The 60,319-nt window shown below is 33.7% G+C and overlaps 1 protein-coding gene and 1 pseudogene across 1 annotated transcript; one reads left to right on the top strand and one right to left on the bottom strand.

The window, feature by feature from the left end:
- Window positions 1–30,616: 30,616 nt before the first annotated feature.
- Window positions 30,617–51,117, top strand: LOC123704870 (annotated as a pseudogene).
- Window positions 51,118–54,113: 2,996 nt separating this feature from the next.
- On the bottom strand, window positions 54,114–54,698 carry LOC123704849 (CDK-activating kinase assembly factor MAT1-like). The gene has a single exon (XM_045653337.1). The coding sequence runs from the start codon at window positions 54,696–54,698 to the stop codon at window positions 54,114–54,116; it is 585 nt and encodes a 194-aa protein (XP_045509293.1).
- Between the last annotated feature and the right edge of the window lie 5,621 nt (window positions 54,699–60,319).

A 60,319-nucleotide genomic window follows, 5' to 3' on the forward strand; every position in this document is an offset into this window, starting at 1 on the left:
ATGCAGATAAATGCAAATATACGAACGATAATATTTTATTTACATTCACTCATAAATTTGATTCGAGATCATTCGATGCTAAGATCTCATATCTGCTTCCACAAAGTCTGTATTTATTAATAGAAAACGTGGAGGAATATTAAATTTTCAATGTAATCTGTCTGCTCATATGGACATTATTGAGTATGATATTCAATAAGTTTTCTCATACAATAATAACAGTTGTGTATATTGATATATTAAGAAGAGCTGGAACGTCAACACATTTACACATTGCACATGTTAGGCCGGGAGATACTGACACAAAATTTCGGGTCATTTGTAACAGGATGGCGGTCTAGAAGGGTCTTAGTACGCAATGACAAAAAGAAAAATGATGGTCAGAACGCTGGTACCGGCGGACTACATCTTTTTTATGGGCTATCGGTAAATTCTAAAATTTTTGTGTCACAAATCGTTTGACTTTCGCTATTTATACGACGAGTTCAACTAACGCCCACGCGACTAGTCCGCCGGTACCAGCGTTCTGACCATCATTTTTCTTTTAGTCATTGCGTAATAAGACCTCTGTAGAACCGCCATTCTGTTACAAATGACCCGAAATTTTGTGTCAGTATCTCCCGGCCTATGTATGTGTCATATTTTGCAATTGTTTATAAATACAGGGTGATGTAATTGGTGTAGTACGAATATCTAAAAATCTATGAAGAATTTTGTGATACAGTAAATGGAAGAATTATAGACTATTTTACAGTATTTAATAAAATCATTTAATTTTTTGTTCATTTTCATTAGAAATGTCAATTTTTCTCACCAAGGTGGAAATTTGGATGATAAGGATCTTGTTAGAAAAATATAAATTTTGACTAAAATCGGCATTTTTAAAAAAAAAAATCAAATTACTAATTAATAATCAGAGTTATCACATTATTAAAAAAAATAAGCCAAACTATACACAATTTTTACTTGATGCAATCCTCAAAGATCATGGACATAGTGTATTGCGTCTTCGTGGCATCTTCCACCATACCATCCAGAACTCAACCCAATAGAGTTACTATGGGGCATAATTAAAGGGAAAGTAGCATCACAAAATGTGAACTTTAACTTGAAAACTGTGGAAGAATTATTTAGAAAGGAAGCAAATGCCATATTAGTCTGGATATGTTTAGTGACGTTTGGAGAAAGACGCGAGAACACGAGGAAAAATATATTCAATTAGAACCAAAAGTAGATAATTACACTGACTCATTTATAATAACATTAAGAAATTCCGACGGCGAGTTCTTCGAGCGATGAAAGTTTCAGTGAAGTAGAAGATTACGATTAGGTATGATTAAATAGATTCTTCTTCTTCTCTATAGATACTGCTCTCTGAATTGGTGGTAAATGTTAAAACTGTTAAACTGCTAAGACGATTCAAAAGTGCTTCTAGAAGAAGTCTAATTGTATAAATGTTTGAGTTTGAGTTTAAAACCAATAGTGTGAAAATTATACAATAAACATGTAACACATATTTGTTAGCGCGTATTGGTAGGTATTACGTACTTACTACAAATATAATATTTCTTAGATATCTTTACTCGACTAAAGTCAGGATAAGACTGCTCCGCAACTGCAGAAGACGTCCGTTATTTAAATCATTATCAAAACAACCATCCGTGTGTTGGGAGTGAGCGCACGTGTGTTTGTATTGTTTTTATGACCTGAAATTAAATTATTATTTGATAATTGAATGATTATTAATACTTTTATCCAATTGATTATTATTAGAATAAATAATTAACTTCATCAATTGATTTACTTTTAAAGTATAATTTTACAGGTAAATTATGAGAGCTTTCATAATTATATTTGCATAATATATTTATCTACAACGCACCCATTTTACAATTCAAGTCTAAAATGAAACTAGAGTCGCATTTATTTTTGAACATACTGTAAGTGAAATTGCATAAGTGTGAGTACTGTGAACATGCCAGCTTTCCTTAATTGACCGATACAGTTGAATGTAAAGTTTAATATTTGTCAATCGGTAATATTATGATGCGTTTAAGAGCAGCTCAAGTATTGTATTACAAATCATTAAATGTAGTTTTAAATAAGATAGTGATAACACGAAGTTTATCCAACCTTAGATAGTAAGTATTGTAAATATGGACAAAACAACTGATATAAAATTAACTTTTATAATATTATACGCTCTTATACAACAAGTTTCAAAAGAAAATTCTGAGTAAGTATCGAAGATTAGGTGCCATTATTGTGTGCAATCTGCATTTTCGCCCTCTTTGGTCGCTGTGTTCTTTTATAAAAGTATTAGAAAGGAACCTAATAAAGGAAAACAAAAGAAATAGTTAAAAATGAAATATACTTAAACTCTCTAGCTATTTATACACAAACCTGAAAAACCAACTTCCACCTTAAAGCCGGCAATACGATTGCAGTGATCCCAACGCTGTGATAGTCATGGGCGGCGTCTATCACCTACCACCAAGTGAGTCGCCTGCCCTATTGCTAGGTTTACTATAAAAAAAAAAAAATCTACATTATCAACAAAACATTATTCTTAATTGCAGTTCAAAGAGACATTGACATTTTTTGTAAGAAAACATAAAAAATATATCTTTATACCACTGCAAATTTAATAGAGCATGAAAAATGTTAAAGAAAAGGGCATAGAGCTTCTGAAGCTGATTAAAAAAATGCCTTAAAGTCATATTTTCTTTATAGAATTCACGTCTTATTACGTGCGTCTGTTACCTTTTATGAGGAAAGAATGTTTTAATTATATCTAGCTGAGACTATGTCATACTGATAAATGGAGCAGCTAGCCTTTCAAATGGATGCTTATTACATGCAGCAATTATGTTCGTCTGTTTATAACATCTACTGGTATTTGGATTTATTTTGATATTTAGATAAAGATCAAAACTAGGTATTTAAAATAGGCTACTGTTTATCCCAAATATAAATCGAAGGGAGTGAAATCGGGGATAGAAATTTAAATCTAAAAATAAAAATGTATACGAATGTTTTATAGTTTTTCTTATATAAAAAATTCTATGCTATAGTAACGAAACTATATTCATAATATTCTTTAATTATGAGGCGTTCTGAAAAAATAAAATACACGGTTTTATTGCCAATTTTCTGTCTTTCTAAATATTTTATATCTTCATTAAATCATTTCCCTTGTAAAAGAGTATGAAATCATCATCATCATCATCAATATCATCATCATCATCAATCAATCATCATCATCATCAATCATCATCATCATCATCAATCATCAATCATCATCATCATCATCATCATCATCATCATCAATCAATACATATAATAAAATTCTAGAAAAGTCGTGTCTGTACAATCAAAATATATAAAAAAAAATTAGCAGGTGCTATTATTAAATCGATCCCAAACCCAAAACTGTAGTTAAAAAAAATTTTGTCTGTTTGTCTGTTTGTCGGTTTGTCTGTTTGTCTGTTTGTCTGTATGTTCGTGCACGCTAATCTCAGAAACGGCTTATCCGATTAAGATGCGGTTTTCACTAATATATTGTGGTAATCTTCATTTAACATTTAGTGTTTATTTCATGTTAATCGGTTCGTAAATAAAAAAGTTATGGCCATTTAAGTATTCACGGCGAACATTTGCTGAGGCATTCTATACACTGTACGATAAAACGTAAGTTATCTGTTACAATTATTATTCCTGTAAATGTCCAAGTGATCATATCGAAAGTGCCCAAGGGTGGGGGGGGGGGTTGGTCAAATTAGAATTATTCTTACTTCTAGGTAAATTTTATACATAAAATGTCCTTTAAATTATGTCCTATTATATTTTTAGCCCCCGACGCAAAAAGATGGGTGATAAGTGTTTGACCGCTATGTGTGTCTGTGTGTGTGTGTCTGTTTGTGCCACCGTAGCTCGCTAACAGGTAATCCGAATTAGATGCGGTTTTTTTAGTTAGACAGCATATTTTCCGACGCTGGTTCTTAGATAAAGTGTATCAAAATTGGTTCATCCATTTATTATACCTAGGTATATTATTATAGGGGTAAATGTGGGAATGAAAAAAACGAAAGTTGTCAAATATAAGTACCTAAGTGATATATTAAATGAAAGTGAACGACCTATCAGTAACAAATCGGTTCATCCATTTATTTAATATAGGTATAAAAGTGGTAATAAAAAAATGAATTTGTCAAAAATATACTCAAGTGACATATCATATGAAAGGGCATGACGTGTAAAGTTTAATTAGACATGTTGTATCAATATCGGTTCATCCATTTATTATACCTTTTTATGGGTAAAAGTGGGAATGAAAAAAAACGAATGTTGTCAAATATACCCAAGTGACATCATCTATCTATACTTATAATAAATCTGTAGAGAGGCCAATTCTGTACATGAAATATATTTAAAAAAAAACTATGAAGGGGTGATAAGGGATCGCTACTGATGCCAAAAATGCAATCAGTAAAATTTTTGTCTGTCTGTCTGTCTGTCTGTCTGTCTGTCTGTCTGTATATTCGTTATAGAAACAAAAACTACACGACGGATTTTAACCAAATTTGGCACAATTATTCTTCATACTCCTGGGCAGGTTATAGTAAAAGAATCATGTAAATCGGTGTAGAAACACCAAAGTTATACATGAAATACGCTATAAGTCATCGCGCGTGAATACAGAATCATGCAGCCATAAGGATTATTTTTGTGTATCAGTTGCCGCGTTCGACGCGCTTCGCGGCGGGAGCTATAAAAAGGCGGCGGGTCTGCACCCGTTTCGCGTTGTCATGGCATCACGTGTGAACGGCTGAACCGATTTCGATAATTCTTTTCTATTATATTCCTTGAAGTACGAGGATGGTTTTTATGTAGAGAAAACGTAAATATGTACCACGGGCGAAGCCGGGGCGGACCGCTAGGAAACTGACCGATATAAGTTGCGTTGCTACCCCAATCTACAAAACTTTTTTGGTCTTACATTAAAGACAAAAAACGCGCTTCGTCCGTTCCCACGCTTACTCTGGGTAATCGTTCAGCACATACAGATATTGAAAATAAGTAATATGTTCGCAGAGTTCTTTTCATCTGTCTGGGAAAAAGACTCATCAGAACGTGCACTTAGCCATGGCAATTAAAATAAAAATAATTTCGTCATCAGATAATGCAAACACGTGTTTACGTGAGTCATAAATTTATTATGGTATAGTCCTAAAATGTTTTCTAAGAAACAATAGTGTACTTACATTGTCGGCAAGTTTATTTTATTTTATTTTATTAAGGCTCATTAGCAGCTGTACATCGATTGTTTTACATAAAAAGTACACAAAAAAGTTCAAGTTCTTAAAGTCGGCAACTTATTTTTGTTCGAACAATAGAGATAATAAATTCCAAATGATCAAGTTGTAGATAAAGGTTGTAAAATAAAACGTTGCTATGGTCGAGATACAAAGGTGAAAGTTAATTTTTCGAGTTATTTTATTTTATTTTATTTTCTTTATTAGGGATAATAAACAGCAGAACAGTGGTTAATTGTACAATAAAACTTAATCTAAATACAGGTATAACTGTCCAACCAACAACATTATCCACAGTTTGGATACATACATTTTTATACGTGCAACAAATGCGAATAAGAAAAAATAAATATAAACGTGCACTTAGCCATGGCAATTAAAATAAAATAAATTAAGAATTGGAGATAAAAGTAGAGGGACGCAAAATAAGATAGGTTATTGCATGTTTAAGAGCAGATCAACTAAACTTCTTCGAACGGTTAAAGAGTGAAAATATGTACCAAAATGGCTTGGAGGGACTCGGTGATTATTTCAACTAATAGAGGGTCAAGATTTCAAGTAATGGAGGTTTTGGTGTTTGAGGGGAAGGGAACAAAACATTTTTTCTAGATTTGGAGGTATTTGACTTATCGAGGTTCGACTTAACGAGGTGCTACTGAACATGAAATACGCTATAAGTCATCGCGCGTGAATACAGAATCATGCCATAAGGATTATTTTTGTGTATCAGTTGCCGCGTTCGACGCGCTTCGCGGTGGGAGCTATAAAAAGGCGGCGGGTCCGCGTGCGAGGTTCATACAATATTTGGCTGTTGATGCGAATAGACGTTCAGAGTGTTCGACCTTATTGACAGATTTCTTTTGTTGTTGTTGTTGGTTTTAGTAGTGTTAAAGCATATTATTAGTTTACATTTTATTTCTTTATAAGTGAAGTACCAGTAGGTACGCATTTTAGTTATTTTGGAAGTGTTTAATTATATTAATAGTTTTTTTTCGTAATTATTTGTTTTTCTATAGGTTTTGGTAGTGTTTAAGCATATTATTAGTTTACATTTTATTTCTTTATAAGTGAAGTAGCAGTAGGTACGTATTTTAGTTATTTTGGTAGTGTTTAATTATATTAATAGTTTATTTTCGTAATTATTTGTTTTTCTATAGGTTTTGGTAGTGTTTAAGCATATTAATAGTTTACATTTTATTTCTTTATAAGTGAAGTATCAATTGGTACGTATTTTAGTTATTTTGGTAGTGTTTAATTATATCAATAGTTTATTTTCGTAATTATTTGTTTTTCTATAGGTTTTGGTGGTGTTTAAGCATATTATTAGTTTACATTTTATTTCTTTATAAGTGAAGTAGCAGTAGGTACGTATCTTTGTTATTTTGGTAGGTATTAATAGTTTATTTTCGTAATTATCATATATTTATTATAGTAGTGTTTAACTATAATTATTATAGTTCATTTATAGATTTCTTTTGTTGTTATTCTATAGGTTTCGGTAGTGTTTAAGCATATTATTAGTTTACATTTTATTTCTTTATAAGTAGTAGTAGGTACGCATTTTAGTTATTTTAGTAGTGTTTATATTATATAATATTAATAGATTTCATAAGTGCAAGGTAGCTTCAGTTACTGTTGATTAAAAATACACAATGCCACCTAAAAAAAGACCATCTTTATCTCGAAATTCTAGAGATGCTAAGAGGATGAGAAATGCGCGTTCTCAAGAATCGGCAGAGGAAAGAGCATATCGGTTAAACTCTATGAGAGTTAGTGCCTCAACTTCTCGAGCCAATGAAAGCTCTTCAGAGAGAGAGATGCGATTAGCAGCTGACAGAGCGAGACGAGCTACATCACGGGCGTCTCAAAGCTTTTCTCAACGAGAGCTAAGGCTTACCATTGACCAAGAACAACATGTGTTATCCCGAGCAGCTGAAACTGCTTCACAACGAGAATTGCGTCTCACAGCTGACCGCGAACGACATACATTATCTCGCGAGTCCGAAACATTTACTGAAAGGGAATTACGTCTCACAGCTGACCGCGAACGGCATACATTATCTCGCGAGTCAGAAACCTTCACTGAGAGGGAATTACGTCTTACAGCTGACCGCGAACGTCATATATTGTCTCGCGAGTCAGAAACCTTCACTGAGAGGGAATTACGTCTTACAGCTGACCGTGAACAACGTCATATATTGTCTCGCGAGTCAGAAACCTTCACTGAGAGGGAATTACGTCTCACAGCTGACCGCGAACGTCATATATTGTCTCGCGAGTCAGAAACCTTCACTGAGAGGGAATTGCGTCTCACAGCTGACCGCGAACGTCATATTTTATCTCGAGAATCTGAAACTTTTACTCAATATGAAGACCGTTTGACAAATGATAGGGTGCACCATAATATTGTTCGATCACTCGAAGATGAACATGAGCATGAACAACGACTAGAGTCGGTACGCGAACATTACAATTCTTTGACACAAGAACGATTAATAAGTTTGTCTAATGAAAGATTAAGAATCGAAAATATTCGGTCTCTTGAAACGGACGAACAGCGAGAGGCCCGTCTTACTGCAGACAGATTTCGTCATAGTCTTAATAACTTAGATGTACACATAGAAGATCAATCTAGAAATACGGTGGCGTGGTCAGACAAATATAAAAGTGGGTTTGCTTATAATTTCACAATTGATTACAGATCATCTTCTGTAATAGGCGATATGAACGTGGTATGTTCTTTTTGTAATGCTTTAAAGTGGAGTAAGGAGTCGGCTGGATTCTGTTGTTCTGGAGGTAAAATAAATTTGCCTTCATTCGAAGACCCACCGGAACCTTTGAAATCATTACTTTTAGGGGAACATGTGCAATCTAAACAGTTTTTCGACAACATTCGCACTTATAATAGTGCGTTTCAGATGACATCCTTTGGTGCTCAACAAATCTCCGAAGGTCCTTTCATGCCTACTTTTAAAATACAAGGTCAGGTTTACCATTTGATAGGATCTCTTTTGCCTGAAGACCAACCTAAGTTTCTTCAAATATATTTTGTATCCGACTACAACGAACAGTCGAATATAAGAAATCAATATTTCCCAAATTTAAATGCTGAACTCATTTCACAACTTCAGAACATGTTGCATCAGATTAATTCGTATGTATGCAGTTTTAAATCGGCATTAGAAGCTCTTCCTCGAGATGATGATAACAATTATAAAATTGTTATAAATGCCGATAGGCGTCCAACGCAGGAACACCCTGGGCGTTATAATGCTCCATCCACGAATGAAGTTGCTGTGGTATTGGTCGACCAGGAATGTGATAGGCGTGATATCGTTATCCGTTCCAGAGACAATCGTTTACAACGTATTTACGAAACCCACAGGGCTTACGACGGTTTGCAATATCCTTTGATATATTGTCGAGGGGAAGATGGTTATAATTTTGCTTTATACCAAACTGATCCGCATACAGGCGCACCTATTTATAATAAAAAGATTTCATGCCTTCAATTTTACTGTTACCAATTGCAAGTAAGACGGAATAGGTTTGTATACTTGCAACGTTTTCGTGGCTTATTCAATCAGTTTATTGTAGACATGTACGCAAAAATTGAAACCGAAAGATTAGTTTATATACGATCTAATCAAAGGCAGCTGCGCGCTGAAGAATACGTGCACCTTCGCGACGCCATGCAGCAAGATAATGATACGGTGAATATGGGCCGTTTAGTTATTTTGCCCTCTTCTTTTACTGGTGGTCCACGCTACATGCACGAACGTACTCAAGATGCTTTTTGTTACGTAAGAAAATATGGACGTCCCGACTTATTTATTACTGTAACTACCAATCCTAAGTGGGATGAAATCACTCGGGAGCTTCTTGAGGGTCAAGCACCGCATGACCGCCATGATATCATCGCAAGAGTTTTTCATTTAAAATTAAAAATGTCCGGGAAATACCCGGAAAATATCCGGAAAATGCGTGAAAATGTTCGGGGAAAGCGTGGAAAATGCCTGAAAAATCTCCGGAAAATGCCAGGGAAATGTCTGGAAAATATCCGGAAAAAACATAAAATTTTTATAAGTTTTATGGAAGCTGAATGTAATGCAAATGGGCAAATATAAAAGTAAAATTAGGTATTTAAAATAAATAAATGAAACAACTACCAATTACAGAAAAACTTCTTTTTCGGTTGAAAATTGCTGGATCATGAGTATAATTCTTTATCTCTTACCTTGGGCAGTCTGGAAGAGATCGCTAGTAAGCGATAAGACCGCCTTATGTACATACCGTGTTAATCCATTTGGTATGATTGTAAATATTTTACTTGGTGTGGTACGTATATTACCACACCAATTGATAAATAATATGTACTCTGATCCCAGTACGATCTGTACCGCGGTAGCCATAACGATAATAAAATAATCAGATGACAGTAAAGCACGATTAAAAATCATACTTGTACAGCTGTAGTTGTGAGTGCAATATTTACGTTTCAAAATAACATTTTTTTTTGGTACTAAAACGTAGGTAGATTCTCACGCACGCACGCTGATACGTGGTTGGCTGCCCCTTTTCTCATTCCCGAAAAATATCCTCTAAAATTACCCAAGATTCTTCCAATGATTGTACCATACGTTGGAAATTAACTTTAGTCAACAATTGACCACGCGCCAGGATACTTATTTCTACTACATCCTCATGCAAATCGTTAATTTTTATGAACATTGAATCTGTAAATAAAAAAAATGAAAAGATTACTTTACCTAATTTTATTAAAAAGCTACTAACAAATAAAATTCTATCAAGAACTAAAGTGACCTTCTTTGGGCGTCTTGTAAAAGTTATAGGTACATAAAAATAAAATTTCATCATTTTCTTATTGTGTCGTATCTTCAATTCTAATTAAAAACATGAGTCTAACTTTATAATTAATTAATAAAGAATAAATATAAAAGCTACAACTTACCTTTTGTGGGAACGCAAGAAGGATTTTTTAAAATGTCACAATTAACTGTTAATAGTGTCTTGTTTGACATCAAATAATAAACATCTACCCTCACTTGTATAAAATATAAGCACCTGAAGTGGACTCTGGGAAGACATGGGTTAAAAAATTAAATAAATAAGTACAATTAAAAACCCCACCAACATCATATTATTTAATTTTTAATTATAAATTTGCAAGAAGCGTTAAACATGTAAATTGATTTGATTTTAATGAAGTCTCATAGATGGCGCTGTTACAAATTTGTCTTTATACTACTAAGATTCATTAAACTGTTTCTCTGCCAAAATTACGTAAATGACGTAGTTTTTATAGTGTAAAGCTAGATAATAGCGTGGCTTACCCAAAAACAACATTTAAACATGAGTCTTTAGATTGTACGCTGTGTAATACACGGAATACGTTAGAAAAATAAAGGTTCACAGCTCCTCCCCCGGAGGTGATAGCATGATAATGTGTATATAAAAGCCTCACCCGACCTGTTAGTAATATTCATGCAAAATTTGAAGTCAATCTATGCGGTACTTTTCGAGATTAGCTCGGACAAATATACAGACAAACAGACAAACAGACAAACCGACAAACAGACAAACAGACAAAAATTCTAAAAACTATGTTTTTGGCTTCTATATCGATTATAGATCATGGATTATGTATTCTTTTAAAAAAATATTCAATGTACAGATTTGACTTTCCTACGATTTTATTATATGTATAGATATTTTATACTATGTAACTATTTTATTTTATGTACCTTATTATGTTATTTATTTATTTTTTATGTATATTGTTTTTACATATTGTTATTATCTTCTATACTTATAATAAATCTGTAGAGAGGCCAATTCTGTACATGAAATATATTTAAAAAAAAACTATGAAGGGGTGATAAGGGATCGCTACTGATGCCAAAAATGCAATCAGTAAAATTTTTGTCTGTCTGTCTGTCTGTCTGTCTGTCTGTCTGTCTGTATATTCGTTATAGAAACAAAAACTACACGACGGATTTTAACCAAATTTGGCACAATTATTCTTCATACTCCTGGGCAGGTTATAGTAAAAGAATCATGTAAATCGGTGTAGAAACACCAAAGTTATACATGAAATACGCTATAAGTCATCGCGCGTGAATACAGAATCATGCAGCCATAAGGATTATTTTTGTGTATCAGTTGCCGCGTTCGACGCGCTTCGCGGCGGGAGCTATAAAAAGGCGGCGGGTCTGCACCCGTTTCGCGTTGTCATGGCATCACGTGTGAACGGCTGAACCGATTTCGATAATTCTTTTCTATTATATTCCTTGAAGTACGAGGATGGTTTTTATGTAGAGAAAACGTAAATATGTACCACGGGCGAAGCCGGGGCGGACCGCTAGGAAACTGACCGATATAAGTTGCGTTGCTACCCCAATCTACAAAACTTTTTTGGTCTTACATTAAAGACAAAAAACGCGCTTCGTCCGTTCCCACGCTTACTCTGGGTAATCGTTCAGCACATACAGATATTGAAAATAAGTAATATGTTCGCAGAGTTCTTTTCATCTGTCTGGGAAAAAGACTCATCAGAACGTGCACTTAGCCATGGCAATTAAAATAAAAATAATTTCGTCATCAGATAATGCAAACACGTGTTTACGTGAGTCATAAATTTATTATGGTATAGTCCTAAAATGTTTTCTAAGAAACAATAGTGTACTTACATTGTCGGCAAGTTTATTTTATTTTATTTTATTAAGGCTCATTAGCAGCTGTACATCGATTGTTTTACATAAAAAGTACACAAAAAAGTTCAAGTTCTTAAAGTCGGCAACTTATTTTTGTTCGAACAATAGAGATAATAAATTCCAAATGATCAAGTTGTAGATAAAGGTTGTAAAATAAAACGTTGCTATGGTCGAGATACAAAGGTGAAAGTTAATTTTTCGAGTTATTTTATTTTATTTTATTTTCTTTATTAGGGATAATAAACAGCAGAACAGTGGTTAATTGTACAATAAAACTTAATCTAAATACAGGTATAACTGTCCAACCAACAACATTATCCACAGTTTGGATACATACATTTTTATACGTGCAACAAATGCGAATAAGAAAAAATAAATATAAACGTGCACTTAGCCATGGCAATTAAAATAAAATAAATTAAGAATTGGAGATAAAAGTAGAGGGACGCAAAATAAGATAGGTTATTGCATGTTTAAGAGCAGATCAACTAAACTTCTTCGAACGGTTAAAGAGTGAAAATATGTACCAAAATGGCTTGGAGGGACTCGGTGATTATTTCAACTAATAGAGGGTCAAGATTTCAAGTAATGGAGGTTTTGGTGTTTGAGGGGAAGGGAACAAAACATTTTTTCTAGATTTGGAGGTATTTGACTTATCGAGGTTCGACTTAACGAGGTGCTACTGAACATGAAATACGCTATAAGTCATCGCGCGTGAATACAGAATCATGCCATAAGGATTATTTTTGTGTATCAGTTGCCGCGTTCGACGCGCTTCGCGGTGGGAGCTATAAAAAGGCGGCGGGTCCGCGTGCGAGGTTCATACAATATTTGGCTGTTGATGCGAATAGACGTTCAGAGTGTTCGACCTTATTGACAGATTTCTTTTGTTGTTGTTGTTGGTTTTAGTAGTGTTAAAGCATATTATTAGTTTACATTTTATTTCTTTATAAGTGAAGTACCAGTAGGTACGCATTTTAGTTATTTTGGAAGTGTTTAATTATATTAATAGTTTTTTTTCGTAATTATTTGTTTTTCTATAGGTTTTGGTAGTGTTTAAGCATATTATTAGTTTACATTTTATTTCTTTATAAGTGAAGTAGCAGTAGGTACGTATTTTAGTTATTTTGGTAGTGTTTAATTATATTAATAGTTTATTTTCGTAATTATTTGTTTTTCTATAGGTTTTGGTAGTGTTTAAGCATATTAATAGTTTACATTTTATTTCTTTATAAGTGAAGTATCAATTGGTACGTATTTTAGTTATTTTGGTAGTGTTTAATTATATCAATAGTTTATTTTCGTAATTATTTGTTTTTCTATAGGTTTTGGTGGTGTTTAAGCATATTATTAGTTTACATTTTATTTCTTTATAAGTGAAGTAGCAGTAGGTACGTATCTTTGTTATTTTGGTAGGTATTAATAGTTTATTTTCGTAATTATCATATATTTATTATAGTAGTGTTTAACTATAATTATTATAGTTCATTTATAGATTTCTTTTGTTGTTATTCTATAGGTTTCGGTAGTGTTTAAGCATATTATTAGTTTACATTTTATTTCTTTATAAGTAGTAGTAGGTACGCATTTTAGTTATTTTAGTAGTGTTTATATTATATAATATTAATAGATTTCATAAGTGCAAGGTAGCTTCAGTTACTGTTGATTAAAAATACACAATGCCACCTAAAAAAAGACCATCTTTATCTCGAAATTCTAGAGATGCTAAGAGGATGAGAAATGCGCGTTCTCAAGAATCGGCAGAGGAAAGAGCATATCGGTTAAACTCTATGAGAGTTAGTGCCTCAACTTCTCGAGCCAATGAAAGCTCTTCAGAGAGAGAGATGCGATTAGCAGCTGACAGAGCGAGACGAGCTACATCACGGGCGTCTCAAAGCTTTTCTCAACGAGAGCTAAGGCTTACCATTGACCAAGAACAACATGTGTTATCCCGAGCAGCTGAAACTGCTTCACAACGAGAATTGCGTCTCACAGCTGACCGCGAACGACATACATTATCTCGCGAGTCCGAAACATTTACTGAAAGGGAATTACGTCTCACAGCTGACCGCGAACGGCATACATTATCTCGCGAGTCAGAAACCTTCACTGAGAGGGAATTACGTCTTACAGCTGACCGCGAACGTCATATATTGTCTCGCGAGTCAGAAACCTTCACTGAGAGGGAATTACGTCTTACAGCTGACCGTGAACGTCATATATTGTCTCGCGAGTCAGAAACCTTCACTGAGAGGGAATTACGTCTCACAGCTGACCGCGAACGTCATATATTGTCTCGCGAGTCAGAAACCTTCACTGAGAGGGAATTGCGTCTCACAGCTGACCGCGAACGTCATATTTTATCTCGAGAATCTGAAACTTTTACTCAATATGAAGACCGTTTGACAAATGATAGGGTGCACCATAATATTGTTCGATCACTCGAAGATGAACATGAGCATGAACAACGACTAGAGTCGGTACGCGAACATTACAATTCTTTGACACAAGAACGATTAATAAGTTTGTCTAATGAAAGATTAAGAATCGAAAATATTCGGTCTCTTGAAACGGACGAACAGCGAGAGGCCCGTCTTACTGCAGACAGATTTCGTCATAGTCTTAATAACTTAGATGTACACATAGAAGATCAATCTAGAAATACGGTGGCGTGGTCAGACAAATATAAAAGTGGGTTTGCTTATAATTTCACAATTGATTACAGATCATCTTCTGTAATAGGCGATATGAACGTGGTATGTTCTTTTTGTAATGCTTTAAAGTGGAGTAAGGAGTCGGCTGGATTCTGTTGTTCTGGAGGTAAAATAAATTTGCCTTCATTCGAAGACCCACCGGAACCTTTGAAATCATTACTTTTAGGGGAACATGTGCAATCTAAACAGTTTTTCGACAACATTCGCACTTATAATAGTGCGTTTCAGATGACATCCTTTGGTGCTCAACAAATCTCCGAAGGTCCTTTCATGCCTACTTTTAAAATACAAGGTCAGGTTTACCATTTGATAGGATCTCTTTTGCCTGAAGACCAACCTAAGTTTCTTCAAATATATTTTGTATCCGACTACAACGAACAGTCGAATATAAGAAATCAATATTTCCCAAATTTAAATGCTGAACTCATTTCACAACTTCAGAACATGTTGCATCAGATTAATTCGTATGTATGCAGTTTTAAATCGGCATTAGAAGCTCTTCCTCGAGATGATGATAACAATTATAAAATTGTTATAAATGCCGATAGGCGTCCAACGCAGGAACACCCTGGGCGTTATAATGCTCCATCCACGAATGAAGTTGCTGTGGTATTGGTCGACCAGGAATGTGATAGGCGTGATATCGTTATCCGTTCCAGAGACAATCGTTTACAACGTATTTACGAAACCCACAGGGCTTACGACGGTTTGCAATATCCTTTGATATATTGTCGAGGGGAAGATGGTTATAATTTTGCTTTATACCAAACTGATCCGCATACAGGCGCACCTATTTATAATAAAAAGATTTCATGCCTTCAATTTTACTGTTACCAATTGCAAGTAAGACGGAATAGGTTTGTATACTTGCAACGTTTTCGTGGCTTATTCAATCAGTTTATTGTAGACATGTACGCAAAAATTGAAACCGAAAGATTAGTTTATATACGATCTAATCAAAGGCAGCTGCGCGCTGAAGAATACGTGCACCTTCGCGACGCCATGCAGCAAGATAATGATACGGTGAATATGGGCCGTTTAGTTATTTTGCCCTCTTCTTTTACTGGTGGTCCACGCTACATGCACGAACGTACTCAAGATGCTTTTTGTTACGTAAGAAAATATGGACGTCCCGACTTATTTATTACTGTAACTACCAATCCTAAGTGGGATGAAATCACTCGGGAGCTTCTTGAGGGTCAAGCACCGCATGACCGCCATGATATCATCGCAAGAGTTTTTCATTTAAAATTAAAATCAATGATAGATCTATTTACCAAAGATAACATTTTTGGAGAAGTATTGTGTTATATGTATAGTGTTGAATGGCAAAAACGCGGCTTACCCCACGCACATATCCTGCTTTGGTTAAAAGATAAGGTTCGACCTAATGATGTAGACAGTTTAATCAGTGCCGAAATTCCAAGTCCGATTGCAGATTCCGAGTTATACGACATTGTTAAAACTCATATGATACATGGTCCATGTGGTGCATTTAACGTGAATTCTTCTTGCATGCAAGACGGTCGTTGCACTAAAAGATATCCAAAAGCCTTAGTGGAAGAAACTGTAACAGGACATGATGGATACCCGAAATATCGTCGCCGTTCAAGAGATACTGGTGGTTTCACTGTTGAAAAGCGAGTGTCTGGACAACAGGTTATTTTAGACAATAGGTGGGTCGTTCCGTATTCTCCTGTGTTGTCCAGAGCATTTCAAGCTCACATAAATGTTGAAATGTGTAATAGTGTAGAGTCAATAAAATATATTTGTAAGTACATTAATAAGGGCAGTGACCAAGCTACATTTGCTTTGAGAAATGAAAATGATGAAGTTACAAGATTTCAGTCAGGCAGATATATAAGTTCTTCAGAAGCTGTGTGGCGGATCTTAAGTTTCAACATTCATGAAAGATATCCACCTGTGACCCATCTGGATGTTCATCTTGAAGGCGGTCAACGTATATATTTCAACACCGAAAATGTCACAGAACGGTTAGAGAACCCTAGACAAACAACTTTATTAGCATTCTTTCGACTTTGCCAAACTGATGATTTTGCAAAATCTCTTTTATATGAAGAAGTTCCATCGTATTATACCTACGATAAGCAACGAGGTGTCTTTAATCGTAGACGCCGTGGCAGGCCTGTAGATGGCGAGTCAGGTATTTTCAAAGAACATGTTCTTGGTAGAGTATACACCGTTCATCCTAACAACGCTGAGTGTTTCTATTTGCGATTATTATTACATACTGTGCGAGGACCAACCTCATTTATAGATTTGAGAAAAGTAGACAATGTTGTTTATCCCAGTTATCATGCAGCTTGCCAAGCGCGTCATTTGCTTGAAAATGATCAGCATTGGGATGACGCTTTAGCAGAATCCTGTGTTAGTGATAATCCAAGACGGTTACGTCATTTATTTGTAACATTACTTACATTTTGTAATTTGTCAGATGCTGTACAATTATGGGAAAAATATAAAGACAAATTTTCAGAAGACTTTCTTAGAAATATATCTAACAATGATGAAGGCACAACTAATGATAATTTCCGTGATCTTGCCATAAATCAGTGCTTATTAGCTCTTCAGGATGAGTTAACAGCAGTTGGCGGTAAATCACTATGTGAATATGGTTTGCCAACACCAACCTCAGTCGGAGAGGTAACTAATAGGGAATATTCCGCAGAGATTGGTTACAACTTAATGGAACTGCTGACAACATTAGAAAACGGTGTCCCAATGATGACTGCAGAACAACGTTCAGTTTATGACCGTGTGTGCGGAAGTGTTCAAAATAATTTGGGAACAATATGGTTTTTAGATGCACCTGGAGGAACTGGGAAAACCTTTTTGACTAAATTAATATTGGCTTATGTTCGAAATCAGCGTAAAATAGCTCTTGCCGTAGCTTCATCTGGGATAGCTGCAACATTGCTACCAGGAGGTAAAACGGCTCACACTATGTTCAAAATACCAATTGATTTAGATCGCACGGAAAGTCCAACCTGTAGTATTTCAAGAAATAGCGACAAAGCAAAGGTATTACGCGAGTGTAATTTAATCATATGGGATGAATGTACGATGGCCCATCGAAAAGCAGTAGAAGCGGTAGATAGAACTTTAAGGGATATAAGACAAAATGATCGACCAATGGGCGGTATCACGGTTTTATTTTGTGGTGATTTCCGACAAACCTTACCGGTAATACCACGGGGAACCCGAGCTGATGAGGTTAGGGCTTGCCTGAAAAGCTCTTATTTGTGGCGTGATATACAATCGGTGCATTTGACTATAAACATGCGAGTGAGAACTGGAGATAACCCGGATGATAGTCAATTTTCTGATTCATTATTAAAGATTGGTGAAGGTACCTATCCACAACTACACCAAGGAAAACTTATTCTGACGCCTGAATTATGTTGTATAGTGCAATCTCAACCACATCTTATATCGTCGGTTTACGGTGACGTAACAAATATATTAAATAGGGACAATTCCTGGCTATGCGAAAGATCTATTTTAACTCCTCGCAATGACCAGGCATCTGAGATTAATAACAAAATACTGTCGAATATACAGGGGGAAAGCAAAGTTTATAGATCAATAAATAGAATGGTCGATGAACAAGAAGCAACTAATTACCCGATAGAATTTTTAAATTCTTTAAATATGCCCGGACTTCCTTCTCACGAAATTTGTTTAAAAATTGGCATTCCGATTATTCTACTCCGAAATTTAAGACCACCACAACTTTGCAATGGAACTCGACTAAAAGTAACCCAGTTGCAACAAAATATAATCGAGGCTCAAATTTTAACAGGTTGCGGTGCAGGAGAAACCATCTTTATCCCCAGAATACCCTTAATACCAAATAATTTTCCATTCCAATTTAAAAGGACGCAATTCCCAGTATCGGTGTGTTATGCAATGACAATAAATAAGGCTCAAGGGCAGACTTTTCATGTTGCCGGAGTAGATCTCGGTGTCAGTTGTTTCTCGCATGGTCAGTTATACGTTGCTCTTTCCCGTGTTAGCAGTTCTAGAAATCTTTATGTTCACGTGCCGGACGGGTCAACTTTCAATATAGTTTACCCGGAAGCTTTGCGCTAAAGTATTTTGATTCTATAGGTCCTTAAGCCTCATGTGAACCTGATGTAAATAATATTACCAATACATTTTAAATTAATAATACACAAGGAGTTACACGCTGACGTAGTCGCGGGCACAGCTATCTATACTTTTCTGCCGGAAGTCACTATTCCACGCGGACGAAGTCGCGGGCAAAAGCTAGTCTTAAATAAAATTGTTCACCTCTGTTGGGCGCGACCCAAAATAAACGCGTCACTATTTCTCCCCTCTGTCTTTTTGTCAAAAATTTTCCGTTATTCATTTCGTAAATAATTGTATTTTTTGTTGAGGGGCGGCTGGAATGAACTATGTACCTCTCGTAAAAATCTAAATATGTTAACCTATCAAATTCTTCACCGAGGGGACGATTAAAATACGTGATGAGATCCGAATTTGAATTTTGAACAGCACGCGATTCATTTCCCGCCTTAAAAAAAATAGACTGATGATTTTCTAAATGAACATCTAACATCTTTACAGTGGGCTCACGTCCCGTAACGTCAAACTCAAAAACTCTCCAAGCAGCCTCACCAGAACCGATGTATCGTTTTGTGACGTACTGTTCTATTTCGTTATTTTTTAGTTCTTCTGGAACAATAGCGACTCGAGCCTCGTCTGGACCTTTAGTCATATATTTAAAGAGATATTTAACGACTGTTCGAGTGGATACTGATTCTAAATTTAAATGACAATCGTATCTAAGAAGAAGTGCAGCGTTGTATGGTACTATCCACAAATCACTAATTTCTACATCCCTCCCTCTGTATTTAATGGTGGCTGTATTCTTACTGTTACGCTTTAAGTTAATAAACCCTTTATCATTACAATATGTGACTTCTGTCTCTGGTTTTGGGAAATAGCTTGTACATTTTTTTTTTTCACTATCCCAACATTTTAAATCTGTCCTATGCGGCGGACCGCATGGACCATGTACCATGTAATCTAAAACAGCTTTTCTTAATTTTCCATCAACTTCTGAAGCGTCAGGAATATCTGCTCTAATAAATTTATCCACATCAGTACCGTGAACGGGGCCACCACCCTCGACTGCAAAACAGATATGAGCGTGTGGTAATCCCCGTTTTTGGAACTCTATTACATATAAAATATAAACAATTTTACCAAACCAAACCCCTGTGCGAAGATCCCTCAAAAGTTGTTGTAATTTAATGTTAAAAACTCTAGCACAAATTGAAGGCGTATTATGATGACCTGTTGTTGAATTTTGTATTTCAGGCCATTTGGGATTGCAAGTTAAAGTTAAAAGAAAAGATGGCAATCCTAATCTGTTAACTACTGCCATAGCATCCATATACTTTTGCTTCATATATCTAGGCCCCCCCGTGTAACTACTTGGCAAGTAGACTCTACCAGGCACTACCCCACCCTCTCCTCGAATAGTCTCATCTACACTTATCTGCTGTAAAACTGACTCTACTTCTCTTAATGGAGCGGAACGGAGAGCATTATCCGTGTTACCTTTTTGGATGTTATACAGGTAACGAAGTCTTTCTTCTAAAATCCTACATTGCATATCAACTAACCACTCTTCAGACAAACGATTAAAATCGTTGAAACGGGGTTCGCTCAGAAGGAGACATCTAACATATTTGTTTTGGGTTAGTTTTGCTCCATTATTGTCCGTTTTGTTAGGAAACCATCCAGGGTTACCGTGCGGATACAATAATGGATATTGAAAAGTTTCATATAGGGGGTGCATTATATCTACTGTGTGAGGCTTTTTGTCTCCAATTTTCCAGATTGCAATGGCGCGAGGAATGTAACGCTCCTGCTCATTGCTTATAATGGCAGCAATCTCGTTGCCTAAAGGCATATCACCGAGAATGTTGCCATGTGTGCGTCGTGTGGTGTGCTCAAAAATGAGGTGTGCGTGGTCGGATGGTTCTTGGCTCAGCCGCTTGAAGCACTCTATATAAGGGTTGTGATTATGCAAGAAATTTGTAATAGATCGAATGACAGTTAAATCTAAATTTAAATTTGTAGCGAGGCTCTCTCGCTCACTGTTATCATAGATGTAAAGTCCAGCCGGGTTAGTAGTTTCTGAGTACGCAAGATCGAAAACTCTGTGATAAACCCTCCCTTGAATTTTTAAAAATGATACCCCCGTTGTCGGATGTTGAAATCCGTGTGTAACGCCTAAAGCACTAAAAGCAAATAAATTATTATAAGCCCTAGGTTTATGCAAAAAAGAAGGAAAGCTATAAAATGGTTCATTTAAAGGCGGGAAATTTTGAACGTTATAAGCGCCAGCCCCACAGCACCACTTGATACGATTCTTTTCCTCAAAGAACAATCTAGCATTACAGTGCCTACACAAAAACACTTCCCTATCTAATAATGAAATGTTTTTAAAACTATACAATTTGACGACAGTTAAGCCGTCGCCACTCTTTGTACCTATTAAATTGTTTGAATTCCGTAATTCAACGTCTAGATTTCGATTAACTTAATTGTACTTATCTACAGCTTGCCTATTAACCTCCGGATTAGATTGTGTATATTTTTGAACAGCTTGCCTATTAACCTCTGGATTACATTGACTATACTTTTGAACGGCTTGCCTATTAACTTCTGGATTACTTTGACTATACTTTTGAACGGCTTGCCTATTAACTTCTGGATTTCTTTGACTGAACTTTTGACTGGCCTGCCTATGAATCTCGGGATTGCTCTCGTTATATTTTTTAACTGCCTGCCTATGAACTTCGGGATGTTTTTCATTATACTTTGTGACCGCTTTTAAATGAGAATCTGCATCTATAGATCGCCTACCTGGTCGTCCCCTCTTACGTCCTACTTCTACTGAATTTACTGATGAACTATCCGAATCTACGTTTATATTATTTTGTTTGTGTGCTTTAGATTTATTATATTTAGCCGGTCTACCGCGTTTTTTACCTACAATCCTAACGTCGGGTAATTTTGTTATGCAGACAACGGGTGTCAGTGTTGTTAATTTAGGGTCGCGGATATTTTGAATTAAAACTTTTGGTTTTAGGGAATTTAATTTAGGGTCATATTTTGGGGGTATACCTTTATTAACTAAAACTATCGGTTTTAAATTAGACAATTTAGGGTCGTCTACAATAACTAATTGGTTGTCTACACTAACTAATTCATTAATAATATTCACACTATGAAAATTATTTAAAATAATTTTATGAATTTGATATTGACTACCAAACGCCGGATTCCAAAACAAAAACTTTGCAAGAGTATCTAAATTGTTGCACTGAAAGAGACGTGCGGCTCCTACCGAATGCGAGTTATGGACGTATTTATTATTCGCGTCTACTTTATGGCTATTAAAAATAAAATATGTATTATTTGACCTCCAAAAAGATATCGTATTATTAGCGCCGGTGAAAAGGTAGCTATGTGTGGAGTCGTTGTGTGCAGTGTGAAATATTTTATTCTTTAGGATTAATTTTAATTGTAAAGTGTAAGTGGCTATGTCGCTGTCACATGTGGGAAACAGCCCGTTGTCGATCCAACTATCGTTGTCTGCCATCGATTTAATTTTAGCCAAATAGGTCCCTACACGTATATCAGAAGGCAATTCTTCAGGATATAAATGAGGATGATTGTGCGCAACCCCAAGTGGTCTAATTTGAATATATAACATATCACCAAAATCTAAAATAGTGTCTATATTTTCCTGCGAAAATACGGCCCTATTTAGAATGGAAGAATAAATAGCCGCGCATGTTGCCATCGCGACACATTGTGCGTTGTTACCCTTAAACCGGGGATCGGCTTGATGCGTTGACCCTTTAATAATAAGTTGACCGATTAAAATAATAATATAAATAAAATGATACTTTATTAGGTCAGAAGAAACATTTTTATAATGCCGCACAATTTATTTATACCTAATAGGTATGTTAAGCAAATTGAAATGTTCCAAACGAAGAATTGTATGTGTGATTGTATGATTAAAAAATAAAAATTCGTATTAAATATGTTAAAAAAGTATCCCTAGTGAAATTACCATTCCCTTTCTAAAATTTCGTAACAGAAAAATATCAAGTCGATTAGATATCGGTTGAGATCAAAAATGTCCAAGGAGTCGAAACTACTCTTAAAAAAAAATACTAAACTCGCTACGAAATGGGTAGGTAGGTAGGTGTAATCTATAAAAAAATATTCGCAACTATCTACGTCTCAGACCTCAGTATAATATTAAACATACTCGTTTAATCAAACATAGGTATCTAGAATTATTTAACATGTTAATTTTAATCCTATCGAAACTATGTACTTACGTAATATGATGTATTATATTAATCTTTTATGGATAACATGGAAATACTTTACTGTTATTGGCAATAATTAAGTCATAAATAATATTCATAATATTAAATCAAAATGAATTTCAAGTAAAATTCTAATAGGTACCTATATCTTAAAGTCGTTCTTCCGTCTCCATTACTAATTTAAAACCTGGTTACATCTCGCTATAACGTTTAAAGTAGGTACCTACCTACCTAATTAATCTAAGTGTAAATTAACTTCGCTACAAAATGTGAATATTGAATTGAAATTAGAACGAAAATACCTATCAATAGTTTATCTATACATATACCTATGCTTTACAAAATAAATATAATATAGATTCATTTACATATAAAATAATATTATGTAGTTAAATAATAATATTATGTAGACCAATTTTAACTACTCACTGGTAGAAAGGTTTCATTGAAAGAAAATAGGTTAATACAGAACATCAGAGACATTTATTATCATGATTTATAATAATTATTATTTTTACTATTTAAGGATATTTACGATTTTGAATGTAATATTGAATAATTACCTAATATTTAATTTATTATTAATATACCTATCACACAAAATGGCGACCGACGCCGCACGCGGCGCGCGGCGCGCCCGCTCATCGCGCGATTTGCCGGTTCGCGATTCCCGCGCATTTCGATTTAGGTAGGTACAATAAAATAGGAACAAAAAAAGATTTACTGACTCTCCCTTATATTTATACATCCAAATATTCTATTCTATTTTATGTAAAAGAAAATGACTTTATTCTGTAATCGTATTTATTAGGTACATAGGCACTACCTAATGAAAAATGTTTAACACTACATGTGCATGATAGGTACCAATTTTATAAAAAAAATCTTTGAATAATTATTAAAAGTATCAATTTATTCAGAACATTTCAATTTGCAGAAAAAAATGATAAAACTAATTAATTACCTAATAGAGCCTTAGGAAAATATGTATATTAATATTTATTAATCCTGATAAATTGAATAAAGCTTACCGGTAGCGATGCACGCCATTGCCGCTGCGCTGCCGCCGTTGTTGCTAGAAGATGCTTGGAACATGTTGAGAGGCACGAAGTCACGAAGAATCTCGAAGTTATCGAAAAGTTACTGAAAACGATGAATGAACATTAAAAAAAAAACAAAGCATTAAACATAAGACATAACTGGTTTTCATTAAAACAAATCGCTGAAAAAAAACAAAAGAATAAATCGTCATGAATATGAAGTCACCGGTACTTTTTGTTATTACCTAAAGTGATATATTTAATTGTAAGTTAGTAAAATATATAAAGAAAACAATAAAATTCAAATCATTATTCACTCAAGTACAATACGAGACCAATAATTAATAATAAATGTAAATCGACTTACCCTGAGAACAGACGAAATGTTAATGGAAGAGAAATGGCGCGGGCGCGGGCGGGGCGTTTTATTCTTAATTTCCCACCGGAAGTAGAAATAATTGCAAACATTACGAAAAAAAGTGGGAATAGACAATTTCACAGTTTTGTAATTTTTTCTTAAATAAAATATATTTTAATTAATAAGAGATATTTAAAATACGTAATCTAATCTTATATTAATATAATAATGAAATAATTTAGAAACATAATATTAAGTATGTAAGTATATATTAATATCCAACCATTATTAAGGGGTCTAATAAAAATGTATGTTTTATTATTTGCATATTGCATTATTTTTCGAAAATATGCTATATTGAATATATTAAATACAAATATGTTTTTTTTAATAATAATAACAAGTAACTAATGTTTAATTTATTTTTATTATTACACAATAATTATAGAAGACTGTGTCTATGAATACCTTGAATATTATTGTTTTCAAATATAAAAGTCAAATTATGCTTTTTATAAACATAACCAAGAAATCAATATTTTCATAATTATTAAACACAACTAAAATGTTTATGAAATTATTCTAAAGTAAACAAAAAACGTATCGTCTTAATTAAATTGCAAATTATTTAATTTTAATCAAGTTTATTCTGATTTGAGAAAAATATATCCAATGCTGCCAACATTATATATTTTTTGGTCATAATAGCAATGTTTTAATTTAAATGCACTTGGAAAAAAGTTATACGTGCTCGTAATTTTTTATTTCATTAAATCTGTTTTTTTTTTGTATGTCATTATATTTCTTTTAAAGATTTAATTAATTAAAGTCTCTCAATTGTTAATTTAATACATAACATTAGTTGTCAAAATATAAATGTCAATTGTAACGTCAAGTTTATAGTTATGTCAACAAACAACTTTCCGAAAATTAAGAAAACGCTTTATTATTATCAACTAGCTGTGCCCGCGACTTCGTCCGCGTGGAATAGCGACTGCATAGTAGTTACTACTTTACATACAATTATTTAGTAAACACGTACTACCATAAACAATTCATAGAATTGTTAATAGAATTTATTACTAATCTAAGCTAAAAAACTTACGTACTTTCCGGAAATCCGGGGCATTTTCCGGGGATATCCAGAAAATGCCTGTAAAATATCTGGAAAATCCCCCGGAAAATGTGTGAAAATGTCCGGGAAATACCCGGAAAATATCCGGAAAATGCGTGAAAATGCGTGAAAATGTTCGGGAAAAGCGTGGAAAATGCCTGAAAAATCGCCGGAAAATGCCTGAAAAATCGCCGGAAAATGCCAGGGAAATGTCTGGAAAATATCCGGAAAAAGCGTGGAAAATGCTTGGAAAATCCCCGGAAAATGCCTGAGAGATGCCCAGAAAATGCCCGGAAAATATTCAAAAAATGCGTGAAAATGTCCGGAAAAGGCGTGGAAAATGCCTGGAAAATTCCCGGAAAATGTCTGGAAAATGCCTGGAAAATCCCCGGAAAATGCGTGAAAATGTCCGGAAAAAGCGTGGAAAATGCCTGGAAAATCTCCGTAAAATGTCAGGGAAATGTCAGGGAAATGTTCAGAAAATGCCTGGAAAATATCTAGAAAATATCCGGAAAATGCGTGAAAATGTCCGGAAAAAACGTGGAAAATGCCTAGAAATCCCCGGAAAAATGTCAGGGAATGTCCGGAAAATGCTTGGGAAATGCCTGGAAAATGCCTGGGAAATATCTGGAAAATATCCGGAAAAAGCGTGGAAAATGCATGGAAAATCCCCGGAAATTTCCTGGGAATTACCCAGAAAATTCCCGGAAAATATCTGGAAAACGCGTGAAAATGTCCTGAAAAGCGTGGAAAATGCCTGGATAATCTCCGGAAAATGTCAGGGAAATGTCAGGAAAATGCCTGGGAAATGCCTGGAAAATATCTGGAAAATATCCGGAAAATGCGTGAAATGGTCCGGAAAAGGCGTGGAAAATGCCTGGAAAATATCCGGAAAATGCGTGAAAATGTCCGGAAAAAGCGTGGAAAATGCCACTTCAAATTTGCGAAGTAATTAAAGCAGACAACCAAAAAAAGAAAAAGAAAGCTAAAATCTTTCATATTAAATGTATATGGGATATTCATATTTCATATTATGTACTTAATGTATGGGAGGGTTTAAAGATATTTTTTTTTTTGATATTTCTCGATTTATTTAAAAAAAATGATTACGGCCATTATTAGGTTAAGTACTTTCGATATCAGTTTAAAGTTTTTTGTTATCTGTAATACTTACAAAAAAAAATCGCCTGTGCACACTGAACGATTACACCTTGTACATGAATGCCTTAGCAAATGTTCGCCGTGATTATTTAAATGATCATAATTTTTTTTATTAATGAACCAATTGACATGAATTAAACACTAAATGACAAAAAAAATTAACTACAGTTTTGGGTTCGGGATCAATTTAATAATTACACCTGCTAATATTTTTTTACATATTTTCATTGTATAAAATCGTAACATAATTTCCTTTATGTATTGTTCTATTAACACATAGATAATATCTTCCCAAGGTACTAAATTTTAATAAAAAAGTTGTTTTTGTTATTTATATCTAAAAAAGAGTATTTATATTAGACAGAAATAAACATAAAATTTTTATAAGTTTTATGGAAGCTGAATGTAATGCAAATGGGCAAATATAAAAGTAAAATTAGGTATTTAAAATAAATAAATGAAACAACTACCAATTACAGAAAAACTTCTTTTTCGGTTGAAAATTGCTGGATCATGAGTATAATTCTTTATCTCTTACCTTGGGCAGTCTGGAAGAGATCGCTAGTAAGCGATAAGACCGCCTTATGTACATACCGTGTTAATCCATTTGGTATGATTGTAAATATTTTACTTGGTGTGGTACGTATATTACCACACCAATTGATAAATAATATGTACTCTGATCCCAGTACGATCTGTACCGCGATAGCCATAACGATAATAAAACAATCAGATGACAGTAAAGCACGATTAAAAATCATACTTGTACAGTAGTTGTGAGTGCAATATTTACGTTTCAAAATAACATTTTTTTTGGTACTAAAACGTAGGTAGATTCTCACGCACGCACGCTGATACGTGGTTGGCTGCCCCTTTTCTCATTCCCGAAAAATATCCTCTAAAATTACCCAAGATTCTTCCAATGATTGTACCATACGTTGGAAATTAACTTTAGGCAACAATTGACCACGCGCCAGGATACTTATTTCTACTACATCCTCACGCAAATCGTTAATTTTTATGAATATTGAATCTGTAAATAAAAAAAAATGAAAAGATTACTTAACCTAATTTTATTAAAAAGCTACTAACAAATAAAATTCTACCAAGAACTAAAGTGACCTTCTTTGGGCGTTTAATATAGTCTTGTAAAAGTTATACATAAAAATAAAATTTCATCATTTTCTTATTTTGTCGTAACTTCAATTCTAATTAAAAACATGAGTCTAACTATATAATTAATTAATAAAGAATAAATATAAAAGCTACAACTTACCTTTTGTGGGAACGCAAGAAGGATTTTTAAAATGTCACAATTAACTGTTAATAGTGTCTTGTTTGACATCAAATAATAAACATCTACCCTCACTTGTAAAATTTTATTTAGTTTATTCACATAAAATATAAGCACCTGAAGTGGACTCTGGGAAGACATGGGTTAAAAAGTTAAATAAATAAGTACAATTAAAAACCCCACCAACATCATATTATTTAATTTTAATTATAAATTTGCAAGAAGCGTTAAACATGTAAATTGATTTGATTTTAATGAAGTCTCATAGATGGCGCTGTTTCAAATTTGTCTTTATACTACTAAGATTCATTAAACTGTTTCTCTGCCAAAATTACGTAAATGACGTAGTTTTTATAGTGTAAAGCTAGATAATAGCGTGGCTTACCCAAAAACAACATTTAAACATGAGTCTTTAGATTGTACGCTGTGTAATACACGGAATACGTTAGAAAAATAAAGGTTCACAGCTCCTCCCCCGGAGGTGATAGCATGATAATGTGTATATAAAAGCCTCACCCGACCTGTTAGTAATATTCATGCAAAATTTGAAGTCAATCTATGCGGTACTTTTCGAGATTAGCTCGGACAAATATACAGACAAACAGACAAACAGACAAACCGACAAACAGACAAACAGACAAAAATTCTAAAAACTATGTTTTTGGCTTCTATATCGATTATAGATCATGGATTATGTATTCTTTTAAAAAAATATTCAATGTACAGTTTTGACTTTCCTACGATTTTATTATATGTATAGATAAAGCGTTTTCTTAATTGTTTATCACTCACTGCGCAATTATTTATCACTCCAAAAGATAAGAGGATAAGAAGTTTTCATGTCATAAGTATCGATAGTATATCGTCTAATTCCAATAAGTAATAAAAATAAAACAACGATTAACAATGAATTAAAACATATGTTTTTGTGATGAAAGAAGACTACAATGCCAAGTGTAAAACAAGTGAAATCTAATAAGATCAGAGGGTATGAGAATGAAGAAAAATAAAAGTTGAATTTACCAAACTTTAAAGGAAATGTTTTATGATTTGCAGATGCTCACATATTGTTATATTTATTGAAGATTCCAGAAAGTTATTTGTATTATCAATATTGAATAACACAGACTGATTGACCCATTGGTAATAAATGTAGATCATAATTATAGATGAAAAATAATAATAAAGTGTAGTTATAAATTTCAATTTGAAAAAGTCTGAAAACTTTATAACTATTGTTACTGTACTTCTTAGTTCTTACTATAATATAAAGGAAATACCTAATAAGTAGAAGCTGTCTACATTTTGAACATCATTGTTTGCTTTCAAAAAAAGGAGCCCAGGCCAGTAAAGTGGCCGTCCTCTTTATCAATTTATGTTCACCAAACATAATAAATTTAATGTATCTATCCAAAAAATGTCTTGCAAGAACAATGTAACTCGGGATCCCAGAAGTCTTGACAAAAATATGTAATAAAAGTTACTATGTCATTTAAATAGCAATTAAAACATTATATAAATACCAAGTCATGTTTATAATTATGCCAATATGATATATGTACCATATCACTGTTGTATATTATGTTTTCAGTGTAAATATTATATAATGACAAAACTTTTTCATGTGTTTCATTTTCTTATTATTACTAGTTTTATTAGTTAGTTAAATATTCATAAAGTAAAAACAAATGTTTTTTTTTTTATTATTTATAATATATATTGCTATTCATATAATATATCTTATTGCATTTCATATTAGATACCATTGTTTATAGCACACCCACATGTTAAAGTATTAATAATTTAAGTATGAAATTCTCATTGAATGTTTGATAATTTATAATTTTATGTTTATTTAATTAATATTATTCCAATTTGAAATCATATATATATATATATATATATATTATACTTATTTGAAGTGAGTAGGTAGGTATACTTTATGCACACAGCACACTTCATTTCATTCATTGTTTATATTGATGAAATAAATTAATAAAATAAAAATCTGTTATAATAATAATATTAGACATGTTTAATGATAATGATATACTTAGTATATATTATATTTTAGATCTTTTAATATTAAGAGCCAACAAAATGAGTGAGAGAATTAAAAATTAGGTTTTCCTATTATTTATTGTTGTCACGCTATGCCTCAAGCCTCCCCCGTAGAGCGCGACAGGGACAACTGCAGCTCGGGCCGAAAATACCTAGGAAAATGATTACGCAAATTCGAGTTCCGTAGTCCCCTATTTCCTCCTCCAATACTGGACCGATTTAATTACATACTTTTTTCATAATTTAGTAGAGAAAAGACGTATAGGCTATGTTCCTACGTTTTGCTTTTTTTATTTAATGTTCAAAAATTAGTTTTATGGAAGACGGAACATAAATCCGTCCTATTTCTTACGTATTCAAAGATTCATATCTCTTTAAATAATTAAGATAATATGACAAAAAGGATAACGTAGAAACATGGCTAAAGTTACCATAGATTAATAGTATATAAAAAATATATTGCTCTAGTGGCACAATCCAGCGAGGAAACAGGGGACTACGTTTGTATGGAAAAACGACTCTTTTGTTTGCTCTTAATGATTTAAAAATGTATACCTATATGTTGAATTTGTTTTATTTTAGGGTTCTGTACTCAAATGGTAAAAGGGGGACCCTATTACTATAAAAAGTTATACTATGCTATTAATACTGACTTTTCTTTCGGTGATATGCAATCAACATTGTAATTTGTAATGAACACCCTGTAATAGATAAGGAACCGGTTTATGTACCTAGTTACTTCTGTGAGCGACTGTGAGCGTTGCCACAAACCTCGTAAGGTTTCGCATCGCAAAATTGTATTTGAAAGAAATGTGAAATTTTGTTTTATATTAATAAATAATATTAATAATAAAAGTAAAAATTTTCTTTTGTAACTAATTAATATTGAACTATTCTGATGTAATGTATCGGGAAGGCACAGACTCCTGAAACACAGCGAAAGCTATATTGGGAGTCTGGGGTCTATATTCTGATGTAAGGAAGCTTGTTCAATAAATGATTTTTATTTTATTTATTTATTTTATTTATCCTGTGTGAATTGTCCTACTTTTGAATCAGAAGATGCTAATTTTGTGTTCATTAAGAGAAATCATTATGAAGATTCACTTTTTAAAGTTGAAGAAGAAAGATACGATGCCAGTTTAATTATTGAAAGAATTGATTTTTTAATAATGTCTTTAGAAATTGTTTATTCATCACTTACTGAATCCGAATTGAATATAAGAGATTTAGGAATGTCACCTGGGATTATTAAAGAAGTTTTTCGGTCTATTTACGATGAGTCAGCTTCTGAAGTATTGGAGGGAATATTAACAAATGCTAAGACGGCTATTCCTATTGTGATAAAACGACTTTATTCTGTTAATAGGCAATTTAGAGAAAAATTAAGAATTAAAAACAAGATCTGGAATGATTCAGTAGAGAGAGTTTATTTTAAAGCACTTGATACTTTCGGGGGTACTTTTAGATCTAATGATAAAGCAATTGTTAGTCCTAAAAATCTAGGAATGGAATTCGAGACAGGGATCCAAGTTGATATTTCGGATGTGGAGTGTATGAAAGATTTAGTCATTTTATTCAATGCGTATATCAAAACCAATCAAAATGATAATAAAAAGGCAAATATTCCTGGGTTATTTGAGGCAGTTGATTTAATTTTTGAAATAATCACCAAACAAGATTCAGAATTTACAACTAATTTTGATGTTTTCTGCGTTTTTAGACTTTTAACTCACATGTACGAGAGACTTAAAGAAATGAAAGACCTAAAACTCCATCCTTTAGAATCTTCAAAATTAGCCGTTGAACTTAATTTAACCGAAGAATTTAAATACGAAAACAGATATAAGAATTGAAAAATTTTATTCGTGACTTTTTAGAGAAAAATATTGATAGCCCGACTTTTGAAGAAAAGATTAGGATCATGTCTAATTGTAAAGGATACAAACTGTTTGGGATTCGTAAAATATTTTCAAAAATAGAAAAGTTGATTATTGGAGTTGTAGAAGATCGAGATGCTATAAAATCTTTAGAAAAACAAACAGTTGATTTTGAAATAAGTGAAGGTTGTATTCTAAAATTTAAAGAAGGGATTTTTGAAGTTTCTAATTCTGAACGTCTGAACTTTCTGATATCGACACTTCTAAAGTTTTTCTTAGTAAAAATATTAAACAAGAATCTTTTTGTGGAGCAATGATAAACGATTTAAAATTTGGGACAAAAGAAGGAAGTGAAGAGATTAAGCCTCTTGAGAATAGTGAACTTTTCTATCTTTCTGTGGACTCTACTATACTAAAAAAAAAATCGTGTTATTATACAAAAATGTTTAAATGAAAAATGTCTTAAGGCAGGGATGAGCAACCCGCGGCCCGCGGGCCGCATGCGGCCCCCGGTATCTAATTTTGTGGCCCGCGAAGCAAATAATTTAAATTTATCATTTTTTGTTCATCAACATTCCAAAGGCCTTAGGAATTATGATAACATAATTACTTAAGTTTAGTGTTGAGATGATGGTTTTGTATCACTTTATAACGAACCCATAAATTGTAAAGTTCAAAATAATTTCCTTAATCGTGCGGCCCTCCGTGAAAAAAATTAGCCGAATGCGGCCCCTTGATCAAAAAGGTTGCTCACCCCTGTCTTAAGGCATATGCGTATCTTAATATCGTATAGTACAATAATATCATTGTAAACATCAAAATCTTTAATTTGTAAAACTTTATTGTATTTTTTAACACTTTTAGGCTAATTCTACTGAACAAAAATTGTTGACTTCGAAAATTGTATGCGAATTATATAAAAAATCTAGGTTGATTGTGTTTATGTAAGTCGTTAATAACAATTGCAGAAGATAAGAATATATGATGAAGAGGAGTACTTGAAAATGCATATATTAAATTATATTAAGTAGCACAGATGAACATTATTATTGAATGGTTTGAATCACTGCTTAAACAAACTTGCTGATATCTCTTATTCGTATTTCATAAAGCATTCAAGTTTAAAAAACGCGAGCATTTAAAAAGTAATTAATCACATAAGCCTGTTTTAAAGTAATATATGATTTACACTAAAAAAACAATCTTATCTCTCTTAAAAGTATTGTCTAATAGCCCCTTATGACTTTTTTTCATTTATCTTACGAATTAATAACCATAATTTTTTTGAATCAAGTTAACAGTAGTAGTATTAATACAGAACAATCCGATTTATGTTTAGAGCAAAAAGGAAGTGAAATTGTTAAAAAATTCCACAAGACAAAAGAATTTTGCAATTTTTTTAATTTAATGGAAGAAGTTAATGGGATGATTGAGGAAATAGAAACGAATATAAATATCGAAATATCCTTGAATTGTGAACTTATAATAACCTCAAAATCTCTGATGGATAACGCCACGACCATGAAATCATTATCCAGTCACGAAGCCTTCCTTAAACATAATAAGAGATCTCTTCAATTATTTAAAAGGTTCATTCCTTATTATGAAAAGAAAAAAGATAAAGAACGGACAATGATTTTTTCTTTTTTAATTGAAAAATTCGTTTTTAAATTAAAAGATTTAAATAAGTCTTTGATAAAAGTACAAAAGAAACGGCATTTAAATTTGCCCAGGTTTAAATCATTAAAAGAAAATTTAAATAAGCTCAAAGAAAGAAGTGGAAAAGTAAAATACAATTATGGGATATACTCGACTTTTTTAGGTGATAATGTTGATCTTTACAATAGGATGAGGGAGATGTTGATAAAGTTGTTCAATTCGTTTTATCAAGCGGCAATATATATTCCTGATATGGAAAAAGAACGTTTTAAAAAAGAAAAGTTTTATTACGCAGTTTTTGTCATTGGTACTTTTGGACAGTTATATGATTGTTATAAAAGCGATAACAAGTGTTTAAACCGTATTTCTATGCATTTAAGGGAAGTTCGTCGTATAACGGAAAGCTTAAAATCTTTTAATGATTCATTTTATAATTAAAAAAAAATTTGTTATTAATTGTTTATTTAAAAAATATTTTTAAATATAAATATTTTGCTTAAATGATGTGGTTAAATTTTATTGATCAATAAAATATTTACAACTTTTATATCTAAACAAGCAATAAGAAATACTATAAGTTAAACGTTGTTCTGGAAGCTATCTAATTGTTTGATTGTCTTTATGATCTTTTTTTTTCTAATATCATCTATACATATAATAAAATCGTAGGAAAGTCAAATCTGTACATTGAATATTTTTTTAAAAGAATACATAATCCATGATCTATAATCGATATAGAAGCCAAAAACATAGTTTTTAGAATTTTTGTCTGTTTGTCTGTTTGTCGGTTTGTCTGTTTGTCTGTTTGTCTGTTTGTCTGTTTGTCTGTATATTTGTCCGAGCTAATCTCGAAAAGTACCGCATAGATTGACTTCAAATTTTGCATGAATATTACTAACAGGTCGGGTGAGGCTTTTATATACACATTATCATGCTATCACCTCCGGGGGAGGAGCTGTGAACCTTTATTTTTCTAACGTATTCCATGTATTATACAGCGTACAATCTAAAGACTCATGTTTAAATGTTGTTTTTGGGTAAGCCACGCTATTATCTAGCTTTACACTATAAAAACTACGTCATTTACGTAATTTTGGCAGAGAAACAGTTTAATGAATCTTAGTAGTATAAAGACAAATTTGTAACAGCGCCATCTATGAGACTTCATTAAAATCAAATCAATTTACATGTTTAACGCTTCTTGCAAATTTATAATTAAAAATTAAATAATATGATGTTGGTGGGGTTTTTAATTGTACTTATTTATTTAATTTTTTAACCCATGTCTTCCCAGAGTCCACTTCAGGTGCTTATATTTTATACAAGTGAGGGTAGATGTTTATTATTTGATGTCAAACAAGACACTATTAACAGTTAATTGTGACATTTTAAAAAATCCTTCTTGCGTTCCCACAAAAGGTAAGTTGTAGCTTTTATATTTATTCTTTATTAATTAATTATAAAGTTAGACTCATGTTTTTAATTAGAATTGAAGATACGACACAATAAGAAAATGATGAAATTTTATTTTTATGTACCTATAACTTTTACAAGACGCCCAAAGAAGGTCACTTTAGTTCTTGATAGAATTTTATTTGTTAGTAGCTTTTTAATAAAATTAGGTAAAGTAATCTTTTCATTTTTTTTATTTACAGATTCAATGTTCATAAAAATTAACGATTTGCATGAGGATGTAGTAGAAATAAGTATCCTGGCGCGTGGTCAATTGTTGACTAAAGTTAATTTCCAACGTATGGTACAATCATTGGAAGAATCTTGGGTAATTTTAGAGGATATTTTTCGGGAATGAGAAAAGGGGCAGCCAACCACGTATCAGCGTGCGTGCGTGAGAATCTACCTACGTTTTAGTACCAAAAAAAAATGTTATTTTGAAACGTAAATATTGCACTCACAACTACAGCTGTACAAGTATGATTTTTAATCGTGCTTTACTGTCATCTGATTATTTTATTATCGTTATGGCTACCGCGGTACAGATCGTACTGGGATCAGAGTACATATTATTTATCAATTGGTGTGGTAATATACGTACCACACCAAGTAAAATATTTACAATCATACCAAATGGATTAACACGGTATGTACATAAGGCGGTCTTATCGCTTACTAGCGATCTCTTCCAGACTGCCCAAGGTAAGAGATAAAGAATTATACTCATGATCCAGCAATTTTCAACCGAAAAAGAAGTTTTTCTGTAATTGGTAGTTGTTTCATTTATTTATTTTAAATACCTAATTTTACTTTTATATTTGCCCATTTGCATTACATTCAGCTTCCATATATAAAAATTTTATGTTTTTTCCGGATATTTTCCAGACATTTCCCTGGCATTTTCCGGAGATTTTTCAGGCATTTTCCACGCTTTCCCCGAACATTTTCACGCATTTTCCGGATATTTTCCGGGTATTTCCCGGACATTTTCACACATTTTCCGGGGGATTTTCCAGATATTTTACAGGCATTTTCCGGATATCCCCGGAAAATGCCCTGGATTTCCGGAAAGTACTTAAGTTTTTTAGCTTAGATTAGTAATAAATTCTATTGACAATTCTATGAATTGTTTATGGTAGTACGTGTTTACTAAATAATTGTTTGTAAAGTAGTAACTACTATGCAGTCGCTATTCCACGCGGACGAAGTCGCGGGCACAGCTAGTCTCCTATGTAAACGGTGTGACGTCCCCGCACGTCTAAACCCCATATGGCAAATACCATGTTTCTTTATAGTTAATAATTATATAATTTAGGCCACGTGGGATGCAACAGTCTATTCAGACATAATTGAGCATCTTAGACATCCACAATTAAAAAAATTAAGTTTTTAGAAAATAATATATTTCAAATGATTTATTAATAACTGTCATGAATTGGGGGTGATTTCCCGACGCGCTTATATGCTTATGTTAAATAACCCTTTAAGGAAATAGATTCTATAAAGGGAAAGCAATAATCGTATAAGTAAATCCTTCTGCGAGAATATAATATATATAAACTTTAAAAAATCACCCTCAATGAAATCTTTATATTTGTTTTATAACATAACAAGTTTGATTTTTCTATATGGCGTTATATGTAGCGAGGCAGAGAACGTTCTTAGTACAAAAGATTCTTCTGTAAGTACTGATCAAGACAACAATGAGTTGATGGAAGAATCATTTAAAAATGAAGATATTGCTAAATTTTTTAAAACTATTATAGAAGTAAAATTGATGATCAAAGAGCTAGAAGGAACAGATAATGACGAAAAATCTTTAAATCAAAAACTTTTGACCAGCTCAAAGAATTTGATGGATCACTTATCTAAAATTTCTCAATACTCATCTAACCGCAAAGTAATCTCCAAACATCTTTTGCAGTCGTTATGTTCAATTGATAGATTTTTTACTTTTTACAGAAAGAAAAAAAAATGAAAATCGTCAAAGTATTATCCTTCAATCAATTAATAACATTATATTAAAGCTTAAAGATTTAAACGATATTTCGATGAAAATAGAAAAGGAGACAAAATCGAATTTGACTAAGCCTATTTCAGATGACTATGAATTAAAAGATTTAAAAGAAAAAATTGAAAAATTAATGAATAACTACGATAATTATTTAGGTATAAGAAAAAGTGATTTCATTTTGTACAATGATATGGAGAGTTCTATTAGAAATCTAAGACAAAAATTTGAAGATTTCGGAAAGAAAGTTTATTCTATGAAAGATGATATTCTTAAAAAAGAATATAGTTTGTTGCAAAATAGAGCTTTATCTGTTTTTAAACCTTTAGATGAATGTTTTTTGAGAGAGAATAAGAATTTAGACGGTATTCTAAATAACTTGAAAAAAGTTTTACGAAGTATAGAAAAGTTTAAATAAACAGGTTTTAAAAAAAATATCAATTTACATTTTACGAGTTCATTTAAACTCTAAATGGCATATTTTACAAAACATTTATGATTTTAAAAAAATATTTTGTGGTCAAATGTGATCTTTTTAATGATATGTGGTGAAAATTTTAGACATTCACAGAAATATTTTTTAATACGAGTGGGTATAAATGAATACTAGTTTTTAAACTTTTTTTTGACTTCTAATGACTTTATTGTCTCTCATTAGACATCGGTTAACAGTAGAGAAATTATCTAGCATGTCAGAAATGTTAGATCGTTAATATACAGTTAAATTTGTTCCAACGCAACATTCCGACAGACTTCTAAAAACTAATTCAAAAAGCAAAATTTTTTCTTTTTTAAAAACTAAAATATAGATAATTTTTTATTGTATGAGGTGAACAAAAGATGCATGGCTCTTACCTCTAATTTTTTAATTTGAAATTGAATTGTGCACTTATACAGGAACTGACGAACAATAAAACAGTAAAGAATAAACATCTAATAATTTTGTAAGAGAGTTTGGAAAAGGGTTTTCCTGTTATGAAGAAAGAAAATCATAAATAGAGCAATTGAGTGAGTGATTATAATAAATACTTTAAGTTTTCGAGATGAGGATTCAGAAAATGTGTGCCCTGATATGCGCTTTCTTGATTTCCGTGCATTCGTTTAATAAGAATTTATAAACTTGATTTAAGATACATTTTTAATTTATTATTAAATTAAACGCAATTATAGATCATAAAAGTAGCCTTATAGGATAGACTAGTTTAGGTTTATATGATTTAGCTAAGTACAAAAACCTAATAATTTAAATAATCAATAAGAATAAGAGCAAGTTAAGCATTAAATTTCCGTTTAAAAAAGTTAACTTAGCTTACATGCACAAACAACTTGATAATATCATATAGAAAATTCACACAAAGGAATGACAATTCTGCAATTTTTTTATTTGGAACAGGAGGTGTGCAACACAGGTCCCGAGTTCCACGAGTGGCCCGCCGAGTGTTTTTTAAACTTAATTTTTAAAATGAGAGAAAATAAAAGCGTAGAGAGATTTTAATATGTTAAGTTGATTTAAAAACATTAACTTTATTCTTTTTAAAAAAGCATTTACGAATTGGAAACCTAATATTCTTTACAAATTGTTTTTGCAATCATTTTTATTTGGAGCGACCCGCAGATAAAATCGAAAATTAGCCCTCCAATCAAAAAGGTTGCTCCCCCTGATTTAGAGGACAATGCGCTCGCCATAGTTTTTGTATTTTTAATTTCATTCTTTTCACAAAAAATATTGAGGACTGTCCCCGATTTATCCGTTGTACACATTAAATTATTGTGATTGCAAACTTAAGCCCAAAGTACTGCTCTTACAATACAATTTTATATTTCTTACAACTTCATTTCCAATTCGTTTCATAACATTTTTTTTGTTTAAATTTTTTATTTTGAAAGAGGGGTGTTCTGCGCAGGTGGACTTCTATCGATGATGTACAACGGAGGTAGAGCAAATGCTAGATAAGACCAAGAACAAAACAAAATTAAGTCTTAGATCTTTTGTCGTTTAAGCTGCTTTAAGCAAATCTTTCTTAAGCCTATGCTTTTTTAAAATAATTTTTTGTTAATAAAATCATTAAGTTTTATAATCAACCCGCATACAATTAAATTCCTTTTTCCCCTCAAAAATGCGTGACCTTTCTTTTAAATTAGAAGAACTCATGATAGAAAATAAAAAATTATACGAAGAACTCGCCTCTTCCAATTCAACAATCTTAAAATTAAAAAATAAAAATAACGAACTAGAGAAAAATGAAACAGTTTTAAATGATAAAATAAGCCAACACAAAAGAGAAATTAACACTTTAAAGAAAGAAATGGCTCTTAAAGATAAAACCGCAAATGATAGAGAGAAGATTTTAAGTAATGAAATAAACAGAAAAGATTTATTTAGAAATAAAGTTTTAGGATGTAAAAAGAATGAGCAACTTAAAGAAATTAAGGAGGAATTTAATAAAATGAATAAGAGATGTACAATTTTGTTAAGGATGATTTATGAGTTAGTTCGTGTAAAAGGGGCAGATTATGAAATTTTGTATAATTTACTTGAGATATCTGAAAATGAAGATTGTGAAATTTTTAGAGGAGTATTTAAAGAATTTAAAAGAAATTAAAGAAGTTGAAATGTAAATTAGATTTAAAACTTTATTTAATTACTTTTGATTGATCTATAATTTTATATGTTATCCCTTATTAAGGACACTGCCATTCTCTCTCTTCCACTATTTTTCACTGCCTTTCTCTCCCTTTCCAATAATTTTTAGTGTGTTCCATTCTTTTCTATAATTTTTAAACAATCTTCACAAACTTTTCTATAATTTTCGGGCATTACCGGATTATCTTCTATTATAAATTTATATTCATTCATTTTACAGATTTTACATTTATTTGAATCTTTTCTAAGATCCGTGTGTTTAAAATAATCAGGAAGATCGTCTTCAAAAAATATTATTTTACGGGGAACCAAACTTAAGAATTTACTACCATTAAAAAATAATATTTCCTTTCTTTTATTCCCTAAAATAGTGTAAAGATCAACATTCCAATCTTTAAAAAACAATTTTACTGAACTAAACATTTTCTTAATTTCATTTACATTTTTTAAATCACAACAGTCCATGTAAATTACATCATCGATATTATTCATCATCAGTTAATGAATTGGGTTCAATATCCGATAAAATAGTTTTTACTATCTCATCTCTTTTAGGAATTAATTCTGTAGGATGTAGTACGATCTTCTCTAATAATCCTAAAAGTAAATTAGAATTAATATCCACCAAACTATTAATATCACACAATTTTATAAATTCTTCTACTTCATTATTATTTCCTTCAATAACTTTTATAATACAATCTTCAATACGATTTCTTAAAAGTAATGAAGAGATTTCAGAAATAGACGCATTCGTAAGACTCAAATTTGATAAATGTTTTCTTATGTCCTGTAAATGATCTAAATTGCCAATTTGCTTAATTTCATTTAAAACTTGGATTCTTATTTCATCCATTGAAGATTCTACAACGGGAAGTAAAGTATCACAAATGATTTCTCTTGTAAATTGTAAAATTTTCGCATGTCCGTGAACTTAGCAGAGCATTTTTAGCAGATCAAAAAAATAATGTGAGTTCTTATCGCGTGTAGTTGAGTTCTAGAGTTCCTGATACTTTTTAGAAATAGTTCTGGCGTTTTTACCTGAAAAAACGACATTTGAAAAAATAACTTAGCAGAGCATTTTTAGCAGATCAAAAAAAATAATGTGAGTTCTTATCGCGTGCAGTTAAGTTCTAGAGTTCCTGTTACAATATGTTTCTCACAGATTAGATCAGAATAGCGACGAATTAACAAAGATAGAAAACCAACCGTATCACATTCGTTACGGCTATAACTTTAGCATTATAAGTAACTACCTTATTATCAATAACAGTATTTTCATTCATTTCATATAAAATTTATCGCTGTTTCTGTAATTCTCGAAGTCGACAAAATTCTAATTGTTGTGTACAAATCTTCAATCGTATTCATACAAGATCGACAACAGCCATAGAGCACAGATCAAGAACAACACATTTTGAAATGAATGAAGTATCTGATGACTCTTCTTCTCCTAAATCTATAAGGAGAAATTTAGAATTTAATTAAATATCATTGTATTGCCATTCTAAATCTTGTTACATCCAGTTTCATATTATTTTTATGTGCCTTAATTTTTATTCCTATTTCTTATATAAATGTTAGCTTATATTAATTTCTAAATTAAGATGAGGGATGCTGTTATTGATTCTAGTTTTGGAACAGCAATCATCTTCTATAATATTAAAAGTAGGAGTTTGTATATGAATTTTAAGTTCAAATTCACTAGAAGGCGTGAATTGTAATAATTTATGAAATGCTTTACAATTTTTAGGCACTTTAAGAATACCGGATCCAACTATATCATAATCGTTAATAATATCATCACAATTCATTGTTAACTTAGAAATATCTGATTGTACATATATCCATCTATTATTACTAATTTTCTGCCATATATCTATACTACCAAGAATTAATTTATAGTCACAATTAGTGGGGAGTTCATGAATGTACTCTGTAAGGATAGACACTTCACACGTGGGGTTAGAAACACTGGACTCAATATTACTGAGTTTACACACATAAGATTTGCTCGTTATCACTTTACACTCACTTAGATTGTCAAACGCAAAGTAAGTTAACTTGTCCGTGGTTATTGCCAAGTATTTAGCGTTAGGTTTTATCATTGCAAAAGAGTGCGGGTTATTGATGTCATGAGGAGTTGGTAGAGCGTAGATATGAAATAGATTGTACTCTGTAAGTGTAACTAAAGGAATCTTAACAACAAAATAAGCTTACTGTCGCTCATAAATGAGGAAATGTCGGCAATATCAAGAAGGACGTGTATATTATTTAATGCGATAGGTACTGGAAAGTTGACATTAATTTTATTTAAGCTAGATGTTAATTCTTGAAAAAGTTGAACTGGACTTAAAATCGAAGGATGAACTACATTCAATTTGCCAAAAAGAATAGCATCAAGTAAGTTTCTAAGATTGGAATTTAAAATCATAAGGGAACTTTCGAGAGCACTAAACGTCATAGCGAGATGAGAATTGACTTGTAGTTTATTCGTATTTTCAGAAACTGATTCGAATATTTTGTTCAGCTTTTCCATATTTTCGTTTAAAGTCAGTTCATTGTCATTGAGTCTGTGAATAGTCTTAGATGATGTCATGATTCCTGGCGCGATGGCCCTGGAAGAGAATTTTCATACAATATACTCGCTACTATATATACTACGCCATACAAATGCTAAAATGGCCATCGCTGATCCGATTGCGCTGAAACTTGGCACAGGGGCTTTAATCGAGCCGCACATTAAGATGGCATACTCATTATCGAGTTTCCACCGCTGGTTTCCAAGTTTCATACAACGTGAAATTGGACGGCTCTCCGAAATGGCACTAGATAGCCGGGGGGTGTAGAACTAAAAAATGATGAGGAACATGGGGCGCTACCAGGGCAATCGAGAAATTTCAAATTGGACGCAATTTTTTTTTCAAAAATGCCCAATTTTTCAAAGCAAGATGGTGGCGCCGGTTACTTTACGATCGGTCCGAAAATTGACTTCTGTGCTCTAATCGGCCAAATTTATAAAACTGCATACTCAGAATTTCTCTCCGACCCCCGGTTTCCATTTTCCATACATCACGAAATTCAACGGCTCTCCGAACCAGTGGCACTTAGGTCGGGGTCGCCGAAGTAAAAAATGCTTCAAAACTTGGTCCGCTTCCAGGCACATAAAAATTTTTGGTAAAAAGTGAAATTTTTTTTTCGAAAATTTTGTATGGAAATTTCCATAGTAGGAAGGGTAATAGGAATATAGCAACGGAAAAAGATGGCACCGCGGGCTGCTTGCTGCCCGCGCACCGCGCAACCTCGAAGGTCGACAGCCTCCCGGAGTAGAAAATATTTGAATAAGTAGGTTATATTTTATAAGCAGTTTCGACTGACTTTGGAATCGCTGTTAGCAGATAGGATAGAATAACAAATGGATAGGGAATTATAATGCATTTTCAAATCACTGAAGATTTCGTTACGTAAAGTACAAAAATTTTACTTAATTATATCAATATCTAAATTTTTACTTTCATCAAAAGTTTTAATGAAACTTGAAAAAACACTTGAATGTGATTCGTACGTAACTACCTATATATTTTTTTTAGCTCTCCGCGCGCCAGCGGCTTCGCCAGTGTAGTTGAAGAACCCGCATAGTTGTGAATAAAATAATAATATAGGTAATGAACCGAGATGAGTAATTTCTATTGATGTTATTAAAACAAGTAGGTATTAAAAAATCGAGGTTAAACAACCATATTTTTTTTTCTCTACGAACGGATCTCACCAGTGTTGAGATTTCGACTCGACTTATCGTAATTGACACAGTTAAACAGGACGAATAAATATTGACCATTGATTGCTATGGGGTCTATAAACCCATCGTATATTTGCATAACAATTTTTTTCAAAAATATTTAAGGTAGAAATGGACTGTTTAATTTTTTATTAAATATGTAAGTTACATATCGTTTCTGTAAATTTTGTTTTGTGTGCATTGTACAATAAAGTGTTTTCTATTTCTATTTCTATTTCTAAGTGGGTAGGTACTAAAAACCGTAGATATACCTAAGCAATCTTGGCAAGGTCTTATAGTGAAGTAGAGCAGGCTCCAAGGAGATGTTCGTTTGCAAAAATAGCGGACCTAAATCTGACTTCTGATATATATTGTATAGATCCCAGACATCCTATAGACAGATGTTGCCAACCAGTTTTGTGGTCCCCCTCCCCCCACCCCGGTAATTAAATATGGCATACAAAGAATAAAATAAAAATTTCCAAAACATGTCGTGCGTGGTATCAAATGAAAGAGCTTATTGAGTAGATCACGAATATAAAGCATACTATAACATTACTTACACTTTCTCTAAGATTTTTTAGAAAATTTACGAAAATGCTCCATTTTTGAGTTAACTTTAAACCACTATAGATTGAAAACTCATGAATATATTTTTTAAATTCTTATTTTAAATAATTAACAATAGTCCATTGTTTACGATTCAATAGTTCGTACAGTGAAATAGTTGCATGGGGGAGTGGGGTAGCATTCAAAGATGGCGAGTATATTTTCAAGTTTATGCCAGAAATAAAGGCTAATACAAAAATATCGGTGTCAGGGCTTAGAATAATTAACTCTGCAATATGGCAGAACATTCTTGAATCAGCCTCTGTGTGATTAGATTTCAAATCGGTAACTTCAGTGAAAGTTGCGCCTTGCAATTTAAAACACTTTGTGGGGTCATCAAATCCACCACATACATATAGCTCACTTATTACAAACTATTGAATCGTAAACAATGGACTATTGTTAATTATTTAAAATAATAATTTAAAAAATTTATTCATGAGTTTTCAATCTATAGTGGTTTAAAGTTAACTCAAAAATGGAGCATTTTCGTAAATTTTCTAAAAAATCTTAGAGAAAGTGTAAGAAATGTTATAGTATGCTATATATTCAAAAAGCTCTTTCATTTGATACCACACACGACATGTTTTGGAAATTTTTATTTTTTTCTTTGTATGCCATATTTAATTACCGGGGTGGGGGGAGGGGGACCACAAAACTGGTTGGCAACATCTGTCTATAGGATGTCTGGGATCTATACAATATATATCAGAAGTCAGATTTAGGTCCGCTATTTTTGCAAACGAACATCTCCTTGGAGCCTGCTCTACTTCACTATAAGACCTTGCCAAGATTGCTTAGGTATATCTACGGTTTTTATTATTTTTGTTGTCGAAGTGACATCGACATCATGATCTCTGAAATTTTCAAATGTAGGTATCAAGGTTCATGAGATCAGAGATACAGCCTGGTAGCAGATGGACAGACAGCCAGTCAGTAATATAGTTCCCTTTTTACCCTTTGAGTATAGATTCTTAAAAACAGAAAATTATCATTGTTTATAAATTTTTAAAACAATAATATTCAAGATCTGTAGAACAATTAGTGTAGAACCTACTATACTATCTCATTAAACATGTAAGTATAGTAATAACTAATAAGTATTTATTTATAATGATTTTTTATTTCATTTAGCTTTTACCAATGTTGTACCTAATAAAAATTAAGTCTGAATAAAATGTACCTACCTACCCTCTTCAAATATTTATATGATTTCGAATCAAATTGGAATAATAAAAATTAATAATCAACAAGCATTCAATGAGAATTTTATATATCAATATGTACTTACTTTAAAATATGCAATATGTAAAGTTATCTAACATTAAAATATATTTTAAAAAATTATATGAAAGCAATTTAAATAATTTGTATAGCAATATACCTACCTAAATCATTTGTTTCTACTTTATGAATATTATTACTAACTAGCTGTGCCCGCGACTTCGTCCGCGTGGAATAGTGACTGCATAGTAGTTACTAATTAACTTAATTATTGAGTAAACACGTACTACCATAAATAATTAAAAGAACTGATAGTAAAATTTATTACCGGACTGAGCTAAAAAATAAAAAAAATAAATGACTAATTAATTTTCTACGTATTTCTTTTAAATTATATCATATTATTTTTAAGCACCATGGGGGAGGCGAGCAAATGTCTTCCTTCCTTGTATGGATGTTATTAACAATGTATCGTGCAGCAACTGATCAGCTTACTCGATACTCAGTTTTTATCAAATCCAGCACTAAATCCAAATCAGATCTTTCCTGTCTCACGTCTGTGGTAACTAAACCGCTTAGACCGTGCAATAAAAATTAAATAAAAAAAAACCCAACGCAACGAAGAAAAGTGCATAGAAAAAGGAATAAATAATTTCACAAACTTCCCGACGATCTTTAAAAATAAATACCATTTTAAATAATATTTATAAAAAAAAACAAAGTCGTCGGGGCTGCCATGCCAACATTATCATAATAATTAATATATCATATACCTCTAAATAAATATTTTTTTTTATAATGGTACATAATTTTTAAGATCGTCGGGAAGTTTGTAAAATGATTTATTCCTTTATCTTCGTTGCTTTGGGATTTTTTTTTTAATATTTAAATTTTTAAACTTCGGTTTCTTATTTTCATGTAATATTTTCAAGTGAGCGAGACTGAACTATCAAAATATATACCTCCATATTACATTCCTACATAATATTGATATCTATAAGTTTGTTGCTCCTTGACATCTTTTACGTTGGGCCGTAACCGTGCAAAAATTGTAATGGACCACAGTGGCAAAAGAAGTGGTATATTTAGGAAAAAAAAATTCCAAGGGCCAGGCCTATATGGCTTTGAGTAGAGTTCAAAATTTCCAGGGTGTGGCTATCCTCTCGCTCCCATATCTCCTCTTCTTTCACAGACTTTCAACCCTTCCCTTTCCACCCCTAGTAAATGGCAGAACCGATTTTGATGTAAACCATATCTATTTGTACCTATATGTACATTGTGCACGTCATATCCTGTCGTTTGATGCTCCATTTGGTTTATTTATACCCACTGTCGCTCCTAAAGTGCCCTCAATGTAATAAACGGATGAACCGATTTCGATAAAATATGACTAATTGTAATTCACACTTTGCCCATTCATATGCCCCGCTTGAGTATATTATTTAACCACATTCGATTATTGTTCATTCCCACTTTTACCCATATATAGGTATAATAAATTAATGGATGAACCGATTTTCATTAAATATGTCTAATTATACTTTACACCGTTACACGTCATGCCCTTTCATTTGATATGTCACTTGAGTATATTTGACAAAATTCATTTTTTTATTACCACTTTTATACCTATATCAAATAAATGGATGAACCGATTTTGATTAAATTTGATTTATTGTTACTGATAGGTCATTCACTTTCATTTCACTTTTACCCCTATATACCTAGATGTAATAAATGGATGAACCGATTTTGATACACTTTATCTAAGAACCAGCGTCGGAAAATATGCTGCCTAACAAAAAAACCGCATCTAATTCGGATTACCTGTTAGCGAGCTACGGTGGCACAAACAGACACACACACACACACACAGACAAACATAGCGATCAAAAACTTATCACCCAACTTTTTGCGTCGGGAGTTAAAAATATAATACGACATAATTTAAAGGACATTTTATGTATAAAATTTACCTAGAAAAAAACATAATTCTAATTTGACCCCTTCCCCCCTACTACTTCAGCTGACCCCACTCCCCTTCCCACCCTTGGGGACTTTCGATATGATCACCTGGACATTTATAGGAATAACTGTAACAGATAACTTATATCGTACACTGTAGGTACAGTGTACAATAAATAGAATGCCTTAGCAAATGTTCGCCGTGAATACTTAAATGGTCATAACTTTTTTGTTTACGAACCGATTGACATGAAATAAACACTAAATGTTAAATGAAGATTACTCCAATATATTAATGAAAACCGCATCTAAATCGGATAAGCCGTTTCTGAGATTAGCGTGCACGAACATACAGACAAACAGACAAACAGACAAAAATTTTTTTAACTACAGTTTTGGGTTTGGGGTCGATTCAGTAATAACACCTGCTAATTTTTTTTTCATATTTCCATTGTACAGACACCGCTTTTCTAGAATTTTATTATATGTATTGATTATTACTAAGAGACACTAGATGAATAAGAAAATGAAACACATTAAAAAGTTTCCATTATAATATATTTACACTGAAAACATAATATCCAAACCATGATATTTATTTAATTTAATTATAATATGACTTTGTGTAGACTGTAGGTATAGTTACCATGTTTAAATCAATATTTTAATGATACAGTAACTTTTATTTCATATTTTTGTCAAGACTTTTGCAGGAATCCCAAGTTAAGTACCTATGTTGTTTTTGAAACATATTTTTTGGATAGATATATTAAATTTATGATGTTTGGTGAATTAAAATTGATAAAGAGTACGGCCACATTACTATACTCGGTTCCTTTTTTCTTATAGCAAACAATGCTGTTTAAAATGTAGACGGCTTATTTGCTTTATATTATAGTAAAAGAACTAAGAAGTATAAAATGTACAGTAACAATAGCTATCAAGTTTTCAGAGACATCATCATGGTTATTCAAATTGAAATTTATACACTATTTTTTCACCTATATAATACCATCAATGGGTCAATCAGTCTATGTTATTCAATATTAATAATACAAATAACTTTCTGGAATCTTTTATAAATTTAAAATGTGAGCATCTGCAAATCATAAAACATTTCCTTTATGTTTGGTAAATTCATACGTAGTACATATCTGTCAACTGTGATTCAACTTTTGTTTTTCTTCATTTTCATATTCTGATCTTATTAGGTTTCACTTGTTTTACACTTGGCATTGTAGTCTTCTTTCATCACAAAAAAATATTATTATGTTTTAATTCATTGTTAACCATTGTTCGATTTTTATTCAATGACATGAAAACTTCTTATCCACTTCTTTTGGAATGATAAATTGGCAAAACATATTTTTGTTATGCATAAATAACACATAATATTTTACATTATACACAAGAAGCCGTTTTCTTATTTGTTTTCGGAAAATTGTTTGTTGACATAAAATTATTCATTTGACGTTACAATGATCATTTAAAATTTGACATTAGTATCAATAGTAAAAAACTTAAAAAAAAGTGCATAAACAATTGAAAGAGTTTAATTCATTAAATCTTTAAAAGAAATATAATTACATAAAAATAAAACAGATTTAATGAAATAAAAAATTACGAGCACGTATAACTTTTTTCCAAATGCATTTAAAATAAAACATTGCTATTATGACCAAAAAATGTTTAATGTTGGCAGCATTGGATATATTTTTCTCAAATCAGAATAAACTTGAATAAAATTTATTAATTTGCAATTTATTTAAGACGATACGTTTTTTTTTACTTTAGAATAATTTTATAAATATTTTAGTTGTGTTTTATAATTATGAAAATATTGATTTCTTGTTTATGTTTATAAAAAGCATAATTTGACTTTTATATTTGATATTCAAGGTAGGTATTCATAGACACAGTCTTCTATAATTATTGTGTATTAATAAATATAAATTAAACATTAGTTATTTGTTATTATTATATTTTATTAAAAGAAATAATAAATATATTTGTATTTAATATATTCAATATAGCATATTTTCGAAAAATAATTAAATATGAAAATAATAAAACATAAATTATTAAGCTGCGTACAGACCGGCCAAACGAACGCCAACGAACGGGTTTCGTTAACCTTCGTTGCTGCAATCTGGACGGCTTAGCAAATGCCAACGATCGCTCGTTGGCGTGTGCCGGCGATCCGAAGCATGGCGGTAACATCAAAGAAATCGAGCTATTTGATCGAACTCTGTTTGGACGGTCGCCGAAGGCCAACGAACGAACGCTCAGTTGAAGCAAGAGAGCGTAGCGTGTAGACGTCCAATTTGATAATTAGTTGGATATTTCCCGCCATTTAGATCATGGAGAAAAACAAAGAATGGAGTAACGACGATATTCATTATCAAACACTTGCGCGATTTATGTGAGTGAGTTTTTCGAAAACTAGAAGGTCGATTGGGATGATTCTTTTTTGTTCGTTTATGTAACGTTGAACTTAGGGAAGAGTGGAAGTTTCATCAAAATCGGTTCAGCAGTTTTTTGCGATGAGCACTTTACGAGCAGAATTTAATTATATTATAATTTATAAAAATTGCGAATGAAAGAAAAAAGAACCGGAATCAAGTGCCAACGAACGTTCGTTCGAGCACTAAATGTATTTGGATGTACTAACGAACTCCAACGAGCGTGCGGAAGTCAACGCTAGAGAACGATAAATTTCCATCGTTGGGCGTTCGTTGGGCCGGTCTGTACGCACCATTAGACTCCTTACTAACAGTTGGATTTTAATATAATACATATTATTATGTTTCTAAATTATTTTATTATTATTTTAATATATTTTTTAAGATTAGATTACGTATTTTAAATATTTTTTATTAATTAAAATATATTTTAATTAAAAAAAAATACATAACTGTGAAATTGTCTATTCCCACTTTTTTTCGTAATGTTTGCAATTATTTTTACTTCCGGTGGGAAATAAGAATAAAACGCCCCGCGCCCGCGCCAATTCTCTTCGATTAACATTTCGTCTGTTCACAGGGTAAGTCGATTTACATTTATTATTAATAATTATTGGTCTCATATTGTACTTGGAGTGATTAATGATTTGAGTTTTATTGTTGTCTTTCTTTATACATTTTTCTTACTAACAATTAAATTTGTTACTTTAGGTAATTATAAAATATAAAAAGACTTCATTTCAATTCATGACGATTTATTCTTTTGTTTTTTTTCAATGGTTTAATAAAAACAAGTGATGTCTGATATTTAATGCTTTGTTTTTTTAAATATTCATTTATCGTTTTCAGTACCTACCTAACTTCGAGATTCTACGTGACTTCGTGCCTCAACATGTTCCAAGCATCATCTAGCAACAATGGCGGCAACGCAGCGGCAATGGCGTGCATCGCTACCGGTAAGCTTTATTCAATTTATTAGGTTTAAAGTCAATTAATATACCTACATATATTTTCATAAGGCTCTGTTAGGTTAGGTTAGGTTAGGTTAATTAATTTATATAATTAGAAATCTACGAGAACCTCCGAGAAATCTACGAGAACCTTCGAGACTCTCCGAGAACCGACAAAAAACATGCCAAGATTATAACTTGACATTGTTACAGACTTTTACAACGAGGCTGGTGCAGAGCGCGCACCGCCTGTCAGTATGGCCGTGACGGCGCAACGACAATAAACGACTACCGTCAAACTACTAAATAATTATAACTAGCTAAAGTTTACTTAAATCTTTTTAAATAAGTGGTTAAATTAACGAAATAATTAATGTTTGTTAAAAATGATAAAAATTCATTGCAAAAATTAGAGTGGCAACACTCTCAAACTAATTCTTGTGAGTCATGGTTTAATTTAAATACGAGCGTCCGACGGCACAGAGCACATTCACGCGCCGGCCGTTGGAGCGTTCGGAGCTCTCTCTGTAATTACGACGTGGAATAAAAGGGCAGTAAAAATACCTACAGGCGTTCCACTTCGAGTATGAGCGCCTGCCCTGATGATGGTGACGTCAGAATTGCTGACGTCACTCTTTTTAAAAATGGCCTTGGGCCTCTTTCTTCCGTCATGTATATTTTTAATTATATCAGCGGTGTAAATGATAAAAAGTAAAGGGCCCAATATCGTACCTTGAGGAATTCCTCTCATGAGATCTACGGGTTGCGAATAGCAAGTCTTACCATCATCGTCTTCTACGGCCACAGTTTGGCATCGCTTACTGAGATAACTCCTGAACCAGCGAACAACTGGGTCGCTTAAACCGTAGTAGGTTAATTTGGCTAAAAGGAGATCAATATTTATGCTGTCAAATGCTCTAGAATAGTCCAGCAAGACCAAAATGCTGCACTTACCATCATCCTGAGCTTCCAATATATTGTCTACAACGTCCAATAGAGCGGTAGTAGTGCTCCTACCTTTTCTAAAACCTGATTGTCGATGTGGAAGAATGTTTTTAGATTCAAGGAAACCAGAGAGTTGTGAGTGAACAATTTTTTCAATAACCTTGGAAAAACAAGGTAAAATGCTAATGGGGCGGAGATCTTTGATTCCCTGTGGATTAGGTATTTTTTTTATCGGTCTTACTATAGCCTCCTGCCAAAGGTCCGGAAAAATACTGGTGACAAAAGACTTGTTCACCAAATGAGTCAGGGCTGGTACTATGAGCGATTGAGCAAGCTTAATCATCTCTAAGGATAATCCATCCACTCCAATGGCATTGGACTCGAGAGTTTTAAGGGCTTTAATAATGTCAGATTTACGGATAGGACTAAAATTAAACACATTACAACTAAAACGTTCCGTTTCGTAGTAATTAATCAGGTGTTGTGATACATTGTTATTTCCTGGTACGTTGATGAAATGTGCATTAATTAGATCAGGATTGTTAATGTGCGCAGGTAACGCCATTTCTTTTTCAGGCTTAATATGTACTTGATTCTTAATGTGTTTCCATAATATTTTAGGTTTATCGATGTTGCAGTTAACGTATTTATTAAAATAGACATCCTTTTCTCGCAGTATTGCAGATTTAACGTACCTTTTTAGATCATTATAGTAAGGTTTATACCGAGCATGTCTCTTCGCCTTAACCTGAGCTTCATTTCGGCGCGCCATCATAAGTTTTATATTATAAGTGATCCAAGGATAATTCTTTTCCTTAATTTTTATTGTCTTAAGTGGGGCATAATTGTCGAAAAGTACTATTAAAAAGTTTGTCATATATTTTACCATTTCATTAATGTCGTCCAAATTAAATATAAAATCTAAATTTATACTAGATAGGCAATCATTGAATTCATCCAAATCAATGTCTTTAATCGGTCTGTAGGTAACCCATCTTGAAACAAATTTTTGCTTTCGAATATTCACGTCGCAAACAATAAAGGCGTGGTTGCTAAGAGGTTCTACGTGATCTACTTGTATGTGCGAGATTGGAGCGTTAGTGCAAACTAAATCTATCAATGTTTCACTATCATTAACAAAATGAGTTGCCTCAGTAACGTGCTGGGTAAGATTCGCGGCCTGAATAAATTGTTTGAATTTATTTGAATTTATTGAATTTTGTTTTAAATTGATGTTAAAGTCTCCTAATAGGACTATGTAATCGCACCACACAAGTGCGCTGAGCGAGTCTGAAACTGCGTCTAAAAATATGCCACAGTCCAACCAGGGCGGGCGATATGCAGTACCAATGGCGATAGACTTACCTCGTATTGTTAATTTAATCCACATTTGTTCTACTTGTGGGTGTGGAGGGTACGACAGTATGCTAAACGACAACCCGCGCACCACATAAAAGCCTACCCCACCACCTCGATTACGAATACTGGGCGGGCGCGGGACATGCTTGAGGCGATAGCCGGGTATGCGAGGAGCACGTCCCTCTTCTCCCTCTCGTAGCCAGGTTTCGTTGAGAGCCAAAATGTCCACGGCGTGACGTTCCACCGCTGCAATCAACTCATCGTGTTTCGTTCCTAACGAACCCGGATTAAGCAAACCAATTTTTAAAAATTTGTTTCTAATCATTTGGATATAAGATTAAAAATTTTTGGTATATATACATTAACCTTATATTTGAAATAATCATATAATAAAAAATAAACTTAAACAATAAATCAAGTAATTTTAAATAATATAATAAGGGTATATTATAACAATTTATGGGATATATAAGTATAATATATTGTATTAAAACGTCGAGCCACCCAACCACACATATACACTCCACAATAATATATTCTATATAATTATAACACAATACATACCGAACGTGACAAGTATTATTTGTGTTAAGCATTACAGATACAATTGCCTTAACAATTGCAATTGAAATAAAATTATATAATATTAGGTGAAAAGGTCTTACACCAATCTTATGTTCCTTAAATAATGGTTTCAAAGTAATAATTTTAATATCTGCAATATTAGCCCCTATGTCTTTAGAAGAATGATTTAAAATTCTACGGTACGATAAATTATTATACGTTGTTTTAATAAACTTAAGAAAAATATGTAACAATTTTAGGTTTGAAAGTAGTATACATATGTTCATATAGCATGGATGTTTCATAATAATTTCGGATATGATATAGCATACAACAATAATTGCTAAATGGTTCAGCAACCAAAAACCTGACACAGATCCGCTTAAAGTAAATAAATGTCTAATATTTATTTTTATATTCCATTTATAAGATGAGAAAGTAAATATTTTTTACTTAATCCTCCACTTCTTGATGGTCTTATGAAATTTTTAACTAAAACTATTTCTTTCTTAAATTCTGTTAAATAAGAAGTTGGTTCTTCTATTTTAAATCTCTTTTCTTCTGATTTTATTGGCTCAATTTTGATTTTTTTATAATTTAAAAAGTTTTTTTCATCATTAAGCACAGTGTTGATTTTGGCTTTAATTGAAGATTCACTTTTGTATTCGAGTAAATCAAAGACAAGATCTTCTAATTTCTCTGAATAATCATTATACAATTCTTCATTTTCAAAATCAGATTCTTCTCTAGAAAAATATCTATCTAATTGTCTTCTAATTTTACATTCTTTTTCTACTTCTATATCTTCGAAAGTGGACGTGATGTAATTGATTTTTCTTAATTCAACACCACATTCCAAACATTTGGACATACCAGAAGAGAAATATCTATTAAGACAATTTTCACAAATTTTATGGAAACAGGGACTAATGTACAGGACTAATTCTGGATTTAAATAAGAATCAGTTTTACAAATTGGACATTGTGAATCTGACATAATAAAAAAATTAGGAAGAGGGTAAATATAAAAAACGAATATGTTTAATATAAAAAACTTATGAAATTAAAACTTCTTTATTGACTATCTTCTAATAATTTCTCATATAAATATCCATCAGATAACCCATTTTTTCTAACAACTCCTGCTACATCATAAACAGATACATTTCCAGTCAATCTCCCGTCTACTCCAAGTTCTGCAAGTGTAATTTGTACACTACTCTTATCACAAGAGGCTATTGGTCTTTTTGTAAATGAGCACATTCTTCTTTCAAACGACATGACCCCTTTTTGATAAAAATTTTTTAATTTCAAAAAACTGTAACGGTGTTTTAGAACACGGTATTATTGATAAGATTCTATTCGAACAGTATGCCTATTTGAATTAGTGTCTGGGACATGGTGCGCCCCGAAGTTAAAATATAAAAAGTGCCGCAGCTATAAAGATAAAAATGGTGCGCCACGAAGTAAAAAAAAATAAGATATGGTGCAGCAGCTATAAAAAGGTTGCCCGACGCTAATAAATCATACCCCTATGTATATTTTCCTATTTAATTAACCATGTACTATATTAAAAACATCCCTTTACTACACATAAATAACTCATTTTAATTTTTCATTTTCTTCCTCTCTTATTCAAAATTTTAGGAATTTGCTTAATAAAATAACAACACAAGAATAAAATATTATCATTTTCAAGATTCTCAATTATTTCCGAATCTTTAATTTGAGAGAGAATAATACCAAAAGATCTTAATTCATCATCAGTTAATGAATTGGGTTCAGATTTATCACACAACGTTCCGTGTACTTGTTGTAACGACGTTAAGGGAAAGCGTACATGTAACAGTTCAATGCACGACGTTAAGGGCAAGCGTACATGTAACAGTTCAATGCAAAAGTGTATTAAGTCGGATTTTGCATGTAATAATTTTCAAAAGTATTAAATTTTCAAACTATAAAATCGATGATATTGTAACAACCTGCCCTCAAGTAAAAGGTCATAAGTCTGATTTTTCACAAAATCTTGTTACCACCGAAAATGTTGTTTTTTCTCAAAATGACACTAAGGGTAAGCATACATGTAACGATACAATTCAAAAGTGTATTAAGTCGGATTTTGAATGTAATTGTATAAAATTTTCAAACTATAAAACCAACGGATGTAAAAAACAGTAACTTTACTGATGATGTGAATTTAATATATTGTTATGATGATAATTATGTGCGTATTAGGAACGATGACGATTTGTTGGCATGTAGCGTCGCTTTAATTGATACTGCCGCGAAACACTGTATTGCCGGTTACACACTATATGCTCTCCTTCTACGCAAAGGCCACCCGCTCACGCCCTCGACGAGGCAAATTAAACTCGCCGATGGCCACGCACGTGAAATGAACGTTCTCACTACCACGTTGCAGGTGCGGTTGGAACACGTTATCATCACAATACCATTTCTTATTTTCCCTGAGTCCGGCGACAACGAGACATATCTCGGTATAGATTTCCTTAGGGCTATGGGTGTCGTTATTAATTTCTCCAAGGAATTATGGTATTTTGACAACGATCATCGCGTTAAACATACGCTATTTTTTGAACCAACTTCGCGTGGCACTACTTGTGCCTTTACAGATGTTCTCCGGGATGACGAGGGTACTCATCTGGAGTCGGCAGAATGAGACGAACTCGCCCAGATCCTCGTTAAGCACGCGCACATTTTCCGTCTAGGGGGAGCTCCTACGCCTTTCGCGGAGCACCGTATAGATACAGGTGAACACCCACCGATAGCAGTGCCCCCATACCGTTTGAATCCTGCGAAGAAAGAGGTGATGAAAAAAGAAATTGAGAAAATGCTGCAGAAAGACATAATTGAAGAGTGCTAGTCCGCATGGTGCGCTCCAGCGTTGATGATACCTAAGGCTCGTGGTGGCGTCAGGTTCTGTGTAGATTACAGGCGCCTGAACGCTGTTACCAAATCGGACACGTACCCTATGCCACTAATTGATGAGCTCCTGCAATCAACAAAAAGGAACTGCTTCATGAGCACGCTGGACCTCAGATCTGGGTACTGGCAAGTGAGCGTCCAGATAGAAGACAGGGATAAGACAGCCTTCATATCTCCCCCTCCCGGGTCCAGGCCTTGTCGCGGCGGGGGGGCTCAGTAACTTGGGATGCAATCCAGCATCTTGAGTGAAGCTAATTGGACCGAGTGGACTGCTCTCGGTATCCCTCTTATGTGAAGAGGGGACAGGAGATGCACTAGCGCTCTGGCGCGTGTTTGGGGCTTCTACTGCCCAGAGGAGCTTCGTGCTCGTAGTATGGCAGGCCTGCAAGGCTTGCGGTCATGGGCGGCGGACTGGTGAGAGTCACAAACCTCACTGGTCAGATTTTGGTCAACGTCGGCCAACCCGTTAACGCCTATTTTTAGGGATACGGAGGTCTTACAGGACCAAGAGGAAGTCTAACCTCACTAAAAAATAGACCCTAACACTAAGGTTGGGACGTCGCTGATGGTGTGTATGGCCGGGGAGAGCCCGGTTCCTAGGCGTCCATGAAGAGAGAGGGGAGGAAGAATGATGGAAAAAGCGAACAATAACCAAACTACTCAGGCGGGTACCAGTGTAGCTGGAGAATCCCGTGGTGTGTCGACAGATGCCTCTGCGGCAACTGTGGACACACTCAGCCCAATCGTATCTGAGGGGGCAATTGGTCGCTGTGTTGTTAGATTGGAGAGAAGTTTAGAGGCGGAATCGCGGCTTGAGTCGTTAATGGAAGACTCTGCGATGAGCCTGAGCTCAACGGGCAAGTTGAGCTATAATAATAGTACGGGTATCCCAAGAACACAGAGGAAACCCATACGTGAAAAGAGGATACGGTCACCTGAGGGGAGTATTTACAACTCTGACTCTCCTAGCGATAAGTCAGCTGCTCCGTTGCCCAAAGTACCTAAGACAAGGGGAAGGCAAAGATATCCAACTTCTTCTATAAGAAGGGTTGGTCTTAGTAGGGCCACTAAGAAATTGGTAGCCAAGCATGGAGAGCAGCGAAAAGAGGCGGAAGAATGTGCTGAAAGTGAAGCGGCGAAGCTTGTTGAGGATTATCACCTAGCTAGAGCTTCTTGCCTGAGTGACACGTCCTCCATTATTGAGGTGGAAACTGGTGAAATGTCTCATGGCATTAGAAACTTGATCTTACATTTGGCTTCCATGGTTAACAATGTCGAAGTCAAGTCAAGAAATATTAAAGGGACTTTCAGGAAAAGTCTTAAGGAGGTAGTAGCTGGTTTGAGGGACCTAGGTGAAAGAGTTCATCGCGTAACTGCTTCCGAGGAGACTGCAAGGTTGGAACGGGAATTAGATTCGAAAAATGAGGAGCTAAGACTCATGAAAGAGAAGTACGAAAGAGCGGAGGCAATGAATGCCCGCATGTTTTCTGAGTTAGCTGAACTTCGTAAAGAAATGGCGGCATTGCGTGAAGAAGCGAAACGGGACGATGGTGAACGCGAGCGTAGACTTATGGTCCAATTTGGAGAATTAGTCAATGCACGCTTTGAAGCCGTTGAGTCTCGACTCTTGCCGGAAACCCGCGTCAGACCACCGCTTGCAGCGGACAAGAGGAGAAAAGAAGGAACAGCGAAAGCTAATCCAAGTAATGAAAAGTCTCAGGAGAAGAAAAAATCTAAGAAGTCAAGGGATTCGTCTGATGCCCAAGCACAATTGCAAGGTTCTGGCGTAGCATCTACATCCCATTCTAAAAAGAAGAGAAAGAGGAAGAAAGGAGGCAATGGGAATAAGACGGTTGCTCAAGCACCTATTTCAGCAGATGAGCATCGTCTGGTTCCTGTTACTGATACCCTTAGGAAAGAAAGTTGGGCTACAGTTGTCAAAGGAGGTAAAACCATCCAGAGAAGTCAGCAGGTTAAGAAGACTACCGCACAGTCTACACGGCAAAAAGCTGCAAAGCTGCGTCCCCCAAGGTCTGCAGCCATAGTTTTAACGCTGCTTTCCGAGGGTGTAGACAGAGGTTTGACATACGCTCAGATCATTTCTGAAGCGAAAAAAAGAATTGATCTAAGTAGTCTTGGAATCGAGTCTGTCCGCTTCAAGCGTGCCGCTACAGGAGCCGCTATTATTGAGATTCCTGGCGTTGCTAATGAGGAGAAGGCTGATCTACTGGCCAATAAGTTTAAGGACATACTGAACGAATTAGAGGTGCGGATCACCCGACCGATGAAATGTGCTGAACTGCGCATTTCCGGGTTGGATGATTCGACCTCTTCTGAAGAAGTGACTGCTGCCATTGTTAAGACGGCTAGTTGTCCTCCAGAGATGATCAAAATAGGTTCCATCCGACGCGGTCGGTCAGGTACAGGAACGGTATGGGTGAGATGCCCTATAGCGGTGGCCAAAAAACTTTCAAGTGAAGGAAAGTTACTGATTGGTTGGGTGTCGGCACGGGTTCAGCTTCTTGAACGAAGGAAAAGGCGTTGTTTCAAATGCCTAGAAGTGGGACACGTCCGAGAACACTGTAAATCAGAAGTCGATCGAGGTGCTCAATGTTACCGGTGCGGTGAACTGGGGCATAAAGCAAGAGACTGTTTGGCAGTGCCACACTGTACTCTTTGCGCCTCATCTGGCATATCCGCCAACCATTCTATTGGTAGCAGAGCGTGTGGGGCATCCAAAAAAAATGCGGCATCGTTCAGCTGTACCTGCGGTACAACCACAGCAGCTGGATGCGGAGATGGAAACAGAACATCCCACTTAAGATGGCTCTACGATGTTTGCAAGCGAATATCAACCACTGTGCTAGAGCTCAGGACCTCCTGGTTCAGAGCATGGCGCAGTGGTTGGTGCACGTTGCAGTTGTTGCGGAGCCATATTTTATTCCAAATCGGGATGACTGGTTAGGAGATTGTGATGGCCTCGTAGCCATTGTGGTGAAAATGCCTGAAGACACCCCACCTCTTGGAAGAACTATTAAAGGTCATGGTTGGGTTGCGGTTTTACTGGGTGAAACGCTCATCATTGGAGGGTATTTCTCTCCCAACAGGCCACTATCAGAATTCGAGGACTATCTACTGGAGTTGGAGGCTATTATAAGACAAAACAACTACCGTCGAGTGTTGCTGGCTGGAGACCTCAACGCAAAGTCTGCGACATGGGGCTCTCCAGTAACTAGTGCACGTGGAACACTTTTGGATGAGTGGATAGTAGCTGTTGGTTTGGTAGTTATGAATCAGGGCTCCGTAAATACGTGTGTACGTCAACAAGGTGGATCTATCGTAGACATTACACTTGCGTCGGCCACGTTGGCTAGCAGCGTTCAGGGCTGGAGGGTACTTGAGGACGTAGAGACACTGTCTGACCACCGATATATCCGGTTTGACGTCTCCGTTGCTCAAATGCCCCAAACCGGTCAAAGCCGGATTGCCTGTTCGGGAGAAGGTCCACGGTGGGCATTAAAGCGTCTTGATCGCGAAGCATTGCAGGCCGCAGCGATCGTTCTGGCCTGGGCGTCACCGCAAATAGAGGCTGTTGATGTTGAGGCTGAGACTGAGTGGTTTCGCCAGGCCCTCTCAGAAGTTTGTGATGCAGCCATGCCCCGGGTCAGATCT

This window comes from Colias croceus, chromosome W, assembly GCF_905220415.1.
Source record: "Colias croceus chromosome W, ilColCroc2.1".
Taxonomy (NCBI): Eukaryota; Metazoa; Arthropoda; class Insecta; order Lepidoptera; family Pieridae; genus Colias; species Colias croceus.

What these genes read in the sequence shown, in the direction of transcription:
- LOC123704849 (XM_045653337.1), bottom strand. Translation starts at nt 54,698, where the DNA reads ATGTCAGATTCACAATGTCCAATTTGTAAAACTGATTCTTATTTAAAT.